General features: G+C 44.0%; 4 protein-coding genes and 4 non-coding genes across 13 annotated transcripts in view; all 8 read left to right on the top strand.

Annotated features, from left to right (window-relative positions):
* LOC121545438 (nascent polypeptide-associated complex subunit alpha) overlaps positions 1 to 6,031 on the top strand; it is a 10,588-nt gene extending 4,557 nt beyond the window's left edge. Inside the window, exons 3-9 of one of the 2 annotated variants that reach the window (XM_041855968.1) lie at positions 1 to 121; positions 3,951 to 4,030; positions 4,409 to 4,486; positions 4,657 to 4,803; positions 5,036 to 5,164; positions 5,509 to 5,631; positions 5,914 to 6,031. The exon at positions 1 to 121 is cut by the window's left edge and continues 821 nt beyond it. In XM_041855968.1, coding sequence (XP_041711902.1) covers positions 1 to 121; positions 3,951 to 4,030; positions 4,409 to 4,486; positions 4,657 to 4,803; positions 5,036 to 5,164; positions 5,509 to 5,631; positions 5,914 to 5,928 — 693 coding nt within the window. In that variant the 3' untranslated portion in view covers positions 5,929 to 6,031. The remainder of the gene's footprint in view (positions 122 to 3,950; positions 4,031 to 4,408; positions 4,487 to 4,656; positions 4,804 to 5,035; positions 5,165 to 5,508; positions 5,632 to 5,913) is intronic. The other variant, XM_041855970.1, reaches the window with a different exon arrangement.
* LOC121546867 lies at positions 4,195 to 4,268 on the top strand. Its single transcript, XR_005996457.1, has one exon. It is a non-coding gene; the product is annotated as a small nucleolar RNA SNORD59 (small nucleolar RNA).
* Positions 5,221 to 5,294, top strand: LOC121546865. Its single transcript, XR_005996455.1, has one exon. It is a non-coding gene; the product is annotated as a small nucleolar RNA SNORD59 (small nucleolar RNA).
* On the top strand, positions 5,770 to 5,843 carry LOC121546866. Its single transcript, XR_005996456.1, has one exon. It is a non-coding gene; the product is annotated as a small nucleolar RNA SNORD59 (small nucleolar RNA).
* A 9,276-nt stretch (positions 6,032 to 15,307) lies between the features above and the next one.
* LOC121545437 (prostaglandin E synthase 3-like) lies at positions 15,308 to 24,666 on the top strand. Of its 2 annotated transcripts, none has more exons than XM_041855966.2 (8): positions 15,308 to 15,487; positions 21,159 to 21,272; positions 21,402 to 21,471; positions 21,599 to 21,697; positions 22,900 to 23,037; positions 23,316 to 23,372; positions 23,597 to 23,624; positions 23,801 to 24,666. In XM_041855966.2, coding segments are annotated over exons 1-8 (528 nt in total). In that variant the 5' UTR covers positions 15,308 to 15,485; the 3' UTR covers positions 23,821 to 24,666. The 2 variants fall into 2 exon arrangements, with proteins under 2 accessions (XP_041711900.1, XP_041711899.1); XM_041855965.2 differs by lacking the exon at positions 15,308 to 15,487 and adding an exon at positions 15,592 to 15,656.
* Positions 21,015 to 21,086, top strand: LOC121546868. Its single transcript, XR_005996458.1, has one exon. It is a non-coding gene; the product is annotated as a small nucleolar RNA SNORD59 (small nucleolar RNA).
* A 4,816-nt stretch (positions 24,667 to 29,482) lies between the features above and the next one.
* LOC121545434 (trithorax group protein osa-like) lies at positions 29,483 to 35,109 on the top strand. The gene is made up of 4 exons (XM_041855963.2): positions 29,483 to 29,828; positions 32,849 to 32,978; positions 33,305 to 34,185; positions 35,017 to 35,109. The coding sequence occupies exons 2-4, from the start codon at positions 32,849 to 32,851 to the stop codon at positions 35,023 to 35,025; spliced, it is 1,020 nt and encodes a 339-aa protein (XP_041711897.1). The 5' UTR covers positions 29,483 to 29,828; the 3' UTR covers positions 35,026 to 35,109.
* Positions 35,110 to 40,306: 5,197 nt separating this feature from the next.
* LOC121545435 (bromodomain adjacent to zinc finger domain protein 2A-like) lies at positions 40,307 to 67,835 on the top strand. 4 transcript variants are annotated; one of them, XM_045212414.1, is made up of 29 exons: positions 40,307 to 40,615; positions 42,306 to 42,435; positions 43,533 to 44,393; positions 45,284 to 47,269; positions 47,533 to 47,790; positions 47,910 to 48,320; positions 48,681 to 48,741; positions 48,956 to 49,064; positions 51,104 to 51,205; positions 51,348 to 51,573; positions 51,766 to 51,827; positions 51,942 to 52,007; positions 52,096 to 52,728; positions 52,941 to 53,155; positions 53,320 to 53,394; positions 53,521 to 53,695; positions 53,768 to 53,830; positions 55,135 to 55,279; positions 55,365 to 55,972; positions 56,132 to 56,345; positions 56,691 to 56,846; positions 57,109 to 57,269; positions 57,766 to 57,831; positions 59,667 to 59,950; positions 60,158 to 60,293; positions 60,573 to 60,719; positions 61,176 to 61,456; positions 61,651 to 61,794; positions 67,477 to 67,835. In XM_045212414.1, the coding sequence occupies exons 2-29, from the start codon at positions 42,306 to 42,308 to the stop codon at positions 67,634 to 67,636; spliced, it is 7,935 nt and encodes a 2,644-aa protein (XP_045068349.1). In that variant the 5' UTR covers positions 40,307 to 40,615; the 3' UTR covers positions 67,637 to 67,835. The 4 variants fall into 4 exon arrangements, with proteins under 4 accessions (XP_045068349.1, XP_045068350.1, XP_045068348.1 ...); XM_045212413.1 differs by having other exon boundaries at positions 40,308 to 40,502; positions 47,524 to 47,790; XM_045212412.1 differs by having other exon boundaries at positions 40,308 to 40,615; positions 47,524 to 47,790.
* Positions 67,836 to 70,262: the final 2,427 nt, after the last annotated feature.

Genomic DNA, 70,262 nt, shown 5'->3' with positions numbered 1-70,262 from the left:
ACTGCCACACAAAACGAAACTCCCGTTGAGAAAGAAGCAATTGCGGCCTTCTCTGAGGCCGTCCAGACAAAGGTGACGTCAAATCGTGCAGGCCCGACCATCTCCACCCGGCACCTGTCAGGTGGGTCATTTTGTGTGCAAAGTAAAAGCTGCTTTTACCCTCTTACAGCAGCTCCCTCTTCCAGATCTTTTGTTTCTTCTATACTTGCACACTTTTGCACCCACTGGGCCTAGATTAGCTTTTTAAATGGTATGCTTTCCCCAATTGATCTTATGTATTTTAATATGCTTGATGAAAAGGGCGAATGTTGAGAGAGAATTAAGAGTTTGTCTATTTTCTTTTGAGGCTTGTTATTATCTCAAAAGGGCTCTCAAATGTATCTTGCGTCACTGTTTAAACTCAGTTTCACCTTGAAACAGGCCAGTCCATTTAAGCGCTTCATGTAAAGAGTTGACTTCAGCAACTTTTTCCTCGTCTTCAGATGTTGACTGTCCTTTTCACTGTCGCTCTACTTTCTCTGGGCTTATTGGTGTTTGTCCAGGAAGAATGCACCAAGCCAACTGTGTTAATGTGCTCTAACTGCAGTGTGTTTTCAACACTGGTATTTGTGTCCATTGAGGGAGCTCTAGTTCCAGTTATTGCTATTTGTTCATTGCGGTACACCATTTTAATCCTCACTATCCTTTCATCATCCTCACATCTGCTGTGGATTGTTTTTTAAATGTAATGGTAGTATTAAACATAGCGAATTGGTCAAATGTTTCAATGAAATAATGATTTATTTGATTTGTATCTACTATAGCCTAGTTGTTCCCAAATCTATGGGGTGCGCAATGATGAAAGGGGGGCATGAGTGAAAAAGTTTGGAAAGCACTGCGATAACTTAATTTATTTTTATTTTTTTTGTAGATCAAATGTTCTTAATGTGCTCTTCTGCATAGCATTGTTTTATTACCACTAAAGAGCCTTCGAATTTGACCTGTCACAAATGTATTTTAGTGTAAATAGTGCCATGCTTTGTGAATGCATTTGCCAAGCTTTGTCTTTCTTCTGCACTGACTGGGTCCTCAATGTTTATCTCTGGTTATGAAATTAGAGTAACGATGTATAAAATGTGACGTGTGGGTCTGTGCTTGGACCAAGTAGATGTTTTAACTTTAGGTTGTTAGTGGTTTTGCCTGAATACTTGAAATTGAGTGTGCTGCCCTGCAACAATTCCTTCCGTTTTGGAAAGAAGGTTGGTGTGGTGTTTTCCTAACCCTGGAGTTCTGAGGTAACATTGCCTCCTGTGTTCCGATCTTTTAACCCGCATGGTTCAGGCTTTGACGTTCTTGTCTTCCAAATTTTAAACAAACACATTTGTTTCATTCAGCTGCACCCTCTGCCCCTGCAAGTCTGGCTACCTCCCAGAACCCTCAGACTGCTTCTGGCCCTGCCAAGCCCAAAGGCAAAGAGGCCAAGGGTGGCTCTGCCCCAAAGGCTGTCCCTGGCAGAAGAAAACGCTCTGCGATGTCTGCCTCCTCTGCTTCTCCTACCTCACCAAAGTCCACCACCTCCGCATCCTGTTCCCCCCTAGCTACCTCACCTGGGGCTGCTGGAGCTCCCAGCCAGGGCAATCGTGCTGCCCCCAAGGTTGTGAAGGCTGGCAAACAAAGAAGGGCTAAAAAAGAGTCTTTCAAGCCTGCTGCTGACCTGCCAGCCCCAGCAGAGGCTCCTGCCCCCACACAGGCCAAACCTGTTCCTATGAAGCCTAAAGCTGCTCCTGCAGTAGTAGTGGCCACGCCAGTAACTGATGCTCCAGAGCCTGCCTCTCCCAAGCCTGTGGCGTCCCCTGTGTCCTTCAAAGTGACCTCAAAGCCTGCTACACCAGACCCTGTGTCATTTGCTGAAGCTATTGCCTCTAGCCCCCCTAAAGCTGCCCCTGAAATTCCCATGGCCAAGCCAGAGCCTCTGCCCAAAGCTGAGGTGAAAGAGGTCAATGCAGCACCAGCTAAGCCTGCCCTGGAGGATGACGATGACCTTCCCCCTCTCATTCCACCAGAGGAGCCAGTAAAGATGCCAGTCTTCTCACCCCCTACAGTAGTAGAGACTCCTAAGCCTGCCCCAGTTGCTTCACCAGCTTCTGTTGAGCCCATTGTAGCTACACCAGCTCCCCCTAAGCCGTCTACAGTTGTAGCTGCACCAGCTCCCCCTAAGCCTGCTCCAGTTAAGCCCATTGTGGCTACACCAGCTCCCCCTAAGCCTGCTCCAGTTAAGCCCATTGTGGCTACACCAGCTCCCCCTAAGCCTGCTCCAGTTAAGCCCATTGTGGCTACACCAGCTCCCCCCTAAGCCTGCTCCAGTTAAGCCCATTGTGGCTACACCAGCTCCCCCTAAGCCTGCTCCAGTTAAGCCCATTGTGGCTACACCAGCTCCCCCTAAGCCTGCTCCAGTTAAGCCCATTGTGGCTACACCAGCTCCCCCTAAGCCTGTTCCAGTTGTAGCTGCACCAGTTCCCTGTAAGCCAGCTCCCGTTGAGCCCATTGTAGCTGCACCAGGTCCCCCTAAGCCAGTTCCAGTTAAGCCCATTGTGGCTACACCAGCTCCCCCTAAGCCTGTTCCAGTTGTAGCTGCACCAGCGCCTGTTGTTACTTCACCAGCTCTCGCTAAGCCAGTGCCCGTTGTAGCTGCACCAGCTTCCGTCAAGGCCTCTCCAGTTGTAGCTGCGCCAATTCCAGTTAAACCCGTTGTGGCTTCACCAGTTCCAGTAAAGACCGTTGTGGCTTCACCAGCTCCTCCTAAACCTGCTCCGGTTGTAGCTGCACCAGCTCCCGTTGAGCCAGTTGTAGCTGCACCAGCTTCCGTCAAGGCCACTCCCGTTGTAGCTGCACCAACTCCTGTTGAGTTCTCTCCGGTTGTAGCTGCTCCCGTTGTAGCTTCGCCAGCGCCCGTTGTAGCTGCACCAGCTTCCGTCAAGGCCGCTCCCGTTGTAGCTGCACCAGCTCTCCTTAAGCCTGCTTCCTATGCAGCCGTGGTAGCTGCACCAGCTCCCTCTAAGCCTGTTCTCGTCAATCCTGTTGTAGCTCCCCCTAAGCCTGTTGAAGTAGCCATTGTACCACCAGCACCTGTTTCAAAACCTGCCCCCACCTCTGCTAAATCCCCTACAAAACCGGAGCCTGTGATCAAGAATGACAAGGGTATTTCTCCTTATTTTGTCCGTCTCCTGTGTCCCATCTGTTTGCCCACCAGTGTTGATTTCTGTGGCCCGTTCAAGTGTCTCTTTTCCCTTTTTAAGGTTTAATATAAAGAAAGTAGAGATTGGAGTCTGTATTAGCTTTGCCTCAAATGTAACCTGTGAACTGGCCTGTTTCAAAGATCACGTGTGTATATATATTCAATATTCAAAAGACCTCAATTTTGACATTGAGGTATTAGACCTTTGACCAATCTCACTTTAATCCATTTTAAATTCAGGCTGTAACAAGATGCTGAAAAAGTAATGGGGTGTGAATACTTTCTGAAGGCACTATTTCATTCTGTCAACCTGTAAAAGGACATTTGAGGGGGGGTTCCATGTCATTGTGATACAGGTTTGTGAAGTTGGGAGATTCATTTAAAAATCTGTATGAAAGGGGTGTGCAAGATTTTACTACTCAACAGATTCTTTCACATTTCTAAGCAGGTCTGTTATTTTCTACACTACATTTTTGTTAACCTCATCCACATATACCCCATTTTTATTCTGTTTCAGTGCCTCAAACTAATAGGTTAGATTCACCTACATTCAACATCTCAATTTGTATTAGTCTCTAGTGCCTCAAATAGACTTTGCTCAGATAAATGCCTATGCAATTACAATTATCTTGTCTTAACCAGTTCTTCTACAGTAGCCTGTGTCTGCAGCTCAGGCCTATGCCAGTGACCGCATGTATAATGTGAATAATGCTTGTTTCTCTGTGGGGGCTTACAGGGTCTGGCACTGAATCGGACAGTGATGACTCTGTACCAGATCTGGAGGAACACGACTCTGCACAGACACAGCAAGCCCAGGTAAGACCACATGGGATTGACCAAGTGCCCAAGTAAGACTGCCTGAACAGGGGTCTGGTAGGCCACAGAATCGATTAATTTAACTAGCTGCTTATATGTTGTATGGGTGTGATAGAGTAAACCCTTATACTGCACTCACAACATGATTAGAATAGATTCTTGACTCTTCAGTGATGATTGATACAGTGACTTTCGTTCTTCTGATTCTACTGAAGCCAACCTTCCTGTCCTGAGAAGAGAAAGGGATCATTTCATTTGCTTTATTTTTACCACGCGTACCATATTCTTACATATGGATTGAATTTTTGGTCTCATTCCCCAAAAATATACATCTTGACTGTCATTAAAGGAGGATTATTTTTAATTTTTTTTCCACAGCTTGCAGCTGCTGCAGAAATAGATGAAGAACCCGTTAGCAAAGCCAAACAGAGCCGTAGTGAAAAGAAGGCACGAAAGGTAACTAGTTTTAAAAACGATCTAGACTTGTTTTCATTAGACATTCCAATCTTAAAAGTATACATTGGATTATTTAAATTACTATGCGGTCTATAACTGTCCATTGTTGGAACTAGTATTCAGTTCCACTCAAAATAGAGCTTGACCCATGATTGCTTGCTTCTCTCCAGGCAATGTCTAAGCTGGGTCTCAGGCAGGTGACTGGGGTCACCAGGGTTACCATTCGCAAGTCTAAAAATATCCTGTTCGTCATCACCAAACCAGATGTCTACAAGAGCCCTGCGTCAGACACTTACATTGTCTTTGGTGAGGCTAAGGTAAGATGGATCCAGGATAGTTTGAATTTTGTTTTCTGATCCCCTTTTAAATCTGTGATGCTGTTGGCATTATTCCATCTCATCTAAACTGCTCTTTCAGAACCAGAATCACATACTCTTAAGGGTATCAGTCAAATATGCAGTGTAATGTCCATTCAACCAAGGTGTTGTGGTTCTTGCCAAAGGTTACAGCGCTGATATCACAGTCTGTTTCTCTGCCTTTGTGTCTCAGATCGAGGATCTCTCACAGCAAGCCCAGCTGGCCGCGGCAGAGAAGTTCAAGGTACAGGGAGAAGCCGTGTCGAACGTCCAGGAAAACACGCAGACGCCCACTGTACAGGAGGAAAGCGAAGAGGAAGAGGTGAGGGCCTTGAGAGGGGTAACAAAGTTATCATAGAATCAGCAGCAGGTCATTTCTCTTCAGTGATGATTGATACAGTGACTTTCGTTCTTCTGAGTCTGCTGAAGCCAACCTTTCTGTCCTGAGAAGAGAAGAGCACTTAACTATGATAGGGCTTAGTTTATACATGATCAACTCTGTTTGCCACAATTAATTAGCATTTAGTTTGTAGTAGTCTCCCATGTTTAATGGGGTAATTTGTAGGTCCAATCCAAAAGCCCCATTCCCCTTGATGTCAGTGAATTGCAGTGTGAGTTTAACTGTCAGATACTAATGCTTTGTCTCAATGCATAATCAATGCATAGGTTGACGAGACCGGGGTCGAGGTGAAGGACATTGAGCTTGTGATGTCCCAAGCCAACGTGTCGCGAGCGAAGGCTGTACGCGCCCTTAAAAACAACAACAATGACATTGTCAATGCTATTATGGTAAGTACATTTTACCACACAATTCCCTTGTCACCAGACTATTATCCAGCACAGGGGGTCCCTTCACTCCAAATATTTGTAGATTTGAGTTGTGACCTGTCAAAGTGATCGTAGGATCTACTAGCAGGAGATCCTTTCTCTTCAGTGATGATTGATACAGTGACTTTCGTTCTTCTGAGTCTACTGAAGCCAACCTTTCTGTCCTGAGAAGAGAAGGGCACTTAACTATGACGGGGCTTAGTTTGTGCATGTATCAACACATTTGTATTCTTATATTCACAGGAATTGACGATGTAGGCTGCTGGTCGAAGGGGTTCTGAAAGGTTGCTGATTTTAATCTACTATTGTTTGTACAATTTATACCCGAGATGGAAATAAAGTTGTGGCTTGGTAAATTGAACTAGGTTTCCCTCTGTATTGGTATACGTTTTGTGAAATTATGAATCGTACATCTCCAGGACTAGGATTGAAGAACTCTTGACTCAAAGGGATTTGTCTTAACAGCGATATCGAATACAGTTTAGTCCTTATAGGTGTAAACTGCTCTGTTTTACTGAACTTTAAGAAGTCCCTCTGCTGAAATGGTATTGTAGGACTGGATGTCGTTCATTGCTGTAGTTAAATATTTTTTGTAAACAGTGTAGCACAGATTTAAGTCAAAAGTATTGAGTTTTAATGACCTGGTGCTGGGAATCTTGAGCCTTTTTGCTACTACGACTAATCTAAAGACTTCCAGTGTAAACCACACCTCCTGAGTAACTGATGAAACAAGGAAACTGTGAAGGCACTTGGTCCCTGAAAGACTACTGACAGAAAATGTATGGAAGGTAGGTAATGGGAATACAGATCGTAATGCCAGATTTATGGGGGGCACAAGTCTATTTCAAGTATTAGTATGACTGCATTTGATATCCTAGAAATACCTGGCTGATACCTATAAAACACCAGACAACCCAGAGTGCTTCAAATGTATGTTAACCACTGATAGTCAGTTTCCCCATTCTCCTAATGTAAGTAATAGAGTAATATTAGATCGGTGGTCAAGCATGCTCCTATCTAGGGTTTCTACTAAAGGGGAGGAGTCTCCTGAACTTTAATCCCTGTGTCCATACCAGTTCATGAGCAACTGGTGAATGCTTGAGATGCAGCCCCGCAGCAGCCTGTGATTAGCCTGTCACTAAAACCAATACTATCGCTATCTACTGGCTGTGGTTAATCCCTACCAAGGGAGAACGACTGCACCCTCTCATGGAAGCCACGGATGTTCAAGGCCGACCGTGGTACTGCAGGCGTTAACAGGAAACCGGGTCCCATTGTAGACGGGTGGGTTGTTTAGCAAAAAAAGTTATTTTGTCACATGCTTTGTAAACAGGTGTAGACTAACAGTGAAATACTTACGGACCCTTTCCAACAATACAGAGAAATTAATAATAGAAAAATAACACGAGGAAACAATACACAATGAGTAACGATAACTTGGCTACAGTGCCTACAGAAAGTATTCATACCCTTGACTTAATCCACATTGTGTTACAGACTGAATTCAAAGTGGATTAAATTGATTGATTTTCTCACTCATCTACACACTACCCCATAATGACAAAGTGAAAACCTGTTTAGAGAAATGTTTGGAACTTTATTTAAAATGAAATAGATATCTAATTTACATAAGTATTTACACCCCTGAGTCAATACATGTTAGAATCACTGTTGGCAGTGATTTACAGCTGTGAGTCTTTCTGGGTAAGTCTAAGAGTCTAGTCTGCCCGACTAGAATCACTACTCTCGGCGGGTCTGACTTAGAAAATGTGGACAACTACAAATACCTAGGTGTCTGGTTAGACCGTAAACTCTCCTTCCAGACTCACATTAAGCATCTCCAATCCAAAGTTAAATCTAGAATCGGCTTCCTATTTCGCAACAAAGCCTCCTTCACTCATGCTGCCAAACATGCCCTCGTAAAACTGACTATCCTACCGATCCTTGACTTCGGCGATGTCATTTACAAAATAGCCTCCAACACTCTACTCAGCAAATTGGATGTAGTCTATCACAGTGCCATCCGTTTTGTCTCCAAAGCCCCATACACTACCCACCATTGTCACCTGTACGCTCTCGTTAGCTGGCCCTCACGACATATTCGTCGCCAAACCCACTGGCTCCAGGTCATCTATAAATCACTGCTAGGCAATTCCCCGCCTTATCTTTTTTTTTAGTCTTTTTTTTTTAGGGGGTAGATCAGCTTTAATATTGTAGATTGTAACTTTCATCAATGTAATTGTCTTAACACCATCCCCGCCTTATCTTGGCTCATTGGTCACCATAGCAACACCCACCCGTAGTATGCGTTCCAGCAGGTATATCTCACTGGTCATCCCCAAAGCCAACACCACCTTTGGCCGCCATTCCTTCCAGTTCTCTGCTGCTAATGACTGGAATGAACTGCAAAAATCTCTGAAGCTGGAGACACTTATCTCCCTCACTAACTTTAAGCATCAGTTGTCAGAGCAGCTTACCGATCACAGCACCTGTACACAGCCCATCTGTAATTAGCCCACCCAACTACCTCATCCCCATATTTATTTTGCTCATTTTCACCCCATTATCTCTATTTGCACATCTTCTTCTGCACATCTATCACTCCAGTGTTAATACTAAATTGTAATTATTTTGCACTATGGCCTATTTATTGCCTTACCTCCATAACTTACTACATTTTGTTTTATCCCACATGTAACTCTGTTGTTTTTATCGCACCTCTTTCCTTTATCTTGGCCAGGTTGCAGTTGTAAATGAGAACTTGTTCTCAACTGGCTTACCTGGTTAAATAAAGGTGAAAAAAATAAATTAAATAAAAGAGCTTTGCACACCTGGATTGTACAATATTTGCACATTTATTTTTTTATTCTTCAAGTTGTCGAGTTCGTTGTTGATCATTGCTAGACAGCCATTTTCAAGTCTTGCCATAGATTTTTAAGCCAATTTTAAGTCAAAACTGTAACTAGGCCACTCCGGAACATTCAATGTCATCTTGGTAAGCAACTCCAGTGTATATTTGGCCTTGTGTTTTAAGTTATTGTCCTTCTGAAAGTTGAATTAGTTTCCCAGTGTCTGTTGGAAAGCAGACTGAACCAGGTTTTCCTCTAGAATTTTGCCAGTGCTTAGCTCTATTCAGTTTCTTTTTATACTAAAAAGCTCCCTAGTGTTTGCCGATGACAAGCATACCCATAACATGATGCATTCACCACCATGCTTGACAATATGAAGTGGTATTCAGTGATGTGTTGTTGGATTTGCCCCAAATGTAACACTGTATTCAGTACATCAAGTTAATTTCTTTGCCACATGTATTGCCATTTTACTTTAGTGCCTTATTGCAAACAGGATGCATGTTTTGGAATATTTTTATTCTGTACAGGCTTCCTTTACACTCTGTCATTTAGGTTAGTATTGTGGAGTAACTACAATGTTGTTGATCAATCCTCAGTTTTCTCCTATCACAGCCATTAAACTCTAACTGTTTTAAAGCCACCATTGGCCTCATGGTGAAATCCCTGAGTGGTTTCCTTCCACTCCGGAAACAGAATTACGAAGGACACCTGTATCTTTGTAGTGACTGAGTGTATTGATACGCTATCCAAAGTGTAGTAACTTCACCATGCTCAATACTTCCCTTCTTTGCGAGGCATTGGGAAACCTCCCTGGTCTTTGTGGTTGAATTTGTGTTTGATATTCTCTGCTCGACTGAGACCTTACAGATAATTGTGTGTGTGGGTTACAAGAGATGAGGTAGTCATTCAAATACAGTATCATGTTAAACACTATTATTGCACAGAGTGAGTCCATGCAACTTATGTGACTTGTTAAGCACATTTTTACTTGTGAACTTTAGGCTTGCCATAACAAAGGGGTTGAATACATACGTATTGACTCGAGACATTTCAGCTTTAAATTTTTTATGAATTTGTTTAAAAATCTAAAACCATAATTCCTCTTTGACATAATGGGGTATTGTGTGTAGGCCAGTGACACAAAATCTCAATTTAATACATTTGAAATTCAGGCTGTAACACAACATTTGGAAAAAGTCAAGGCGTGTGAATATTTTCTGAAGGCACTATTTACACTGGGTACCATTACCGAGTTGATGTGCAGGGATACGAGTTAATTGAGCTAGATATGTACATATAGGTAGGGATAAAGTGACTGCAACAGGATAGATAAACAGTAGCAGCAGCATATGAGCTGAGTCAAAGGAGTTTGTGCAAAAAGGGTCAATGCAGATAGTTAAATAGCTACCCGGACTAACTACAGTGGGGGAAAAAAGTATTTAGTCAGCCACCAATTGTGCAAGTTCTCCCACTTAAAAAGATGAGAGGCCTGTAATTTTCATCATAGGTACACGTCGACTATGACAGACAAATTGAGCAAAAAAAATCCAGAAAATCACATTGTAGGATTTTTAATGAATTTATTTGCAAATTATGGTGGAAAATAAGTATTTGGTCACCTACAAACAAGCAAGATTTCTGGCTCTCACAGACCTGTAACTTCTTCTTTAAGAGGCTCCTCTGTCCTCCACTCGTTGCCTCTATTAATGTCACCTGTTTGAACTTGTTATCAGTATAAAAGACACCTGTCCACAACCTCAAACAGTCACACTCCAAACTCCACTATGGCCAAGACCAAAGAGCTGTCAAAGGACACCAGAAACAAAATTGTAGACCTGCACCAGGCTGGGAAGACTGAATCTGCAATAGGTAAGCAGCTTGGTTTGAAGAAATCAACTGTGGGAGCAATTATTAGGAAATGGAAGACATACAAGACCACTGATAATCTCCCTCGATCTGGGGCTCCACGCAAGATCTCACCCCGTGGGGTCAAAATGATCACACGAACGGTGAGCAAAAATCCCAGAACCACACGGGGGGACCTAGTGAATGACCTGCAGAGAGCTGGGACCAAAGTAACAAAGCCTACCATCAGTAACACACTACGCCGCCAGGGACTCAAATCCTGCAGTGCCAGACGTGTCCCCCTGCTTAAGCCAGTACATGTCCTGGCCCGTCTGAAGTTTGCTAGAGTGCATTTGGATGATCCAGAAGAGGATTGGGAGAATGTCATATGGTCAGATGAAACCAAAATAGAACTTTTGGGTAAAAACTCAACTCGTCGTGTTTGGAGGACAAAGAATGCTGAGTTGCATCCAAAGAACACCATACCTACTGTGAAGCATGGGGGTGGAAACATCATGCTTTGGGGCTGTTTTTCTGCAAAGGGACCAGGACGACTGATCCGTGTAAAGGAAAGAATGAATGGGGCCATGTATCGTGAGATTTTGAGTGAAAAACTCCTTCCACCAGCAAGGGCATTGAAGATGAAACGTGGCTGGGTCTTTCAGCATGACAATGATCCCAAACACACCGTCCGGGCAACGACGGAGTGGCTTCGTAAGAAGCATTTCAAGGTCCTGGAGTGGCCTAGCCAGTCTACAGATCTCAACCCCATAGAAAATCTTTGGAGGGAGTTGAAAGTCCGTGTTGCCCAGCGACAGCCCCAAAACATCACTGCTCTAGAGGAGATCTGCATGGAGGAATGGGCCAAAATACCAGCAACAGTGTGTGAAAACCTTGTGAAGACTTACAGAAAACGTTTGACCTGTGTCATTGCCAACAAAGGGTATATAACAAAGTATTGAGAAACTTTTGTTATTGACCAAATACTTATTTTCCACCATAATTTGCAAATAAATTCATTAAAAATCCTACAATGTGATTATCTGGATTTTTTTTCTCATTTTGTCTGTCATAGTTGACGTGTACCTATGATGAAAATTACAGGCCTCTCATCTTTTAAAGTGGGAGAACTTGCACAATTGGTGGCTGACTAAATACTGAAGAAAAATATAAATGCAACATGCAATAATTTCAACAATTTGATTGAGTTACAGTTCATATAGGAAATCAGTCAATTGAAATAAATTAATTAGGACCTAATCTATGGATTTCACGACTGGGCAGGGGCGTAGCCATGGGTTGGCCTGAGGGGACATAGGCTCACCCACTGGGGAGCCAGGCCCAGCCAATCAGAATTAGTTTTTCCCCAGAAAAGGGCTTTATTACAGACAGAAATACTCAGACAATCCCGTAGGTGAAGAAGCCGGATGTGGAGGTCCTGGGCTGGTGTGGTTACACGTGGTCTGCGGTTGTGAGGCCGGTTGGATGTACTGCCAAATTCTCTAAAATGACGTTGGAGGTGGCTTATGGTAGAGAATTGAACATTCAATTCTCTAGCAGCAGCTCTGGTGGACATTCCTGCAGTCATCATGCCATTTGCACGCTCCCTCAACTTGAGACATCTGTGGCATTGTGTTGTGACAAAACTGCATATTTTAGAGTGGCCTTTTATTGTCCCCAGCACAAGGTGCACCTGTGTAATGATCATGCTGTTTAATCAGCTTCTTGATATGCCACACCTGTCAGGATGATTGATTATGTTGGCAAAGGAGAAATGCTCACTAACATGGATGTAAACAAATTTGAGCACAACATTTCTGGGATCTTTTATTTCAGCTCATGAAACATGGAACCAACACATTACATATTGAGTTTATATTTTTGTTCAGTATATTTAGCTGTTCAGGGTCCTGTTGGTTCCAGACTTGGTGCATCGGTAACACGTAGTAGAGAGAACAGTCTATGACTTGGGTGGCTCTAGTCTTTGACAATTATTAGGGCTTTCTGACACTGCCTGGTATATAGGTCCTGGATGAGAGGGAGCTCGGCCACAGTGATGTACTGGGCCATATGCACTACTTTCTGTAGCGCCTTGCGGTCGGATGCCAAGCAGTTGCCATACCAAGCATTGATATAGCCAGTCAATATGCTCTCAATGGTGCAGCTGTATAACTTTTTGAGGCTCTGAAGGCCCATGCCGAATCGTTTCAGCCTTCTGAGGGGGAAGAGGCGTTGTCGTAACTTCTTCATGACTGTGTTTGTGTGTGTGGACCATGATAATTCCTTAGTGATACAGACACCGAGAACTTGAAGCTCTCTACCCCCTCCAGTACCTCCACTATAGCCCGTCGATGTGACAAAACCGATGCGTGCGCGACCGTGGATAAAAACAGGCGGGGTTGGCTTAGTTGGAATCAAAGGATTGTTGACAACGTGTAAACTATATTTCCTCTCCAAATCTTTATTGAAAACCAGGGGTGAAAGTAAGCTGGTACGGCTTCCCGGCAAAATAAATAGTAGGGGTACGCTGTATCGGTAAAACGTGAACCTATCACAATAATTAACACAAAATGACAAGAAAACTATAGGCTATTAAACCATTATTTAACTTTACCGCATGTCAGCCGAATAAAAAAATGAGCTAATTTACTTGAAATCGGGTGGTATACGCTCCAAATTGGTGTAGTGGAAATTACCACCAGGGACACCTGAAGTCAATCTTAAATTAATCATTCTTTATTAACAGCAAGCTGGAGAGGTCACAGTCAAACTTAGATGCATAAAGTACCGGTCTGAATTGAGCTCCGTCGGGGCAGTCCCGTTAGTTCTCTTAAATGCTGCTTACACATACAAATTATATTTGCATGATTTACATTATTCATAATTAATTCATCATTAACGTTTGGTTCATGCATGTGACTGACCAATACCTCACGAGGCTTCTTCTCTCCAAGCTGAGACCTTGAAACTGAGATATCCCTTTCATTCTCAAAACAAGGTTCTGGGCGTACTGCCAAATTGCTTAGACTGATAGTGAGGATTCCTCCCAAGCACAATCAATCAGTCACTTGCATGAACCCAGTCGAATTGGTTATTGGAAAAGCACAAACATAAAATGTTCCAGCCATTACAATGAGCCTGTCCTCCTATAGCTCCTCCCACCAGCCTCCACTAGATTACACCTAGGCTATAAAAAAAAATGTGAGGGCTTGGGTGTCCCATACCTACAAGTATTTTTTCCAAATCTACTTTCACCCCTGTTGAAAACGTAAATACATTTGCACAATGAGTATTTGTCTCAAGTACATCATTAGTTGTTGGTTAACTAACTAGCGAATTTTAGCATAGACATGACAAGAGCAGTTCTTGACTTGGACCGAAATAGGGGCCGGTAATAATTGTGGGTACTGGTACTGTTTATATTTAGGTGCAGGAGTACCACAATCATTTTGATCTAATAATTCTACGCATGCAACGTCACTTCCTGGAGTAGCTCAAACTGCATGTTATGTCTCCATGAGACGCCATTATAACCGACTTCATTTGGCTTGATTGCGCTATTGGAGTCTTCACATAGAAAATAATTGTTGTCACGTAATCGATGGCTTTGTCCAGTCATAGATACAGTCATTGATCCCAACCACATACATGTGAAATCCTCCTCTGCTTTCCTAGATTAACTTCCTCCTTTTCTTGTTCACTTTCCTTTCCTCTTTTCCTAGCTCCCATTTCCTCCTTTCCTAGCTTAATTTCCTACTTGACTAGCTTCCTTTCCTTCCCTACCTTCCTTTCCTCTCCTCCTTCCCTTCTCCCTTTCCTTATCTCCTTTCCTATGACCCTTCCTCTTTTCATAGCTTCCTTTCCTTTACTCCTTTTCTTTCCTAGATTAATTTCCTCGTTTCCTCACTCTCTTTTCTTTCCTCTTTTCCTAGCTCCATTTCTGTTCCTCCTTTCCTAGCTTCCTTTCCTCTTTCCCTAGCTTCCTTTCCTTCCCTACTTCCCTTTCCTCTCCTCCTTCCCTAGCTCCTTTCCTTCTTTACTAGCTCCCTTTCCTAGGAAGCGGAAAAGGAGGAAAAGAAAGCGGAAAGGAATCTAGGAAAGAAAGTTAATATCTATGTTGTAGGGATTAACCACGGCCAGTAGATTGCGATAGTATTGGTTTTAGTGACAGGCTAGTTTTAGTCACAGGCTGCTCAGCTGGATACTATTGCATTGTTGGAAAAGGAACCGCAAGTAATGATGCTTTCAAGACAACTGGGAACTCTGAAAAATACGAGATCAAATCATGACGTCAGTGATCTTCAGCTCGGAAAGTTGGCACTCTAGAAAGAGGCCCGAGTTCCCGAGTTGAAATTCCGAGTTGGATGACCATTCAAAACGATTTTTCTCAGTCGGAGCTCGTTTTTTCCGAGTTCGCAGTTGTCTTGAACGCACTGAAGGCGGAAGTCGGAGATTTCATAGTTGCCAGTTGTTTTGAACGCTGCATAATGGTGCTTTCAAGACATCTGTGAACTCGGAAAAACGTGGTCAAATCATGACGTCAGTGATCTTAAGGTCGCAAAGTAGGAGCTCTAGAAAGAGGCCTGAGTTCCAGCCTTGGAATTCCGATTTGGATGACCGTTCAAAACGATTTTTCCCAGTTGGAGCTCGTTTTTTTTCCCGAGTTCACAGTTGTCTTGAACACACTGAAGTCGGATGTCGGAGATTTCCGAGGTCCGAGCTCCCAGTTGTATTTAATGCAGCATAATAATTTCACTGTTACACCTGTTGTCAACGAAGCATGTGACAAATACAATTTATGTTATTTGATTTATTGGAAGGCTCTAGAAACGTCGAATGCGCGGTAGCTGAGTCACGGCGTCATTGGTGGTGCCGAGTTCCCAGTTGTCTTGAACGCACTGACGTCGGAAGTCGGAGATTTTGCGAGTTCCCAGTAGATGTGAACGCGCCATCACTCGTAATACCAGAAATCCAGAGTCCGCGAGGCATAGAAAGGGTGGCCTTGCAGTGTATAGCACATTTTTGTACAGCCCATTGAAACGAAATCCCCATAAGGACAGTATTCTAAATTAATTTTGTATCCCCAAGGAGAAGGCGATCACATATCTACAACAAGACATGTAAGTTGGATGAATGGCGAGTGCGTGCTTCTGTAAAATGTAGTCCGCAAGATCACGCTAGTAGGTAGCGTCGTTGGTTTCGTTAACATAATGGAAAGTTAGCTACCTAGCCTACCAACATGCTTTTACGAAAGGCGGGAGGGACGCCTAGCGACGATGGGCCTTTCAGGTATTTGTTGGCTACCAAGCTAGCTAACTTAAATGCAAGTCACTGAATATAATCGTGCGAATGTCGGTCAGTTGAATGCTCGCTAACTAGCTAGCTAGTAACGTTAGAAAATAAATGAAATGAAGCTAGTACTAGTAACGTTAGCTAACTAACGTTAACTACGTAGTTAACGGCAAGGACGTAACTAGCTACTAACGTTAACCAGGTTTAGAAAATGTGGTTAACCAAACTGAATATAACTAGCTAACTAGGTTTCTGTCTATGCTCACATTGTTCAGTCAAAGGCTAAATTCCCTTGCAAGCCAAATAGTAGACGCTAGTTATCTAGTTAGATAATGATTGAAGTTGGCTAGGTAGTGGTGAAGTGCACCGCGTGGCATGTGGTGTGCGTTCCCTTTTTTTTTGTGACCTAACGTTAGGTAGCTAGTAAATATATTCTATAGCTAACACAACTGATTAACTAACTTTATTAGATTCGCATGTTGATCGATCCCCCATGGATTGTTCCCACCTTTGAACGGAAATCCCATCATGAAATGTTAGTACCTATCACTAGCTAGCAAAGTGCTCTGGTTATCATAAGTAACGCTAGATTTATTAAAATGATGAATGACTGACAGTTTAACTTAACAAAATGTTTGCATGCATACCATGCACATATATTATGTCCAGTTTCTCTCAACAAAATGAAAGGCTGGTTATCCTACTGCTAACTGTAGCTGCAAGGAAGCCAAGCGAGATGGCTAACTAGCTAATTATACAGAAACAAAGCGAGATGGCTAATGATACAGAATGCTCATTGATGGATGTCCTAAAGTAGCTAAATGCATTTAACATCAACGGACAGTATGGTAAGATAAATCACGTTTATCTTAGGCAGTGAGGGCGACAGTAGTCTCACAGCTCTGGTTTAGCTCAGGTCATTGACATAGCCTACAATGATCACTTTTGACTTTGAACAAGAATATGGAAGGATTGTGTAACGTTAGCTATCTAGATCAGTATTTAGTCAGTCAGGCCTTAATAATATGCCATTTAGCAGACGCTTTTATCCAAAGCGACTTACAGTCATGCGTGCATACATTTTTGTGTATGGGTGGTCCCGGGGATCGAACCCACTACCATGGCGTTACAAGCGCCGTGCTCTACCAGCTGAGCTACAGAGGACCACATTAATCAGATCTTGCTCGTTCATTGGTGCACTGGGGCTATTTTTCACTACAGTATTACATGAGAACACTAAAGGAAGTAGCTGAAAATGAATGAAACTATTAAATGTTTTTGAAATTATCAGTTGAGTTTGCAGGTTTCAAGTTAATGTCACTTGCACAAGTACAGGAAATGCCTTTCTTGCAAGCTCTAACACCAACAACGCAGTAATAAATAACAATGTAATACAAAAAATAACAAGGTAGAACAAAAACACACAAGATATATCAAAATAAAAACAAAGTATTCAGACGCCTTGACTTTTTCTACATTGTGTTACTTTACAGCCTTATTCTAAAATGGATTAAATAATTAAATTCCTCAGCAATCTACACACAATACCCCATAATGACAAAGCGAAAACGGTTTATTTAGAAATGTTTGCCAATGTATAAAAAATTAAACTGATATCTTATTTACATAAGTATTCAGACCCTTTGCTATGGGACTCGAAATGAGCTCAGGTGCATCCTGTTTCCATTGATCATCCTTGAGATGTTTCAACAACTTGCTTTGAGTCCACCTGTGGTAAATTCAATTGATTGGACATGATTTGGAAAGGCGCACAGCTGTCTACATAAGGTCCCACAGTTAACAGTGCATGTCAGAGCAAAAAGCAAGCCATGATGTCGAAGGAATTGTCCGTAGAGCTCAGAGACAGGATTGTCTCGGCACAGATCTGGGTAAGGGTACCAAAGCATTTCTGCAGCATTGAAGATCCCCAAGAACAGTGGCCTCCATCATTCTTAAATGGAAGAAGTTTGGAACCACCAAGACTGTGCAATCAGGAGAGAAGGGCCTTGGTCAGGGAGGTGACCAAGAACCCAATGGTCACTCTGACAGAGCTCCAGAGTTCATCTATGGAGATGGGAGAACCTTCCAGAAGGACAACCATCTCTGCAGCACTCCACCAATCAGCCCTTTATGGTAGAGTGGCCAGACGGAAGCCACTCCGCAGTAAAAGGCACATGACAGCTTGCTTGGAGTTTGCCAAAAGGCACCTGAAGGACTCTCATACCATGAGAAACAAGATTCTCTGGTCTGATGAAACCAATATTGAACTCTTTGACCTGAAAGCTAAGTGTCGCGTCTGGAGGAAATCTGGCACCATCCCATGCTGTGGGGATGTTTTTCAGCGGCAGGGACTAGGAGACTAGTCAGGATCGAGGTAAAGATGAACCGAGCAAAGTACAGAGATCCTTGATGAAAACCTGCTCCAGAGCTCTCAGGACCTCAGACTGGGGGCGAAGGTTCACCTTCCAACAGGACAACGACTCTAAGCATACAGCCAAGACAACGTAGGAGTGGCTTCGGGACATGTCCTTGAGTGGCCCAGCCAGAGCCCGAACTTCAACCCGATTGAACATCTCTGGAGAGACCTGAAAATAGCTGTGCAGCAATGCTCCCCATCCAACCTGACAGAGCTTGAGAGGATCTGCAGAGAAGAATGGGAGAAACTCCCCAAATACAGGTGTGCCGAGCTTGTAGCGTCATACCCAAGAAATCTCAAGGCTGTAATCACTGCCAAAGGTGCTTCAACAAAGTACTGAGTAACAGGTCTGAATACTTATGTAAGTGTGATATTTCAGTTTTTTTTTTTTTTATATAAATTACCCAACATTTCTAAAGACCTGTTTTTGCTTTGTCATTATGGGGTATTGTGTGTAGATTGAGGGGGGGGCAATTTAATCAATTTTAGAATAAGGCTGTTACCTAACAAAGTGGGAAAAGTCAAGGGGTCTGAATACTTTTCAAAGGCACTGTATATGATATACATGTGGTAGATATGTATAGGGGTAGGTGACTAGGCATCAGGATATATGATAAACAGAGTAGCAGCAGTGTATATGATTGTGTGTGTGAATGTGCATATTATGTGTGTGTGTGATCAAATTATGGAGTGAGTTTGTATGTGTGTTGGCGTACCCTGTGAGTGTGCATAGAGAATAAAATACAAAGGTGAACTCGGTCTGTGTAGCTATTTAGCAGTCTTATGGCATAGGGATAGAAGCTTGTCAGGAGCCTGTCGGTGTCAGACTTGATGCACCAGTACTGCTTGCCGTGCGGAAGAAGAGAAGTCTATGGCTTGGGGGGTTGGAGGCTTTTACGGTTTTTCCGGTCCTTCCTTTCACACCGCCTGATATACTGGTCCTGGGTGGCAGGGGCCTCGGCCCCAGTGATGTACTGGGCTATCTGCACCACCCTCTGTAGTGCCATGCGATCGAAAGCAATGCCGTCGTGTCGTCAGCAAACTTGATGGTGTTGCAGTCATGCGTGGCCACACAGTTGTGGGTGAACAGGGAGTACAGAAGGGTACTAGGCACACACCCCTGTGGGGCCCCTGTGTTGAGGGTTAGCGTGGTGGAGGGGATATTGCCTACCCTCACCAGCTGGGGTCACCCCATCAGTAAGTACAGGATCCAGTTGCAGAGGGAGCTGTTCAATCCCAGGGTCCTGAGCTTGGAGAGGACAATGGTGTTGAACGCTGAGCTGTAGCCAATGAACAGGATTCTCACATAGGTATTCCTCTTATGTAGGTGGGTGAGGGCAGTGTGGAGTGTTATGGAACAGGTATGATGGTGGTCATCTTAAAACTTGGGGATTACAGACTGGGACAAAGAGAGGTTGAAAATTACAGTGAATATACCCGCCAACTATTATGTGCATGCTCTGAGAACGCGCTCTGGAATACCATTGGGCCTAGTTAGGTATTGATCTGATTAGAATACTCATGTCTGCCTCAGAGGGTGAGATCACCCAATCTTCTGGGTCGATGACGGCCCTCACACCCGGCAGGATGTTATTGTCAAAGCGTTCATAAAATCCATTGTTCGTCTGGTAGAGGCATCGTTGGGCAGGTCGCGGCTGGGTCTTCCTTTGTCATTCGTAACGGACTGTAGCCACATGCGGCGGAGCCAGTGTAATATGATTTCACCTTATTCCTATATTGTCCTTTTGCTCGTTTGATGACTGCGGAGGTGATAGCGGGACTTCTTGTTCCTGTTCTTAGCCGTAACCTCAGGGTTGTCTGCGATAGCCCTGTGTGCGGTAGCCCTATCCTTTAGTTTAGCGCCAACCTCCGTGTTAATCCAGTGCTTTTGATTGGGTAAGCAGCTAACCTTAACTGTGAGGACAACGTTGCCGATGCATTTCCTAATGAAGCCAGTGACTGGGGTGGTTAGCTCGTCAACGTTATCACCAGTGTCCCGAAACCTATTCCAGTCAGCACTAGCAAAGCAGCCCTGAAGCATAATCTCTGATTCTGGGTAGAATAACAGTGGTCTAGGACTTTATCGCCCCTAGTGGCGAGGGAGACATGTTGATGGAAGTTGGGCATCATGTGTCTTAATGACTCCGAATTTAAATAGCCGGTAACCAGAAAAGCAGCCTCTGGATGTACGTTTTTCTGCTTGGTTATAGCCTCGTACAGTTCGTTAAGTGCCAGCTTGTTATTTCTCTTGTCCTGAGGTGGAATATATACTACAGTCACGATAACAGCTGAAAACTCCCTCGGTAGGTGAAAGGGTCGGTATTTGACCATCCGGTATTCCAAGACTTGGGTCGACACTTTCTCCCCCCTCGATTTCCCCGACTCCACTGTCCTGTCGGTACAGTGAATGGAAAATCCATTGAGTTGGACAGCCTTGGGGGGGGGGTGTATCTTGTCTGAGAGACATGTTTCAGAAAAGCAGAGAATATTGCAGTTTGGAGACTCCTGTTGGTAGCAAATCAAAGCAGTATTTTCCAAATCCACGATCTGAGGTGATCCATCTTATTATCAAGTGAGGTGGCCGCCGGGGGGGGTCCAGTGGCCAGACCTCACTAGTCATAGGATTCCATCTGGAGAGCGGGGGAGGAAGCGGTCAAGGCGTAGGGAGTTCTGTGTGTGGGACCAGTGAACTCAATAGGCTGAGTGAATGAGAAGCGGATGTCATCAACCTTTTCAAAGTGGTTGACAACGTCATCCGCAGAGAGGGAGGATGGAAGGGGTGGGCGATATAAGGAGGGAGAAGGTGGAAAAGAGTTTCCTAGGGTTAGAGGAAGAAGCTTGAAATTTAGAGTGATTAGAAAATAGCTTTAGCAGCGGATAAGGAGGAAGAGAAGGTAGAGGGAGTGAAAGCATGATAGGTCCTCCGGAAGTTGTATTTCTCTTCAGTGATAATTGATGGTGACTTTCGTTCTTCTGAGTCTACTGAAGCCAACCTTTCTGTCCTGAGAAGAGAAAAGCACTGTTAACTAGACATTTCCTGTAGAATGTTGTCATTCATTGAGTTTCTTCATCTGTGTTTCCAGGCATCCGGCGACTGCTAAGTGGTATGACAGGCGGGACTCCGTCTACATCGAGTTCTGCGTAGCGGACAGCAAGGATGTCAAGATCAATTTTGAGAAAGCTAAGTTTGTTTTCAGGTGAGTTATGACATCTGTCAGTGGAGGTTTAAATGAAAAGTTTGACCAACTGCTCTAGGCATTTGATAATTATTCTAATTCAGTTTGTCACATTTATGCTGAATTTCCTTTCACCCCTCCCTTTACCAGTTGTCTTGGAGGAACTGATCAAGTCAAACACCAGAACGAAGTAGACCTTTTCGAAGCAATTGATCAAAATGTGAGTAACTTCATTGCATTGTCTTCCTGTCCTCAGGACAAGATGCAGATTGCTTCCTTCGATATATAACTACGGGAACTTTGTTTTGCGGCATTAAAGTGTTCATGTATCTCTCTTGTACACACAGGAATCCATACACAAACGCACAGATCGGTCAGTGTTGTGCTGTTTACGAAAAGCTGAACCTGGGAAAGCATGGCCGAGGCTAACAAAAGAGAAGGCTAAGGTCAGTGATTGTGTCTAATATATTTTCCAGAAGAATATATACACTACATGGCCAAAAGTATCTGGACACCCTTTCAAATTTGTGGATTCGGCTATTTCAGCTACGTCCGTTGCTGGCGGGTGTATAAAATCGAGCACACAGCCATGCCATCTCAGTAGACAAACATTGGCAGTAGAATGGCCAGTACTGAAGAGCTCAGTGACTTTGAACATGGCACCGTCATAGGAGGCCACCTTTCCAACAAGTCAGTTCGTCAGATTTCTGCCCTGCTAGAGCTGCCCATGTCAACTGTAAGTGCTGTTATTGTGAAGTGGAAATGTCTAGGAGCAACAATTGCTCGGCTGCGAAGTGGTAGGCCACACAAGCTCACAGAATGGGTGTGCTGAAGTGCGTAAAAATTGTCTGTCGGTTGTAACACTCAGTACCGAGTTCCAGGAGAACTGCTCACTGACAGGGATGAAAACAAATGTATGCACAAAATTTGAGATAAATAAGCTTTTTGAGCATATTGGACATTTCAAGAAGCTCCCGACTAAGTGTTCTTGTGCTGACATTGCTTCCAGAGGCAGTTTGAAACAACGTCAGCACAAGAACTGTTAGTCGGGAGCTTCATGAAATGTTCCATATGCTCAAAAAGCTTATTTTTCTTAAATTTTGTGCATACATTTTGTTTGCATCCCTGTCAGTGAGCAGTTCTTCTGGACCTCGGTACTGAGTGTTACAACCGAGGACCGACTATTTTTACGCGCTTCAGCACTCGGCGGTCCCGTTCTGTGAGCTTGTGTGGCCTACCACTTCACGGCTGAGCCGTTGTTGCTCCTAGACGTTTCCACTTCACAATAACAGCACTTACAGTTGACCAGGGCAGAAATTAGACGAACTGACTTGTTGGAAAGGTGGCATCCTATGACGGTGCCATGTTGAAAGTCACTGAGCTCTTCAGTACGGGCCATTCTACTGCCAATGTTTGTCTATGGAGATTGTATGGCTGTGTGCTCGATTTCATACACCTGTCAGCAATGGGTGTGGCTGAAATAGCCGAATCCACTAATTTGAAGGGGTGTCTACATACTTTTGTATATATAGATATATTAGTTAAATGAAAATGATCAGTATTTGGTGCTTACGTGAGCCTGGAAGATGACATCCTCCAAACAAGCATCTGCTATGCCTTTTTTGTCATTCATGATATTCCTCAACAGCTGACTTGGCTCAGCGTTGACTTCAACAACTGGATAGACTGGGAGGGCGATTCAGACGAGGAACTAGGCAACTTCGATCGTTTCTCAGAGGGTGGAGACGGGGATATGGCGTTCAACACACAAGACGCAATGGCTAAAGTAAGTGCCCTAGGGCAAACTGAGCTTGCACTTTTACATTTTAGTCATTTAGCAGACACTCTTATCCAGAGCGACTTAGTTGGTGCATAAATGTTTTCATACTGACCACCCCGTGGGAATCAAACCCACAACCCTGGCGTTGCAAGCGCCATGCTCTACCAACTGAGCTACACAGGTCCACTTGAATGCTGAATGAAAGGTTGGGCAAAGACTACAAGTTATTACATGACACCATGATGATATTTGTCTCAGGCTGTTCTGTGTGACTCTGATTGCAGATGATGAACAACATGGGAGGGGAAGACGGCCTACCTGATCTAGATGATGTTGATGATGTAAGAGCTTTTCTGTGGAGTTCATTCTTTCCCTCAGTTTCACTTTACTTGGCTTTATACAAAAACACGATGTCTCACTAGTCTATGCCTCTTGTGTTTGGGTTTGCTAATGAATGATCAGTGTCTCTTTAGAAGAATGTGTGGGACACAATATGCACTTGCCAAACCTTAATTGCAATGGTCATATGCAGCTTGATCACATACTTGTTTCTATTCCTGTTTAGGACGAGTCTGCAGATAGTGACGATGAAAGTAAGTGTAATGTTTTCTGACCAGTTACTGATTCTAATGAAATTGTTTTATACCCTGACATCCCTTAACCCTAAAAAAAATGATTTGGTGCAAAATGTGCCATGCAAATTGTATTTTTTTTTTGCCATGTGGCCATTTGTTTACTTTCCATTATTTATGACTGTTTTTGTTTTCAGAAATGCCTGATTTGGAATGAAAGGCCTCAAATACCAGGAAGGAGGGATGGAAGGCAGGAGGAATCATCAAGACTATCTTGAAATAGAAGGCAGTGGGGGGGGACGACGACGACCCTGTACAGATATGAGTCGGTAGCCATGTTTAAATCCAGAGCCTCAGATCCAGAGCTCTTTTCCAATCAGTCCACTGAAGGTTAAGATGTATAGTGTTGTACGGAGCAGCAGTCTCCACTTCCATTTGCAGTGCTGCACTCTTGACGTATTCTGTTTACTATTAATTATTACAAGTAAGCATTCATTATTTGTTCTGAAGTACTGTATAGTAATCATCCTCAACCTAGAAAGCAATACATGTGAAGACATTTATAAGCAGTTGACTAATGTAATGAAGTGTAATTAAACAGACAAATGTGTTTTACACCCCCCCCCCAATGTTCTGTGTTTTAAGTTAGTTGATCAGGTTACATTTTCTGTTTGGGTCCCTCTTGTGAGCCTCCCCTGTGGCAGAGAAACAGTTTTTTCAGTACCTTAGCATTTAAGCTTACATGTTTCCCTTTCCTCCTCACCTGTTAAATCGCAAACAGTTTTTACCCTCGAGTCTTTCCGTTTAGAGTTGTGGCAGAGTACATTACAATACTTCTGGGTCTTGTGTGGGGAGGGGGTTGATGGGGGATATGACATGTTGAACCTGTATAATGACCAAATTAAATTGTCAAGAAAATGTGAGGAGATAAATGTGTAGTTCTTGGTGTGTATGTCAAACCTGTCAAGTAATCGCAGGCAGAAGCACTTCAATTGATGTTGAGTTACAGTGGGAAGTGTTTGTTTTTGGTCTACATCTTATTAATAAACTAAGACTCATGTTTCCCATGGTGAAAGTGTTTGAAGACGGGCTATGCATGTGGCATGTCAAATACGTTTTTGAGAAGACACTGCTTTCAGTGGGGTGCGACTTACCTGACATTTCAGATGGGAGTGGGAGGATATGGCTACTGTACTACATGAATCACTGTTTAACAAAACAAATGACCAAGAATATTGTATAGAGCCGTGTTTCTCAACCTTCAGACACATCTGAGCAGCTGCTCACTGATGTAGGTGAATACATATCGTAGAAATAATTCTGCTCCATGTTTACTTTCATTTAAAATCACCCATCCACCCCTTCCCTATAATGAATGCCCAGCACCAGAGGGGGTTGTACATGCGTGCGCGCTAGTTCCCCTTACACTTTTATTTATAGGCTACATAACCTGGTCTAATCGGTGTTTGAGGATATATTGTATCGTTGGTTGTCAAAATAATCTGTTCTTTCAGTATGAAAACGTTGGACATTTTCTTTGTTTTGAAATAATAGAGAGGAGCGTGACATCACTTCCCGAGATGCAGATGAACCACAGGGGATAGGGAAGGCTAAAAGATGGCCACCGAGAACTATGTTTGTACAAAAACCCTTCAATGTCAATATAGTTCGTATACAATCATATGCCTAATTGATTACAATAAAATTAGAACAGGGCCATATAATAAATAGCCTACTGCGTTCAGTTCCTGTGTGGAGGTGGAAAAGTGGTTTCTGTCACTATAATGGAATATTGTTAATCTAGTACATGGCACTACATATCATTAAATTTGTCTGGGTGTCATTGTTTATGAATTAAACGTCTCCCTCCCAACTCAGCTCTATCTCAGCATCACTTCCTGTAGCAGCATTCTGACCAGACACCATTTGCGCTCTAATGATTCCACGGGACATCCCATTGGTTCCTAGAGCTGTCCTTTGTCTTCGGTATTGAATGAGAATAATTAAATAGTTGTGCGGTGAAATCTGTGGAAAACTATTAGGAACTGTGACAAAATAGGGGGTAGCGCGTTGAAAGGGTTCAACAATAAAGGGGATAGTCCCGTGTAGCTCAGTTGGTTGAGCATGGCGCTTGCAACGCCAGGGTTGTGGGTTCGATTCTCACGGGGGGGCCAGTATGAAAAAAATAATTATACACTCACTAACTGTAAGTCGCTCTGGATAAGACCGTCTGCTAAATGACTAAAATGTAATAACCTGGGGCCCATTCTATGAAATGGCTTATTGAGGCAGCAATAGTTATCGATTCAAACAACCTATTCTTCGGAACAAAGTATTTTTCTCCTGAGTAAACAACCGTTTTTAAAATTATTGTTATGCTTTTCCTGAATGTGCCCATTTTATTGTGAAATGAAGCTAGCAATCTGAAGACTAAATATATTCTGTAGTCTTGTGTGATTTATTTTCTCCTGAAGGACATTTTTTTGCTGCTGGATTGGGATAGTCCTTATAAAAGGTAAATGGGGTTTTGCACAATGATAAGGTGTGTAGAATGCCTGTTGAGTTCAAAAGTAGACCAGTGAACAATATGTAAAGTAAAATGAATAGAAACACCTGCAAACGGTTGTGTTCCAATGAATTGTATTGCACTCAAAGAAATTCATATAATCCTAGAAGGCAGGTAGTTCCATTCCTTTCATAGAATCCGTGTTCTTAATATGAGAATTTGCCTAATTTATTATAGGAGAGAGTATACCACAATATTACAATATCAAAACATAAATGTAATTCACTACACATTTTACCATGAAATGTTAGACTTTATAACAATGTAACAGGGAATTAATAGGTTATAATTGTGGCGCTGTATGAGTTTTTTCAAAGTAGCAGAGCAGCACACATATTGATTGCACTGCACTGAATTTGCTGGCCCTCAACACAAGAACCATATAATGTGAGAGACCATATCCCTACTGTGTAGTGGGCTATCTTTACCCAAAAAGGCACAAACTAATATCATGATGTATCTATTATAATCGAGACATTCTTCAAGTTTCAATTTTATTTGTCCCAGAGGGCAATTGGTTTTGCAGCAGGTGAGCACGAGACGTAAAAAACATAAAATCCAGATAATAATAATAATAATAATTGGTCATTTAGCAGACGCTCTTATCCAGAGCGACTTACAGATGGAGCTGAATGATGGTTAGTCTGATTAATCAGGCTGTAATACACAATTAATTGGTATGTATAACCTGAAACTGATGACTGCAAAATCATGTAAATGTTCCTAACAAGCCAGCATGTTCATTAAAATTACATTTAAACTTACTCTAATGGTTGTCTGTGTGGTTTGATCTTCAGCTGCTTGAATATCCACAGGAAAGTATTGTAAGGTATATTTACATGATTTTGCAGAAATGTCCCCTATTCATCTGTGATTACACTCAAATTCATGCCTATTTTTAATTACATGGTATACCTGCATTTTTGTGTGTAGTCTACAAGTACAGGTAGGCCCTACATCCAATTATTTACAATGGATTCGGGAAAGTATTCAGACTTTTTCCACATTTTGTTACGTTACAGCCTTATTCTAAAATTGATTAAATCGTTTTTTCCCCCTCATCAACCTACACACAATACACCATAATGACAAAGCAAAAACAGGTTTGTAGAAATGTTTGAACATTTATAAAACGTAAATAACTGAAATATAACATTTACATAAGTATTCAGACCCTTTACGCAGTACTTTGTTGAAGCACCTTTGGCAACGATTATAGCCTCAAGTCTTCTTGGGTATGACGCTACAAGCTTGGCACACATGTAGTTGGGGAGTTTCTCCCATTCTTCTCTGCTGATCCTCTCAAGCTATGTCAGGTTGATGGAGAGCGTCGCTGCACAGCTATTTTCAGGTCTGTCCAGATCGGGTTCAAGTCTGGGCTCTGGCTGGGCCACTCAAGGACATTCAGAGACTTGTCCCGAAGCCACTCCTGCGTTGTCTTGGCTGTGTGCTTAGGGTCGTTGTCCTGTTGGAAGGTGAACCTTCACCCCCAGTCTGAGGTCCTGAGCGCTCTGGAGCAGGTTTTCATCAAGGATCTCTCTGTACTTTGCTCCTTTCATCTTTCCCTTGATCCTGACTAGTCTCCAAGTCCGTGCCGCTGAAAAACATCCCCACAGCATGATGCTAACACCACCATGCTTCACCGTAGGGTTGGTGCCAGGTTTCCTCCAGACGTGATGCTTGGCATTCAGGCCAAAGAGTTCAATCTTGGATTCATCAGACCAGAGAATCATGTTTCTCATGGTCTGAGAGTCCTTTAGGTGCCTTTTGGCAAACTCCAACTCCATCATGTGCATTTTACTGAGGAGTGGCTTCCGTCTGGCAGCTCTACCATAAAGGCCTGATTGGTTTATTGCTGCAGAGATGGTTGTCCTTCTGGAAGGTTCTCCCATCTCATTTTACATTTACATTTTAGTCATTTAGCAGACGCTCTTATCCAGAGCGACTTACAGTTAGTGAGTGCATACATAATTTTTTTCATACCGGCCCCCCATGGGAATCGAACCCACAACCCTGGCATTGCAAACGCCATCCCTGCCGGCCAAACCCTCCCCTACCTTGGACGACGCTGGGCCAATTGTGCTCCGCCCCATGTCTCCCGGTCGCGGCCGGCTACGACAGAGCCTGGATTCGAACCAGGATCTCTAGTGGCACAGTTAGCACTGCGATGCAGTGCCTTAGACCACTGCGCCACTCGGGAGGTTGGTCACAGGGATCATTGCTCAGTTTGGCCGGGAGGCCAGCTCTAGCAAGAGGCTTGGTGGTTCCAAACTTCTTCCATTTAAGAATGATGGAGGCCACTGTGTTCTTGGGGACCTTCAATGCTGCAGAAATGTTTTGGTACCCTTCCTCAGCTCTGTGCCTCGACACAATCCTGTCTCGGAGCTCTACGAACAATTCATTCGACCTCATGGCTTGGTATTTTCTCTGACATGCACTGTCAACTGTGGGACCTTATATAGACAGGTGTGTGCCTTTCCAAATCATGTCCAATCAATTTAATTTACCACAGGTGGACTCGAAGCAAGTAACATCTCAAGGATGATCAATGGAAACAGGATGCACCTGAGCTCAATTTTGAGTCTCATAGCAAATGGTCTGAATACTTCTGTTGTTTATTTTTAATACATTTGCAAACATTTCTAAAAACCTGTTTTTGCTTTGTCATTATGGGGTATTATGTGTAGATTGATGAGGGACATTTTTTATTTCATCAATTTTAGAACAAGGCTGCAACGTACAAAATGTGGAAAAAGTAAAGGGGTCTGAATACTTTCCATATGCACTGTATATATATATACACTAGATAACTAATAGTGGGTGCTGTGTTGAAGCCACCGTCATCCATCTTGGCACTCCCCCACTGTTGTAAAAAATATTTTGGAAGCTATAGAAAGGCATTTATTATTGTCTACATTCGTTTTTGCCACGTTTATTTTATTACAGACACCTTAATGTGAGCTAAACATTTTTTTTAATGAAGGGGAAAAAAGTATAAAAACATGTTCCTTAAAGTACCATTTTTTTAGATGACTAATGTTATTGTCCCCACTACAATAACAAAAATCCTTAAATACATATAATTTTGTCCTGTAGATATTTATTCATTCTTATGGAAGTCTGCTCCTACTGGGGAGTGCCAATATGGCCAAAATATAGCATCAACGATCCAGGGTTTGTATACATTATTGCCTACATCAGATGACAATTCTCCTAATATGTTGGAATTTCGGTTCTAGGACCCAGCGCTCCCCAGAGTGTGTAAACTTCAGAGACGGAAGAGGAAGCGAGACACCCCACTCGATGTTTTTATTTTTTTTTGTCAAACGAAAGTCCAAGAACTAAGTAGACCAGACCCAGCTGCTATTGCATCGGTGTCTATGGGAGATCCACCCCGTTAAGTAGACCGGAACTTACCATTTTTTTCAATAGTAAACGGCCTGAGTGAACAATCTTCATTTATCCGCCATTCACTTCTTCTTTTGGCTCGATTTATTTTTCTCCTGTGATCATGGCTGCGCCAGCCATGTTTGCTCATTTGAAACCCAAAGGTTAGAGAATACCTGTTTATTATTTACATCGCCTGTACGGTCTTCAACCATATTTGTTCACTCGGAGGATCAAAGGCATCAGTGCCTTTGAAATTCAAGGTTTACAAGGTAAGTCAGTTTTAATTAAATTTTATGTCAAACTTTTGAGTTTTGTGTGTGTGAGAGGAAGGATGATGATGATGTCTGATGCTGTCTCACATCTCAGGCGAATACAGCGAAAACAATGTGCGTTTATTAGCTAGTTAACAAAAAAGAAGCATTCACAATGTTCAGAATACGTAAACAAAAACGATACTCCAAGACGACTGATGTTATTACTCTCCACGTGTTTCATTAACTAGTTATCATCGCAAAAGTTTAAAGAGAACAGACCCGCTGTGACTGTATTATTAACTAGTTTTACAGGTAACTTCTGTTGATTATTGTCAATAACCTTGAATTTAACATGATCTAATAAGGGCCTAGAGTTGTCGAATATTATGTTGAAACGATAAGCAAATTCAATAATTTTAACCCGATTGTGTTAAATGTAGTTTCATCTCACCTAACGAACTCCTTGGTGGATTGTTTTTATTGCAGAGCGTACAGTAACGTTATAAAGATATCAAATCAGATACTAACCTAGCGCCGTATTGCTAACTAGATAACGTTAGATAGCTAACAGTCCATAGTAGGCCTAAGGTTAGTTGGAAATGACGTTAACCATCTGGTGGCGAGTTTTGAATGAAAGCTAATTTAGCTAGCTAGTCAAGATATGGACAATAACAAAAGTAAACATGTTTATGCAACTGCTGATGCCACTTCTTCAATTCCACAGTACAAGCCCTAACGTTAAGCCCTTTTTGTTTTTGTTGTTGACAGTTTTGATAAACAACTAGATAGCGGGATGGTTTAGCTAGCTAGCAAACAATCAACTTCAACTGGACAAGTTAAATAGCGAGCTAATGTAACCATGACACGTTATCATGAACGACTGCAATAGCTAGATTGCTGGCTAGTTGAGCCTTGGATGAGAGATTCAGGTCTATGCAGACTGCAGTGGAGGCTCCTCAGAGGAGGACTATCCTCAGTGAATTTCATACATTTTTTACAACATTTAAAAAGTTAACCTTTTTAGATAAAACTATACTAAATATATTCACGTCACCAAATATTTGATTAAAACACACTGTTTTGAAATGAAGGTCTACAGTAGCCTCAACAGCACTCTCTGGGGTAGCACCATGGTGTAGCCGGAGGACAGCTAGTTTCTGTCCTCCTCTGGGTATATTGACTTCAATACAAAACCTAGGAGGCTCATGGTTCTCACCCCCTTCCATAGACTTACACAGTAATTATGACAACTTCCGGAGGATGTCCTCCTACCGATCAGAACTCTTGCAGCATGAACTGACATTTTTTCCACCCAATCAAAGGATCAGAGAATGAATCTAGGACTGAAAGCATAAGCTTTTTTTTTCTTTTCAGTTTCACTTTAGCTAGCAAATGCAGCTAGCTAGTTTAGCCTACTCAAACACCCTGCTCAAACAGATGGATGCTATGTTAGCTAGCTGGCTATGACTATCCAACACAACACTGGAACTCTTCCAAGTCATGGTAAGCTTTTGATCTGACTAATTTATTGCCACTGGGGCCCACCGGTGTAAGTGCTACACTACTTACTGTACACTGTAAAGTTACTGCATGATTGTAGCTTGTTTACTAATGCGTTAGTTCTATTAGCTATGTTGACTACGATGTTACTTTAGCTAATACGTAGGCTGTGAGTATTGGTTATGGTTTGGCTTGGAAAGTTTTTTTTGCCTGGTCACATACAGCTGATGTGTTGTGCACTGAAGTCCACAAGCGAAGGTAAAAGCTGAGAGGAGGAGAGCACATAGATGCGAGAAGGAATACAACATGGCTGCTATGAAAGAGAACTGTGTTTACATGTGATCAGGGGTGTATTCATTCCACCGATTCTGTCAAACAGTTTCTTAAACGGAAGCAAACGGAACGACACGGGATGAACATACCTGAATTTGTCCAATAGAAACTCTTGTTTGCAACTGTTGGACTAATGATTACACCCTAGATCAGCTAGATGCAGGCAAAAGTGTGCAAGGCAGTATTGAATGTGTCACTGTCTGTCCATGTGTCACTGTCTGTCACCTCAAATTTTTCTCTCAACCTGTGTGCACCTACGTTGTAAACTTTCATTCATAGGCTAGGTTGTAGCAATCTCATGATGGGTAAAGGGAAAATTAGAATATAATGTAGTAGCCTAAACGTATCGCTGTTACATTGAACCGGGAGAATAGAATATTAATGACAGTCATCCTATATGCTATAATAAAAATAAGGCCATGCTCATGAAAAAAAAGGTCCTCCCTCATCTTAAACGGCACTGACCGCCACTGATGCAGAGGGTGCTATCAGCCACAGCGCATGGTCACATGTAGCAGACAGCCTAGCTAGTAAGCAATGACAACCAAATCTAATTTTCTATCGTTCGAAAGTAGCTAATAAATGAATAACTACGGAAGTTGTCTGTTTTCTAATTGCAGTTACCATGGCTTTGTTATATGGCCAAGATTTGTGGTGATCTAGCTAGCTAGTATAGCTTAATGAAACCAATGTTTTCAAGTAGCTAGTGTTAGCTATCTCTTCATGCTAATATGTGTTTATCGTGGGATGGATGTTGAAAAACACAGTTAAACATTGGGTTTACGAACGGGCAGATGTTCCATACAATATGTAGCTACTTGTTGAAAACCACGATATACCTGCTCTAACTGCAACATTTTGAGGTAGTTGTGGAAGTGCAATGTTTGTGATGTCGTCATCATTCATAGCCATCTATAGGCTTGCCAACGCCTGCATTGTAACCAATACATTTTAGTGTATGGATCTAGCTAGCTGCTTTATTATTTATTTAAAAAATCACATACTATTTGCTATTTAGTTTATACTGCTCACTTATTTTATTTATGGAAACCATCACATGTGTATTCTGCTTATAAGAATAGCCTATTATGAGAGCTGCAGGGAATTTGTGAATTTTATTTGATGTGCAGGGTAAAATAATATTTCCTGGTTTATTTATTGTTTCTCTTCATGACTTGTGGTCTTTGCTACCTGTTTTTCAGATGGAGGCGAACAACCATTTCAACTATGGCACCCACTCCTCTGTGTCTGCTAACTCAGGACTGAAACTCTCCTCAGAGGATTCTGTCTATACTAACGGGTCCTCCATGAGTTTTCCTCAGCAGGAGAAGAGTGAGTACAGCCCCTGTTTTCTGTGGTTACTCTGTCTCACTATTTATATATCAATAACTGATTTAGATTAAGCTCTCTCTGCCCCAGTCTTTTGACCCCTTATAATGAGCAAAATATTGTATCTAACTCTAGAGCAGGTGTTCGGTGCATAAGCAATATCCTGTTGAATATCACAATGAATTAATGTAACATCACATTTCAAATTCGCTGGACAATTTATGATTGTGCAAGATGCATGACCTGTGGATAATGTGTGAATTGAACACATTGAAAGATGAATTATCTGACCCATCTTCTCTTACTCTCGTCCCTGACCACCTTTGCAGATATGAACGGCGAAATGAATGTGAATGGCATCACTACTGTAATTGGGTCCAGTGTGCCTGGCTCCCACTCTCCAACAGCCCCATACCCTCATATGAGCAACCACCACCAGAGTAGCATGGGCTTCGACTACCTGTGGGGAGGACAGCCACAGTACAGCCCAGCCATGAGCTTGTCTCCTGGGCATGGCATGCACCAGAAGCAGCCTCCCACTGGGGTGATGCAGCAACAGAGCCAGCAGCATTTCCAGGGTCACGGACAGTGCCAACTGAACGGGGGCATGCCTGGGTCCTGTCAGCCCCCCGTGGTGGCCCCAACAAACATGACTCTTACAGGGGGCCAGTACTGGAACAGGGGTATCCCGGGGCAACAGCAGAGCAGCGCAGCCATGGTAATGGGATATAACTCACACAGCGTGTACGGGGCGTACCAGAGCCAGGTGCACCCTGGGATTGCGACCTCACAACATCACCAGCAACAGCCTCCACAGCCACCCCCTCACCAACAGACACAGCAACACCTCCACCCACACCAGCAGCAACAGCAACCTCAGCACTACAGCATGGTGTCCAACGGGATGCCCTACTACCAGCCCCAGCACCCACCTCTTCCCGCTCCACAACCCCAGTCTCAGGCTCAGATGATGCCCCCTACCTCCCAGAATTTCACCCCTCCACGGGACAGCCCCCAGCACCACCAGATGGGACGGGGGGTAACAGGCAGCCCCCTCCCCATGGGGTTGTCCTCTGTCCCCATGATGTCACCCTCGACGATGGCGGATAGTGGATCGCTCCTGAGCCAGACCAGGGAGAGGAGTCCCCATGGTGGTTCTGTGGGGATGCCTGCTGTCATACATGGTGAGATGCACATATTTACACAGGTGGTAAGTCTTCTGAGTAATCTAACCCATTCTATTTTTATAGCACGGAAGAAGTATGTTTCCCTGTTTCATTTTAATATTTATATGGTCGAAATGCCTGTTTCAAAGCAATTTTTCTTTCCAATGACTCAATTACTTTCAATTAGGCCTGATCTGTTAATTTACTAATCAGTGTCTCAGCTGTCAGTAATTGAATTCGCTAAGCAGATTTAATGTCAACACTGTAAACTGTTTCCATGACAGAACTGAAACAGTGTTTGCATATTGTCATTTGAGCTTGATAAGGGACATTTTCTGACGAGAGGACATTTTTGGTGGAGAAGAATAAGGATGTGTCATTTGGATTCCTTCTAACACAGGTTACAGTATGGACAAGTCCCAAAAAGTTTAGGAAAGTCACCTCATCCACCACTAGTAGTGGTTCGAGATGTAGGCCTATCTATGGGTCATTCATTGTTCCTGTTTGACTGTGGTTAGCTCTCCATGTCAGAGAACCTTACTGGTTTCCTGGTTTAGGCCCTGGCCTGTATTTACAGAGATAAATCAGGTTGTAAATCTCACTTCACATATTTCCTGATTCTCAACCACCCGGGTGTGGCTCACCTCTATTTAGTGTGCACCACAATACATAACGAAGAACTCCTGGCCTTTTTCAATGATACAGACACTATATATTTATTGCCATCTTACTGAAGTGGAACGCTAGCATGCAGCAGATTGTCGACAAGGTGTTTTATAAAAGCTCCAGCTGCTTTGAATTGCCTTGCCGCTACTGTGTTTTGTTCCTGTCATCTCTAATGGTCTGACTGTTGTGTTTGTGTTCCCGTTCCCTAGGGCGGATGAGTGAAGCGTTTAAGGATGTGGATAAAGGCTACAACGGGATGGAGAGAGCATCTGTCTCCCAGCGACTGCCTAAAAGCGACAGCTACCCTCTCAAGCCCCCTGGACCTCCCATGGGGCCCACCAGTGACTACTGCCAGCGCTCCGAGCAGCCAATGGCCCAGCACCATGAAATGACAACCTTAGCGAGGGAGTCTGCGCTGCCTGAGCCTCCACACTCGATGTCGGCGCCTCCCCCTGTGGTTTCCACACCTCCTTCAGCTAAGGCAGCAACCCCTCCTAAGGTCTCCACAGCCGCAAACAAGCCTAAGATCACCATGCGCAATGCCAAGCGTCGGCTGGAGTGGTGTAAAGCTCACCGCCATTGGACTCTGGAGCAGTGGAAACGCGTTCTCTGGAGTGATGAATCACGCTTCACCATCTGGCAGTCCGATGGACGAATCTGGGTTTGGCGGATGCCAGGAGAACGCTACCTGCCTGAATGCATAGTGCCAACTGTAAAGTTTGGTGGAGGAGGAATAATGGTCTGGGGCTGTTTTTCATGGTTCGGGCTAGGCCCCTTAGTTCCAGTGAAGGGAAATATTAACGCTACAGCATACAATGCCATTCTAGACGATTCTGTGCTTCCAACTTTGTGGCAACAGTTTGGGGAAGGCCCTTTCCTGTTTCAGCATGACAATGCTCCCGTGCACAAAGTGAGGTCCATACAGAAATGGTTTGCCGAGCTTGGTGTGGAAGAACTTGACTGGCCTGCACAGAGCCCTGACCTCAACCCCATCGAACACCTTTGGGATGAATTGGAACGCCGACTGCGAGCCAGGCCTAATCGCCCAACATCAGTGCCCGACCTCACTAATGCTCTTGTGGCTGAATGGAAACAAGTCCCCACAGCAATGTTCCAACATCTAGTGGAAAGCCTTCCCAGAAGAGTGGAGGCTGTTATAGCAGCAAAGGGGGGACCAACTCCATATTAATGCCCATGATTTTGGAATGAGATGTTCGACAAGCAGGTGTCCACATACTTTTGGTCATGTAGTGTATGTATAGGGGCGGCAGGTAGCCTAGTGGTTAAGAGCGTTGTGCCAGTAACCGAAAGGTCGCTGGTTCTAATCCCCGAGCCGACTAGGTGAAAAATCTGTCGATGTGCCCTTGAGCAAGGCACTTAACCCTAATTGCTCCTGTAAGTCGCTCTGGATAAGAGCGTCTGCTAAATGACCAATTATATTTATATTATATTATATAGTGTTGTATGGAGCAGCAGACACCACTTCCATTTGCAGTGCTGCACTCTTGGCGAGTAAGCATTCATGATTTGATCTGAAGTACTGTATAGGAATCATCCTCAACCTAGAAAGGAATACATGTGAAGACATTTACAAGCAGTTGTCAAATGTTTTTTGTTGTTGTTTTTTTCACCTTTATTTAACCAGGTAAGCCAGTTGAGAACAAGTTCTCATTTACAACTGCGTATCTCATTTGCACCCCAGTATCTCTATTTGCACATCATCTTCTGCATATCTATCACTCCAGTGTTAATACTCAATTATAATTGTAATTATTTTGCACTATGGCCTATTTATAGCTTTACCTCCATAACTTACATTTGCACACACTGTATATAGATTTTCTATTGTGTTATTGACTTTATGTTTTGTTTATTCCATATGTAACTCTGTGCTGTTGTTTTTACCGCACTGCTTTGCTTTATCTTGGCCAGGTCGCAGTTGTACATGAGAACTTGTTCTCAACTGGCTTACCTGGTTAAATAAAATAAATAAAAAATAAATAAATCTGTTTTACACATTTTCTGTTCGGTTCCCTCTTGTGAGCCTCCCCTGTGGCATATATATAGTGATCAGAGAAACAGTTCAGTGTTTCAGTACCTTAGCCTTTAAGCCTACATGTTTCCCTTTCCTCCTCACCTGTTAAATCACAAACAGTCTATCAATGTTCATAAGATTTGAATGTTCTGGAATTCTTACAGGCATCGGTCTTCATGTTGCTCCCAAATATACATTTCTGATGGTACCTGTTTTTTTACTAATCCCAAATTGCTATTTACTGTCTAACAGCAGATCACATGATGGCAAAATTAAAGGATGCCTGAAGCTTGGTTTGGCCTCAAAACATTTTTTTTTTTTTTTTTTTACCCTCAAGAATCTTTTCATCTGTTTAGAGTTGTGGCAGAGTACATTACAATACTTCTTGGTCTTGTGTGGGGAGGGGGTTGATGGGGGATATGACATGTTGAACCTGTATAATAATGACCAAATTAAATTAATGTGAGGAGATAAATGTGTAGTTCTTAGTGTGTATGTCAAACCTGTCAAGTAATCGCAGGCTGAAGCACTTCAACTGATGTTGAGTTACAGTGGAAAATGTTTGTTTTTGGTCTACATCTTATTAATAAACTAAGACTCATGTTTCCCATGGTGAAAGTGTTTGAAGACAGGCTATGCATGTGGCATGTCAAATACGTTTTCGAGAAGACACTGCTTTCAGTGGGTGCGACTTTTCTGAAATGTCAGATGGAAAAAGTGAGGACATGGCTAATGTACTACATTAAACACTGTTTACCAAAACAAATGACCAAGAATACTGGATAGAGCTGTGTTTCTCAACCTTCAGACACATCTGATCAGCTGCTCACTGATATAGGTAAATAAATATCGTATAAATAATTCTGCTCCATGTTTACTTTCATTTAAAGCGCTGCGGCCCAGCTCCAGAGGGGTTCGTACATACACCAGCGCTTGCTTGCGCGCTAGTTCCCCTTACACTTTTATTTATAGGCTACATAACCTGGTCTAATCAGTGTTTTGAGGATATATTGTAACGTTAGTTATCATCAAAATAATCTGTTCTTTCAGTATGAAAACGTTGGACATTTTCTTTGTTTTGAAATAATAGAGAGGAGCGTGACATCACTTCCCGAGATGCAGATGAACACCTGCTACCACAGGGGATAGGGAAGGCTGAAAGATGGCCACCGAGAAAACTATGTTTGTACAAAAACCCTTCAATGTCAGTATAGTTAGTATACAATCATTATATTCCTAATTGATTACACTAAAACTAGAACAGGGCCAAATAATAAATAGCTTACTGCGTTCAGTTCCAGTGTGAAAAGTGGTTTCTGTCACTATAATGGAATATTGTTCATGTAGTACATGGCACTACATAAAATTTGATTTGTCTGGGTATTTTTGTTATTGTTTATGAATTAAACGACACCCTCCCAACTCAGCTCTATCTCAGCATCACTTCCTGTAGCAGCATTCTGACTAGACACCATTTGCGCTCTTAATGATTCCACCGGACATCCCATTGGTTCCTAGAGCCGTCCTTTGTCTTCGGTATTGAATGAGAATAATTAAATAGTTGTGCGGTGAAATCTGTGGAAAACTATTAGGAACTGTGAGAAAATAGGGGGTAGCGCGTTGAAAGGGTTCAACAATAAAGGGGATAACCTGGGGCCCATTCTATGAAATGGCTTAATGAGGCAGCAATAGTTATCGATTCAAACATCCTATTCTTGGGAACAAAGTATTTTTCTCTTGAGTAAACAACAGTTTTTTAAATTATTATTATGCTTTTCCTGAATGTGCCCATTTTATTGTGAAATGGAGCTAGCAATCTGAAGACTAAATATATTCTGTAGTCTTGTGTAATTTATTTTCTCCTAAAGGGCAGTTTTTTTGCCGCTGGAGTGGGATAGTCCTTATAAAAGGTCAATGATATTTTGCACAATGATAAGGTGTGTAGAATGCCTGTTGAGTTCAAAAGTAGACCAGTGAACAATATGTAAAGTGAAATGAATAGAAACACCTGCAAACAGTTATGTTCCAATGAATTGTATTGCACTCAAAGAAATTCATTTAATCCTAGAAGGCAGGTAGTTCCATTCCTTTCATAGAATCTGTGTTCTTAATATGAGAATTTGCCTAATTTATTATGGGAGAGAGTATACCACAATATTACAATATCAAAACATAAATGTAATTCACTACACATTTTACCATGAAATGTTAGACTTTATAACAATGTAACAGGGAATTAATAGGTTATAATTGTGGCGCTGTATGAGTTTTTTCAAAGTAGCAGAGCAGCACACAAATTGATTGTACTGCACTGAATTTGCAGGCCCTCAACACAAGAACCATATAATGTGAGAGACCATATCCCTACTGTGTAGTGGGCTATCTTTACCCAAAAAGGCACAAACTAATATCATGATGTATCTATTATAATCGAGACATTCTTCAAGTTTCAATTTTATTTGTCCCAGAGGGCAATTGGTTTTGCAGCAGGTGAGCACGAGACGTAAAAAACATAAAATCCAGATGGAGCTGAATGATGGTTAGTCTGATTAATCAGGCTGTAATGCACAATTAATTGGTACATATAACCTGAAACTGATGACTGCAAAATCATGTAAATGTTCCTTACAAGCCAGAATGTTCATTAAAATTACATTTAAACTTGATATTCAGCTGCTTGAATATCCACAGGAAAGTATTGTAAGGTATATTTACATGATTTTGCAGAAATGTCCCCTATTCATCTGTGATTACACTCAAATTCATGCCTATTTTTAATTACATGGTATACCTGCATTTTTGTGTGTAGTCTACAATTACAGGTAGGCCCTACATCCAATTATTTATATATACACTAGTTAACTAATAGGGGCGCTGTGTTGAAGCCACCGTCCTCCATCTTGGCACTCCCCCACTGTCGTACATTTTTTATTTTGGAAGCTATAGAAAGGCATTTATTATTGTCTACATTCGTTTTTGCCACGTTTATTCTATTACAGACCCCTTAATGCATAATAAAACAATTATATTATGTGAGCTAAACATAAAATAATGAACAAAACAAAACATTTTCCTTTAAGTATATATTTTTTGATTATTAATGTTACTGTCCCCACTACAATAACAAAAATACTTAAATACATGTAATTTTGTCCTGTAGAATTCCATTCATTCCTATGGAAGACTGCTCCTACTGGAGAGTGCCAATACGGCCAACCGGTTGCTTCAAAGTATTTTAATGGCCAATACATTGGATCAGTAATCCAGGGTTTGTATCTATACATCATTGCCTACATCAGATGACAATTCTCCTAAAATGATGCTATTCCGGTGCTAGGACCCAGCGCTCCCATTGTGTAAACTCCAGAGACAGAAGAGGAAGCGAGACACCCCACTCGCTGATATTTTGTAGTCAAATGAAAGTCAAAGAACTAAGTAGACCAGACCCAGCTGCTATTGCATTGGTGTCTATGGGAGACACACCCCGTTAAGTAGACCAGAACTTACCATATTTTTAAATTGTAAACGGCCTGAGTGAACTATCTTTATTTATCCGCCATCTCGCAATGATTCACTTCCTCTTTCGGCTCGATTTCTTTCTCTTCTGTGATCATGGCTGCACTCAAACACCAGCCATGTTTGCTCATTTGAAACCCAAAGGTTAGCGAATATTGTACCTGTTTATTATTTACATAGTCTGTACCTACTTCAACCATATTTGTTCAATCGGAGGATCAAAGGCATCAGTGCCTTTGAAATCCAAGGATTACAAGGTTAGTCAGTTTGAATGACATTTTATGTCAAACTTTTGAGTGTGTGTGAGGATGATGCTGTCTCACAATATCTCAGGCGAATACAGCGAAAACAATGTGCGTTTATTAGCTTGCTAGCTAACTAACAAAAGAGAAGCATCCAAAATGTTCAGGAACATAAACGATTCTCCAAGACGACTGATGTTATTACTCTCCACATGTTTTATTAGCTAGCTATCATCGCAAATGTTGAAAGAGCACAGAACCACTGTGACTGTATTATTAACTAGTTTTACACAGCGTTGTAGCTAACGTCTGTTTTTGATTACTAGTATTGTCAATAACCTTGAATTTAGCATGATCTAATAAGGGCCTAGAGGTGTCGAATGATATGTTGAAAAGATCAGGAAATTCTATAATTTTAACCCGATTGTGTAAAATATAGTTACATCTCACCCAACGAACTCCTTGGTGGATTGTTTTTGTTGCAGAGCGTAACGTTAGAAAGATAACAAATCAGATGCTAACCTAGCGCCGTATTGCTAACTAGATAACGTTAGATAGCTAACAGTCGATAGTAGGCCTAAGGTTAGTTGGAAATGACGTTAACCATCTGGTGGCGAGTTTTGAATGAAAGCTAATTTAGCTAGCTAGTCAAGATATGGACAATAACAAAAGTTAACATGTTTATGCAACTGCTGGTGCCACTTCTTCAATTCTACAGTACAAGCCCTAACGTGAAGACCTTTTTGTTTTTGTTGTTGACAGTTTTGATAAACAACTGGATAGCGGGATGGTTTAGCTAGCTAGCAAACAATCAACTTCAACTGGACAAGTTAAATAGCGAGCTAATGTAACCATGACACGTTATCATTAAAGACTGATATAGCTAGTTTGCTGGCTAGTTGAGCCGTGGATGAGAGATTCAGGTCTAATGCCGAGGGGTGCTATCATCCACAGCGCATGGTCACGTGTAGCAGACAGCCTAGCTAGTAAGCAATGACAACCGAATCTAATTTTCTATCGTTAGAAAGTAGCTAATAAATGAATAACTACGGAAGTTGTCTGTTTTCTAATTGCAATTACCATATATTTGTGATATGGCTAAGATTTGCGGCGATCTAGCTAACTAGTATAGCTTAATGAAACCAATGTTTTCAACTAGCTAGTGTTAGCTCTTCATGCTAATATTATGTGTTTATCGTGGGATGGATGTTGAAAAACGCAGTTAAACATTGCTAACCTAGCGCCGTACAATATGTATATGTAGCTACTTGTTGAAAACCACGATATACCTTTTTTCAACTTATAGCTAGATTTCTTGAAAACATGTATCTCAGACCAAAATATTGTCGTTTTCCCGTTGTCAAAACGGGTTCGCTGTGATTTAACATGGATCTACCCGTGGCGTTAATTGTCCATGAGTGTGCTGGCCAGAGCATCCCATCTGCTGCTCTAACTGCGACATTTTGAGGGAGTTGTGAGAGTGCAATGTTTAATGTCGTCCTCAACGTGTCATCATCATTTATAGCCATCTTCAGGCTTGCCAACTCCTGCAGTTGTAACAATACATGTTAGTGTATGGATCTAGCTAGCTGCTATATTATTTCTTAAAAAAATCACATACTATTTATTTAATGTGCAGGATAAAATATTTTCCCTGGTTTATTTATAGTTTCATGACTTGTGGTCTTTGCTACCTGTTTTTCAGATGGAGGCAAACAACCATTTCAACTATGGCACCCACTCCTCTGTGTCTGCTAACTCAGGACTGAAACTCTCCACTGGGGATTCTGTCTATACTAACGGGTCCTCCATGAGTTTCCCTCAGCAGGAGAAGAGTGAGTACAGCCCCCATTTCATGTGGTTACTTTGCCTCACTATTTCTATACTGAACAAAAATATGAACACAATATGTAAAGTGTTGGTCCCATGTATCATGAGCTGAAATAAAAGATCCCAGACGTTTTCCATACGCACTAAAATCGTATTTCTCTCAAATGTTGTGCACAAATGTGTTTACATCCCTGTTAGTAAGCATTTCTCATTTGCCAAGATAATCCATCCACCTGCCAGGTGTGGCATATCAAGAATCTGGTTAAACAGCATGATCATTACACAGGTGCACCTTGTGCTGGGGACAATAAAAGGCTACTCTAAAATATGCTATTTTGTAACAAAACAATGCGACAGATGTCTCAAGTTTTGAGGGAGCGAGCAATTGGCATGCTGACTGCAGGAATGTCCACCAGAGCTGTTGCAAGATAATTTAATGTTAATTTCTCTACCATAAGCCTCCTCCAACGTCATTTTAGAGAATTTGGCAGTATGTCCAACTGGCCTCACAACCGCAGACCATGTGTAACCATGCCAGCCCAGGACCTCCACATCCGGCTTCTTCGCCTGCGGGATCGTCTGAGACCAGCCCACTGGACAGCTGATGAAACTGAGGCGTATTTCCGTCTGTAATAAAGCCATTTTGTGGGGGAAAACTCATACTGATTGGCTGTGCCTGATTCGCCAGTGGCTGCGCCCCTGCCCAGTCATGTAAAGTCCATAGATTAGGGCCTAATGAATTTATGTCAAATTGACTGATTTCCTTATATGAAATGTAACTCAGTAAAATTGTTGCATGTTGTGTCTATATTTTTGTTCGGTATATATCAGTAACTGATTTAAATTAATCTCTCTGCCCCAGTCTCTTGACCCCTTTATAATGAGCAATAGATTGTATCTAACTCTAGAGCAGGTGTTCGGTGCATAAGCAATATCATGTTGAATATCACAATGAATTAATGTAACCTCACACCGCAAATTTGCTGGACAATTTATGATTGTGCAGGATGCATGACCTGTGGATAATGTGTGAATTGAACACATTGAAAAATTAATTATCTGACCCATCTTCTCTTACTCTTATCCCTGACCACCTTTGCAGATATGAACGGCGAAATGAATGTGAATGGCATCACTACTGTAATTGGGTCCAGTGTGCCTGGCTCCCACTCTCCAACAGCCCCATACCCTCATATGAGCAACCACCACCACCACCAGAGTAGCATGGGCTTCGACTACCTGTGGGGAGGACAGCCACAGTACAGCCCAGCCATGAGCTTGTCTCCTGGGCATGGCATGCACCAGAAGCAGCCTCCCACTGGGGTGATGCAGCAACAGAGCCAGCAGCATTTCCAGGGTCACGGACAGTACCAACTGAACGGGGGCATGCCTGGGTCCCGTCAGCCCCCCGTAGTGGCCACGCCAAACATGACTCTTACAGGGGGCCAGTACTGGAACAGGGGTAACCCGGGGCAACAGCAGAGCAGTGCAGCCATGGTAATGGGATATAACTCACACAGCGTGTACGGGGCGTACCAGAGCCAGGTGCACCCTGGGATTGCGCCCTCACAGCATCACCAGCAACAGCCTCAACAGCCACCCCCTCACCAACAGACACAGCAACACCTCCACCCACACCAGCAGCAACAGCAACCTCAGCACTACAGCATGGTGTCCAACGGGATGCCCTACTACCAGCCCCAGCACCCACCTCTTCCCGCTCCACAACCCCAGTCTCAGGCTCAGATGATGCCCCCTACCTCCCAGAATTTCACCCCTCCACGGGACAGCCCCCAGCACCACCAGATGGGACGGGGGGTAACAGGCAGCCCCCTCCCCATGGGGTTGTCCTCTGTCCCCATGATGTCACCCTCGACGATGGCGGATAGTGGATCGCCCCTGAGCCAGACCAGGGAGAGGAGTCCCCATGGTGGTTCTGTGGGGATGCCTGCTGTCATACAAGGTGAGATGCACATATATACAAAGGTGACAAGTCTTCTGAGTAACCTAACCCCTTCTATTTTTATAGCACGGAAGAAGTATGTTTCCCTGTTTCATTTTCATATTTCTATGGTCGCTAGATACAGTATGTGTGGAAACAGCACCATGCATCACAAGAGTTCGAAATGCCTGTTTCAAGCAAAAAAAATGACTTTCAATTAGGCCTGATCTGTTAATTTACTAATCAGTGTCTGTTGTCAGTAATTGAATTCGCTAAACAGATTTAAGGTCAACACTGTAAACTGTTTCCATGACAACTGAAATAGTGTTTGCATATTGTCATTTGAGCTTGATAAGGGACATTTTCTGACGAGAGGACATTTTTGGTGGAGAAGAATAAGGATGTGTCATTTGGATTCCTTCTAACACAGGTTACAGTATGGACAAGTCCCAAAAAGTTTAGGAAAGTCACCTCATCCACCACTAGTAGTGGTTCGAGATGTAGGCCTATCTATGGGTCATTCATTGTTCCTGTTTGACTGTGGTTAGCTCGCCATGTCAGAGAACCTTACTGGTTTCCTGGTTTAGGCCCTGGCCTGTATTTACAGAGATAAATCAGGTTGTAAATCTCACTTCACATATTTCCTGATTCTCAACCATCCGTAGTCAGGTGTGGCACATCTCAATTTAGTGTGCACCACAATACATAGCGAAGAACTCCTGGCCCCTTGCAATGATACAGACACTATATATTTATTGCCATCATACTGAAGTGTAATGCTGGCATGCAGCAGATTGTCGACAAGGTGTTTTATAAAAGCTCCATCTGCTTTGAATTGCCTTGCCGCTACTGTGTTTTGTTCCTGTCATCTCTAATGGTCTGACTGTTGTGTTTGTGTTCCCGTTCCCTAGGGCGGATGAGTGAAGCGTTTAAGGATGTGGATAAAGGCTACAACGGGATGGAGAGAGCATCTGTCTCCCAGCGACTGCCTAAAAGCGACAGCTACCCTCTCAAGCCCCCTGGACCTCCCATGGGGCCCACCAGTGACTACTGCTTGCGTTCCGAGCAGCCAATGGCCCAGAACCATGAAATGACAACCTTAGCAAGGGAGTCTGCACCTCCTGCAGTGTCTACGTCTCCTATGGGTGCATCAGGGCCTCATGTTGTTTCATCCTCCTCCGTTACTTCTACGCCTCCCCGAAACTCAGCGCCTCCCATGTCCTCTGCTCCTTTTCCCCCTGTGCTTGGGCCTCCTCCCAGGCTGTCGTCGCCTCCTCTGATGGTACAAGGCCTAAGACCTTCTCCAGTGTCTGTGTCCACACTTCCATCAGTGGTATCGCCTCCCTCCTCACTGTCTGCACCTCGTCCTAAGCCACCTGCACCTCCTCCTTTACTGGACAAATCCTCTAGACCTCCAGCTGTGTCTGCTCCCCATCCAGTTAGTGCTCCTCCCCTTGTGTCTGTGGCACATCAGACTGCTCACACTACATCTGCACCTCCTGCAATGGTCTCTACTTCTACCATGGTGTCTGCTCCCCTGCACTCCATGTCTGCGCCTATCTCTGCGCTTCAACAGATGGTCCAAGGATCCAGACCACCTCCTCTGACTTCTTCTCCCCCAGCTTTATCTGGAGCACCTCAAGAAAAGTTTTGGACTCCATCAATGTCTGCATCTGCGCCTTCCTCAGCGGTGTCTACTCCCTCGGTGGCAGTCACGGCACCTCCCTCAGCAGTGTCCAGGCCTCATTCGGCAGTCAGTGCACTTTCTATATCAGTGTCCTCATTTTCTCGATCAGTGTCTACTCCTCCCCCAGCAGTGTCCTCCCTTCCAAAGGAGGTGTCTATGCCTCCTCTAACAGTCCAAGGCCCTAGAGCTCTACCTTTGTCTGGACCTCCTCCTCTCACATTCCAAACCTCCAGAGCTCCTCCATTGTCTGAGCCACCTGCCTTGATGTATGTGCCTCCTGTGGTCCCCTCTGCGCCTCCCCCATCCATTCCTGCTCCTCCACAAGCCCCTAAACGGATGGTTTCTCCAGAGCCAGAGGAGCGAGGCATGGGGAATATGAAGTACATGGGGAACATGAAGGACCCCTCTGTAGAAGCGGACACAGTCAAAACATCATCAAAGATTGATTCCGCAGGGTCTCCGACTCATCAATCTGAAAAACACTCACACAAACCCCTCACTGTTATTCTTGGGACGACACCGCACCCCAAGAACCAAGAGGACTCCTCTGGGGACAAAGTTTCTGCTGAGAAAAAGGACTCCACGCCCATGAGAGGTGCAGACACTCCCCTGGAGAAGAGAATGGATGACACCTGTGAGACGGACGAGTCAACAGTTGAGGAGTCTTTGGACGAGTCCTTGCAGGCGGAGTCCACACGCCTCGACAGCACCAGGATGGAAGACACCAGCCTCACTGAGGAGGATGACATCTGTAACAAGTCGTCACTTGACGACGCCTCTCGGTTTGACGACACTTCTAGACTTGACGATACCTCTTGCACGGATGACGACACTTCCCGCTTTGATGTCAGCTCTCGATTGGACGACAACTCTCGCGTAGATGGTAACAAATCTCTATTTGACGATACCTCTCGCATGGATGATAGCGCTCGCATGGATGACACCTCTCTTGCGGATGAAACATCACATGTTGGCGACACTACAATGGGTAGCAACTTCTCCTCTGTGGAGGACTCTAGGGACTTGACTCTGGATGATACCCAGACAGAGAACTCTTCCTGGGCAGAGAATACCATGGACAGCTGCCTGAGCACCAGGGAATCCATGCTGGAGTCCTCTCAGATGGAGGACTCCTGTGTTGACTCATCCCAGAATGACATCTCCCGGTCAAGCTCAAATGGCCCTGCCAAACCAACCCCAGCCTACAAAGGTAAGATCCTTGCCATAGTTGATGTATGACAACCTATGTTTTTGTAATTAATTCACTTTTTATGAGTCAGAATATCCTGTTAAGTAAGATGTGTGGCAATGTAGAACTTTGCAAGAAAGAGTTGTGGGTTAGGTCTTGGAAATATATATATATATCACAGCCAACTATGGAAATACTTATTTTGTCAACAAACAGTAACTCAGTTAATTTGATGTTGCTAACCATTGACCATTAACCTCATGCCCTCTTGACAGGGTCTGAAGGTGACAGTGAGGCGGAGGGCTGGGATATACCAGACTACACCGGCACCACCAGCATCAAGGCCAGTGCCGCTACCATCATGGCTCCACCTGTTATCATGGACAAAGGCAAGCACACAGCGGCGCTCAGTGCCCTGGTGGAAAGCCTGGTTGGAGCCCCGCTCCTGCCCGTAGCTGCCCCAGCCGTGCCCACCACCGGCCAAAAGACCAAAACACCAAGGAAACCCAGGAAGCCACGCACTCCAGCAGCCTCCATTCCCGGTAAACTGACTTCTCTTTATCCCTTTTTTGTCTTAAGAATATGTCTGTGTAACTGTAATTCATTTTGAAAAAGGTAGTGTACAAACAAGGTTTTCTGACATTCTATTGTCACGCTCCAGTTCCCCAGGCCCCTGGGAAAGCCCAACGGAAGTCTGCTGTTAAAACTCTGAAGGTGGAGAAGATAAAGGTGGAGAGGAAGAAGAAACTTGAGAAAGGAGAGGTAGGAGAGAAAAAGGAAAAGGGACCACCTAGAACGAGAAAGAAGAAGACCCAACCAGTAGCAGTCACAGGAGAGGCTGAACGTTCTGCTGAAGGCCTACTTCCTGGTCAAAGTGGACCAGTCACTACCATTGGTAAACCATGTCTAACCAGTGGCGAGACCCCCCCCATGGTCAAACCGAAGAAAGTTAGAGTCAAGAAAGTAAGTGTTCTGGAGCCGAAGCCACCCAAAATAGCGAAAATGGACATTGACACTAAACCCAATGATCATGACAATAACGTCAACGACGGAGACGACAGTTCCACTGCGGGTAATGGATGAGAAAACTACTTTTATACTGGAAATTGTAGAAATTATTGAAAAATGGTTACATATTTTCTCCTAGATGTAGTTATGACCCAATGATTATAAACTCTAAACCAGGGTTCTTCAATTCCGGTCCTGGAGGGCCGAAACACCTCTGTTTTTCATCCTCTCCTTCTAATCAGGGGCTATTTCAGACCTGGGACACCAGGTGAGTGCAATTAACTACCAGGTAGAAATAAAAAACAGAAGTGTTTCGGCCCTCCAGGACCGGAATTGAAGAACCCTGCTCTAAACCAATGGCATTGTTAATGGATGACAGTCATTTGGTACCAATCTGATTCTACTCTCTTTGTTCCTTGTACAGGTGACACTGCTAGGAGGAGGATAGCAACAGAGGAGCAGGTCCACTTCCCTCTGCTACACGGGTAATGATACATACACTCTGATTTATACAGTTTATGGAACGTGAAGTCCCCCTTAATTAGGCTTTCTCTGTGCCAAATTATTATTGTGTGTGGAAAGTGCAAAAGGTTAATGTTCACCCATAAATACAAAACCCCTCAGTTTCATCCTTCTATCCTAGGGATACTATGTGTTGAACGTGGTTCTTAACTGACTTTCTATTGATCTGTGCTTTAGCTGGAGGAGGGAGATCCGGGTCAAGAAGAATGAGGACCGACTCAAGGGGGAGACCTGGTACTACAGCCCCTGTGGTAGGAGGATGAAGCAGTTTCCTGAAGTCATCAAGGTAAATGGCCCTGAGTTACAGTAAAACATCACCACAGGAGCTGTTTTGGCACAACATAGTCTTACTGTACATTTTTAGTGTGAGACATGAGAGAAGGTCAGAAGCTATAAATAGCCCTTGATACAGTGGGATAGCTTTCCCTCAGGGCGTTTACCACATCAGACAGACACTTATTTTGGGTGAGAGACCGTGACCAGCTAAATTAACAGAGGCCATGGAGAGGCCATGTTTTTAGCATACAGGCATAACTGTAGCTGCATTTGATCCCATTTAATTAACCCATCATGAGTTACATGGATGACATACAGTGGGGGAAAAAAGTATTTAGTCAGCCACCAATTGTGCAAGTTCTCCCACTTAAAAAGATGAGAGAGGCCTGTAATTTTCATCATAGGTACACGTCAACTATGACAGACAAAATGAGAAAGAAAATTCCAGAAAATCACATTGTAGGATTTTTAATGAATTTATTTGCAAATTATGGTGGAAAATAAGTATTTGGTCAATAACAAAAGTTTCTCAATACTTTGTTATATACCCTTTGTTGGCAATGACACCGGTCAAACATTTTCTGTAAGTCTTCACAAGGTTTTCACACACTGTTGCTGGTATTTTGGCCCATTCCTCCATGCAGATCTCCTCTAGAGCAGTGATGTTTTGGGGCTGTCGCTGGGCAACACAGACTTTCAACTCCCTCCAAAGATTTTCTATGGGGTTGAGATCTGGAGACTGGCTAGGCCACTCCAGGACCTTGAAATGCTTCTTACGAAGCCACTCCTTCGTTGCCCGGGCGGTGTGTTTGGGATCATTGTCATGCTGAAAGACCCAGCCACGTTTCATCTTCAATGCCCTTGCTGATGGAAGGAGGTTTTCACTCAAAATCTCACGATACATGGCCCATTCATTCTTTCCTTTACACGGATCAGTCGTCTTGGTCCCTTTGAAGAAAAACAGCACCAAAGCATGATGTTTCCACCCCCATGCTTCACAGTAGGTATGGTGTTCTTTGGATGCAACTCAGCATTCTTTGTCCTCCAAACACGACGAGTTGAGTTTTTACCAAAAAGTTCTATTTTGGTTTCATCTGACCATATGACATTCTCCCAATCCTCTTCTGGATCATCCAAATGCACTCTAGCAAACTTCAGACGGGCCTGGACATGTACTGGCTTAAGCAGGGGGACACGTCTGGCACTGCAGGATTTGAGTCCCTGGTGGCGTAGTGTGTTACTGATGGTAGGCTTTGTTACTTTGGTCCCAGCTCTCTGCAGGTCATTCACTAGGTCCCCCCGTGTGGTTCTGGGATTTCTGCTCACCGTTATTGTGATCATTTTGACCCCACGGGGTGAGATCTTGGGAGGGAGATTATCAGTGGTCTTGTATGTCTTCCATTTCCTAATAATTGCTCCCACAGTTGATTTCTTCAAACCAAGCTGCTTACCTATTGCAGATTCAGTCTTCCCAGCCTGGTGCAGGTCTACAATTTTGTTTCTGGTGTCCTTTGACAGCTCTTTGGTCTTGGCCATAGTGGAGTTTGGAGTGTGACTGTTTTGAGGTTGTGGACAGGTGTCTTTTATACTGATAACAAGTTCAAACAGGTGCCATTAATACAGGTAACGAGTGGAGGACAGAGGAGCCTCTTAAAGAAGAAGTTACAGGTCTGTGAGAGCCAGAAATCTTGCTTGTTTGTAGGTGACCAAATACTTATTTTCCACCATAATTTGCAAATAAATTCATTAAAAATCCTACAATGTGATTTTCTGGATTTTTTCCCCTCATTTTGTCTGTCATAGTTGACGTGTACCTATGATGAAAATTACAGGCCTCTCTCATCTTTTTATACATTTACATTTACATTATTTAGCAGACGCTCTTATCCAGAGCGACTTACAGGAGCAATTAGGGGTGGGAGAACATGCACAATTGGTGGCTGACTAAATACTTTTTTCCCCCACTGTATAACTCAGTGACCTATGACCTGCATTTTCCCATGTTCCCCTGCTCTGATGCCACTGACCCATAATCCTGTTCTCCCTCAGTATCTGAACAGGCACCAGGACACTGCTGTGACCAGGGAACACTTCAGCTTCAGCCCCCGCATGCCCGTAGGAGACTTCTATGAGGAGAGGGACTCCGCTGAGGTGTGTGTGTGTGGATTTATTGTATGTGCTGACAGATCTTTCATCATAAATACCTACAGTAATAACTCAATGCAGACTGTCATAGTGTAATATCATAAAGAAGACACATTTCCCATAAATGCTTTCATATGATCTCTTCCAGGGAGTGAAATGGTGCCTCCTGGCCAATGAGGAGGTGCCCTCCATGATCATGGCCATCACGGGCCGACGTGGACGACCTCCGAACCCTGACAAAGAGATGCCCCGGCCCCGAGCTCGTCATACCAAGGGCGGGCCAGTCCGAAAGCCCGGGAGGCCGCCCAAACCCAAGATGGTGGACCTGCTGAGCAAGGTGGACGCCAGAATGCTGAAGAGGCTAGAGGCCAAGGGTGAGTGGAGGACATAGCCTGGCGAAATGAGTCTGATGTGTTCACTGGTTGGAAAGTAGGCCCGTATACAGACTGATTCAATGGCACAACAGAATCAGGAACGTAATATTGTAGAATTTGTGTGCATCAAAAAGCTTCAATTAGGCTGGGGCTTTTGAAGTCTCCAATGTAAATGTGTTTATCTATTTTTAGAAGGTCTGACTGAGGAGGACAAGGAGAAACTTGTCAAAATCAAGAAGAAAATGAAGAGAAAGGTACGGTATACTAAGCATCAAAATCTGAAGACGTGTTGTAACATTGCATCTTGGTGGTGTATCCAGGTTGCCTCCAACACACTTAAGTCAAATGGTTCCATTTCTCTCTTCTAGGCAAGGATGAAAAGAAAGGAGGATAACAAGAATAAGAAGATCCGACAGGAGAAAAAGCAAGCGAAGGTAAGGAAGTATTTTATTTTTTTATTGACCAAAACACTAATCGTCCGCCCTCTTTATCTAACAAACCCCTCTTACCCTCTGTGTTCAGCTTGATGAGACCAAGGAGGTGAAGGCTGAACCAGCTGGCCAGGAGGCCCCACAGCCGGTCCCACTACAGCCGCCAGCCCCAGAGCCCAAGAAGCGCGGCCCTAGGAAGAAGAAGGATGAGGTGCCTCCACCGGTCGTGGAGACTGACCAGGAAAGGTTGGCCAAGGGGAAAAGGGTGCTGGGGGCCAGGAGTAAGGCCAAGGCCCTGGCTAAGGCCCAGGCAGAGGCGGAGGCTGCAGCCCAGGCAGCCCTGGCAGCTAAGAAGCAGGTGGAGAGGAGGGCCCAGGCCCAGAGAAGGCTGGAGGAGAGGAGGAGACAGCAGATGATCCTGGAGGAGCTGAAGAAGCCCACTGAGGACATGTGTCTCACAGACCACCAGCCCCTCCCGGAGCTGTCTCGGATCCCTGGCTTGGTTCTCTCTGGTGTGGCCTTCTCCCACTGCCTAGCTGTGGTGGAGTTCCTGTACAGCTATGGCAAGGTGCTGGGCCTCCACATCCCCAGGGATGTGCCTAGCCTCAGCACCTTGCAGGAGGGCCTCCTGGGCCTGGGAGACAGTCAAAGCGAGGTCCAGGATCTGCTCATAAAGCTGGTTGAGGCCGCACTACACGACCCAGGCCTGCCACCCTACTACCAGGTGTGTATTGTTGACTGTATGGAGCTAGTATTGGAGATGGGTGTTCATGAATATTTGTTTGCCAAAGTGCTGTCTCCATGTAGACATTTTACTGTTGGCTATAGTTTGCCATTTAAAAAATGTATTTAGCTGTATATTGCATGTAAACTCTAGTTCAACAGATTTAGCTAGTTCAATTTCTTAAATCCCCCTCTCATTCTCTCTCCTTCCAGTCAGTGAAGATCCTAGGGGAGAAGCTGGTGGATCTGGAGCTGACTCGCAACACAGTGTCCGAAGGCCTGAGGATCTTCCTGGAGTCCCATGGCTTTGACATGGAGGTGTGCAACGTGCTGCGGACCAAGACCTTCCTCACCCTCAACCCCGACACCAAGGCTGCCATCCTGGGCTTCCTGGTGGAGGAGCTCAACGGCAGCAACATCGTCATAAGGTCAGGATGACAAAACACTGAGAGATACTAAGGAGTTACTAACAACCATATCCTAAGTGTGATGCAAATATATTTTACAACAAAAATGTGTCACAAAAAAAAACCCTTCTGGAAAGGATATCGCACATTAAAGGTAACCCTGTTTGTATGTTTTTGCATTGCAGTGAGATTGACAACACACTGGAAAACAGGGCTACTTACAGGAAAAACAAGTGGATCATCGAGGGGAAATTGCGCAAGTAAGACAAGTCACAGCTCCTTGGATTTAGATTTGTTTTAGTTTGTGGAAGGAGAGTGTGTGATACCACTGAGGCTTTGTGTGTTTGATAACTGGTGTGTGTGCTCTGATGTGTGTGTTCTCCCAGACTGAAGGCAGCTCTAGCACGGCGTACGGGGCGGTCTGAGGAGGAGCTGTATCTAGAGGAGAGGAGGCGCAGTGCCAGGGTGGCAGAGGAGGAGAACCACAGTCTGGAAGAGAGCGGCCCCATGGAGAGGGGCAGCCGCCGCCGCACACCCAAGGAGGAGCCCAAACTCAGTGAAGTGCGTGTGTGTCAATCTCAAATGTGTTGGTGAGGATATCTGTATTATACTCACCAAATGTCCTTTCCACAGACTGACAGCACCACCAACGCCAGCATTCCAGAGTTGGAGAGGCAGATCGATAAGCTAACCAAGGTAAGGCTAACATACTCTGCTGTTCATTTTCAATTTTCTTCTTCTGTAGTGTCTATTCTATCTATCAGTGTAACTACGTTGTGTGCGCAGTTCTGGGTTTTGTATGAGCAAAATGTCACCCTAAGTACACTACATGACCAAAAGTATGTGGACACCTGCTTGTCGAATATCTCATTCCATAAATCATGAGCGTTAATATGGAGTTGGTCCCTCCTTTGCTGCTATAACAGCCTCCACTCTTCTGGAAAGGCTTTCCACTAGATGTTGGAACATTGCTGCGGGGACTTGCTTCCGTTCAGCCACAAGCATTAGTGAGGACGGGCACTGATGTTGGGCGACTAGGCCTGGCTCGCAGTCAGCGTTCCAATTCATCCCAAAGGTGTTGGATGAGGTTGAGGTCAGGGCTCTGTGCAGGCCAGTCAAGTTCTTCCACACCGATCTCGACAAACCATTTCTGTATGGACCTCGCTTTGTGCACGGGGGCATTGTCATGCTGAAACAGGAAAGGGCCTTCCCCAAACTGTTGTCACAAAGTTGGAAGCACAGAATCGTCTAGAATGTCATTGTATGCTGAAGCGTTAAGATTTCCCTTGACTGGAACTAAGGGGCCTAGCACGAACCATGAAAAACAGCCACAGACCATTATTCCTCCTCCACCAAACTTTACAGTTAGCACTATGCATTCAGGCAGGTAGCGTTCTCCTGGCATCCGCCAAACCCAGATTTGTCCGTCGGACTGCCAGATGGTGAAGCGTGATTCATCACTCCAGCTGATGCTTGGCATTGCGCATGGTGATCTTAGGCTTGTGTGTGGCTGCTCAGCCATGGAAACCCATTTCATGAAGGTCCCAATTAACAGTTATTGTGCTGAAGTTTGCAACTCTGTAGTGAGTGTTGCAACTGACGACAGACGATTTTTGCGTGCTACGTGCTTCAGCACTCGGCAGTCCCGTTCTGTGATCTTGTGTGGCCTACCATTTCGCTGCGGAGCCGTTGTTGCTCCTAGATGTTTCCACTTCACAATAACAGCACTTACAGTTGACCGGGGCAGCTCTAGCAGGGCAGAAATGTGAAGAACTGACTTGTTGGAAAGGTGGCGTCCTATGACAGTGCCACATTGAAAGTCACTGAGCTCTTCAGAAAGGCAATTCTACTGCCAATGTTTGTCTATGGAGATTGCATGGCTGTGTGCTTGATTGTATACACCTGTCAGCAACGAGTGTGGCTGAAATAGTCAAATACACTAATTTGAAGGGGTGTCCCCATATACCTGTATATGTATAGTGTATTATTCTCCTCCACAGCGACAGGTGTTTTTCCGTAAGAAGCTGCTCCAGTCCTCCCACTCCCTGCGGGCGGTGTCTCTGGGCCAGGACCGGTTCCGCCGGAGATACTGGCTCCTGCCCCACCTGGGAGGGGTGCTGGTGGAGGGGCCTGAAGAGATCCTAGGTGAGTCACAGAGCAACTGCCCTCAACCCAACAAGAATATATATTTTTATTGACTCTAAACATATCCCTCCTCTCTGTCTGTTAGCATCAGAAGATATCCTGGTGAAGGAGGTGCCCATCACTCTTCTGAAGAGGGAACCCAAAGTGGAGGAGACGCCCACTACCACCCCTGCCCCCCTTCCCTCTCCCCCTCCCCAGTCCCAGACCTCCTCCCCCACTAAAGAGGACCCTCTCCCCGGCACCGCCTCTCTTATGAGCAGCCCCAGGGCCCGGGGTCGCCCCCGCAAGATCAAACCAGAGGTGGAGCTACACCTCCGCACCGCCAAGTGTCGCCGCCATCGCCGTAGCAGCAAGTCCGGCGGGGAGGAGTCGGGGCCAGGCATTTCCCCGGAGACCACCACCAATGGAACACAAGACCTCACTCTGTCTGCTTACAATAACTGCCTCAGCCAATCGCAGGGCGCCTTAACCAATGGGACGGTGAAAGCAACAGGGATGGCACCTAATGGCAGCCTACCAGAGGACAGCGTGAAAGAAATGGCGGAGAAACAGGGGCAGTGGTTCAACCTGCTGCCCAAACAGCCTTGTGACAAAACCTCTCTGACAGAACCTCAGACCCCCCCCAGCAAGCCGCCCAAACGCCTCCCTCTGACCCCAAGCACCCTGCCCGCCCTCGCTGCTCCACTGCTGCAGGTGAGTCCCCCCCATAGTCCCCCTCAGCCCCCTGCACACTCTCCAGGACCCTCATGAGCGAGAACACTCAACATAAGTTACTACTGTTGAACATTGTTTTCTTCATCAAATAAGATTTTATTATCTCTTATTAAACCATCTTTCTCCCTCTCTCTCCAGTCTGTACCAGCCCCCTTGGATCCCACACCCCAGGTGACCACCACCCCCATCCCAGCCAAACCGGGGCGCAGGCGGAGGAGGGGCAGCAGTCCCGCCCGCAGGGTTGGAGCTAGAGGGGCTGCAGCTAAGCGTCGTGGCCGCCCTTCTTCCACACTCTTCCAGGAGATAGAGCAACAGTACTTCACTCAGCTCGTGGTCAAGCCCATTCCAGCATGTAAGCCTTCAATCCATTCAGTTCAATCCCATTCCAGCAAGCTGTCCCCTTTTTTTAAAACGCATGCAATTGAAAACCACTAAGGTTTATTGAATATCATCACTGTAGTGTCTGACGATGACACTTGTCAGCAATATAAACATGATGCAATTTGAGCTGCGGATTTGGCTTACTTGATTATTTATGTATGGTTAGCCGAAGTAGCAAACATCTTAAACAATAACTAATCAAATGTTTGACATACTTGTGTGTGGTTAGCCGGTTATGGCTAGCATGGTTTGCTAACATGCTATGCTATAGGTGTGATGCTGGTGTCTAATGTGTGTGCTGCTGTTGTGCTGTTAGCAATGGTGCGTGGCTGGTGGTGGATAAAAGAGCCTGAGGACATGACGGCCACCCTGCAGGCCCTGCACCCACGAGGCATCCGGGAGAAGGTGCTCCACAAACACCTGGCCAAACACATGGAGTATCTGGCTGAGGTCTGCACACGGCCCATCAACGGTGAGTCAATGAGCACTGGTCACTGAGTCAGCTATAGAAAAAGATGGGGATATGAAAAGTCATAGTGTGTGTCAGATTGGTTGTGTTTAATAGTGAAGCTGCTTTTGACATCAATGTGTTTTTAAAAAGTATGGCGTTGTAATGAATGGAAACTAGATGATGACACCTTCCTTGTATCCCTTTCTCTCGCTACCATCGCTCTCTATCCCCTCCCTTCCCCCTTGCATCTCCCTCCCTTCTCTCCTCTCCGTCCCCCCGTCAGACCCTATATTCCAGGTGAAGGTGAAGGAGGGAGAGGCCCTGCTGGAGGCCCTGCAGCAGCCGTGGCAGGTCCAGGAGCGGGCCCTGGAGACAGACGTCGGAGCCCTCCGCTGGGTGGAGGACCTGGAGCAGAGGGTCATCGCCGCCGACCTGCACCTCAAGGTGAGATGCCAGGGGGACAGAGGGGCCCTGTCTCAATATTCTAAAGTGACTTCCTATCCATACTTACATTCCTCATCTGCACAGATCTGGAAACACAGATAGTAGAGAGTTGATCCCGAAATACGTTTCCGTCATATCATCCCCACATTTACCGCCTTTTCATATCTGTGCAGACCAAGGCGAGGAGGACACTTTAGACTGTTGAGATGCACCCAGGGATGCATGGGTAGGGTGGGTGCATGGTAGTTTGTAAAGGAAGTTGGTTTTGGGTTTGAAATGTCCAGAGCATGTCAGTTTTTTATTATTCGTTTATTTCAGTTTTTATTTGATTTTTTACTATGGCTGCAGTTGCACTGACTGTCCAGAGGGTGGCGTAGGTGGTATGTGCAGCTGCAGTTTGTACAGAGTGAACGTGTCCCCCACCTAGCATTGTCATGCATAAGCAGGTAAACTTATCACACTCATCACATCATATGTCCATTACTTATATTTCAAGATGGCTCCTCAGAGTGGAAGGAGCGACACTGACAATAACACGGAAACGGCAGCCGCAGGATTCCAGGTACAAACCAGGTTTTAGATCTATCGTTCACACATCCTCACCCTCCTTTTGGATCTACACTCTTTCACAAGTCTTCACGTTTCCCCTTTAAGAATTCCTTTAGAATTATTTTTGTCACCTCCTAAAATGAAAAGGAGACGCCGTGTCCGAAATCTGGCATGCCTACTACTTACTTTAACTATAATTTGTAAGTCGCTCTGGATAAGAGCGTCTGCTAAATGACTTAAATGTAAATGATCGTACTACATACTATTTAGAACATACTGTTTAGTAAAAACGGATACAGTAAGCAACGAATAACCGCATACTAGGCTCATCCTACTGAGAATACGTTATCTAATGTGCAATTACGTTGATTTCTGCCATTTGTTAATTTTGGTAGAGCGCCACCACTCAGCTGATTATCAGCTGTTGTCAGACACACGTCCGGAAAGACAATTCTCTTCAGCGAATTCAACTTGATGAAAAGCCGAAATGAGTATGACATCCTGGCATTTAAAGCATACAAATTTGTTGAAATTTCACATACTATTTAGAACGCAAGTACGGGTATTCGGACACGGCCAATGTCTCTAGAGTTCTCACTTTTAACACCTCTGCTCCTAACACTGTTTGAAATAAGCGCTGTCTGTCTGTGTTCCTTATATTCACCCTACCTCTGTGGTTTTTAGGGGTCTGCTTTTATGTTTTGAAAATGGTTGTGTGGCTTAAAAAATGTATCATTTGATGTCTGCACTCGCTTACCTCACCTTACCTCACCTCTCCCACCTTACCTTACCTCACTTACCTCCAGTGGCGTGTATTCATGGATGCCAAGGGAAGCCAGCCTTCACCAGAAAATTGACCAAGAAAAACATATAAAATAATTTATTTAGTCTCTGTTTTATCATTTTCTTTCAATTCGCAAGAGGCTGAATGTTTCTCACCGGAGAAAGCATCCGAGCGAGCGAAACAGCGCCCCTCTGTCTCTGTACGTGTAGCCCATCTATCTGATGCTGTCTGGTCTAAATAAGTATGACATTGTTGCCACCCGTAGCATTGAATGCAAGGGAAGCCAGCAAGCATTTGGCCTCCCTTGATTAAAAAAAAGTATAAAACAATAGCCAATCAGCTCAATTGTAAATGGTCCTGGTGCACCAAAAAAAAGTGTGAAGGGAAGCCAATTTGGATTTGGCGTCACTCCTATCAAATCGCATTGAGCATACGTCATTGACAGAAACGATTTGAATTGTTGCATCTCGTTGTGTTGTTGTCTTCCGGTGGCTGGCTAGCTATCTAAAATTGGCCCTTTCCTAAATTAGCCATGGCTGGAGATAGGGATTAGGACTTGTGGTTTTACTTAATTCTCTGTACTGGCCAATGATTATAACAGCGGTTCTGATCCAACCATTAATTCCTACATTGTGCCCCTGGCCTGAGAGGATGAAAGTTCAATATGTAGCTAGATGTAGAAGGCTAATGTTAACTTGCTAACGTTGCCCATGAAAGGAAGTTAGGCTAGCGAGCAAGCATTTTAGCCAGGTAGCCTAGGACAACAAAAAATGCTGTATGACAGAGTGATAGCCCGTTTCGTCGACATGTAAGAGAGGAGAATATATCAGCAAGGTATATGAACTAACAGGTTATAGAGCAAACAATGCAATTATCACAACACAGGTTGTAATATGGCATTTTTTTCTGGCTTCCCCAGTGATTGTAGCCTACGCACTGCTACTGTTTACCTCGCAACCCTTTTGAGTCTTGCTCTAGCTTCAAAGTCCTTTGCTTCACTGCTATTTGATTGTTGTGAACTATAATATAATATTTTCTGTCATTCTCCCTCCTCCCCACCTCAGCCCTACACGGTTCCAGAGGTGGACTCCACGCGTGACGACCTGCAGTACTACGAGCATGACGTGGACCCCCGGGACGACTGGATCGTGCGGACCAAGAAGGAGTGGTCAGACCTGCCCCGCGTGGCCAGCCACCCGCTGGACCTGGCCGTCCTGCGCCTGGCCAACCTGGAGAGGAACATCGACCGGCGCTACCTGAAGGAGCCCCTCTGGAACCTGGCCGAGGTGGTGCGTCTCGCCCCCCTCACCCCCGAGGAGAGCCAGATGGGTCAGATGGACGTCATGAGGTGGGAGGGACAGGGTTGAAGTCAGGCGAGGGGTCAGAGGTTGGAAAGGGTGGAAGGGAGCGTGATTTAATAATAATAATAAAATGGATTCGATTTGTGTAGCATTTGGTCAAATTGCTCAAAGCTCTTCAGTGATTTAAACCTTCATCTCACTTCAGCTCTTAATTGTGTTTATGAAGACCTATTTTTATCATCTCTTTCCCCCAGTCTGGAGAGTGAGATCACCCCCAGGTTGCGGACGTGGCGTCAGGCCCTGGACCGCTGTCGGAGCGCCCCCCAGCTGTGTCTGTGTCTGCTGCAGCTGGAGAAGGCCATCGCCTGGGAGAGATCTGTGGTCAAAGTGGTGAGGACAAACCCAGTAGCAATACTCAATATGTACACTGAGAATAGAAACCATTATTATAAAGGGAAGAAAATTATGGATGTAGGTGAAACAAGGAATATAGAACATTCCCATGGCAAATATCATAGTAGTGACATGCTGATGAGACCATTGAGAAGACACTTTGATCCAAAGCAACTTACAGCAAACACATGTAGTATAGCACCATAGTCTGAAAGATGGTAACAAAGCATTTCCCTTGAAGACTACCTGTGTGTCCCTGTCTGTGTGTTGTTGTAGACGTGTCAGGTGTGCAGGAAGGGGGATAATGATGAGTACCTGCTGCTGTGTGACTGCTGTGACCGCGGCTGCCACATGTACTGCCTGAGGCCAAAGGTCACCCAGGTGCCAGAGGGGGACTGGTTCTGCCCCACCTGCGTCTCCAAGGTGAGTACTGACTGGGGCTGCACTCTGCTTGGCTACCCTTATGGACAACAGCAGGTGTCACTGCTCATCTAACCAGGGGGGAGGAGTTAAGAAGGGAACCGTTCAGAACATTGCAGATAGAAATGTTGTCGGTTTTTTGTTTGAAACTTGGCTTAGATTAAGATAAACTGTATACGCTGATTTACTTTTTGTAAATTTAACCAAAAAGCCATGTTGGTGCAACATAATTACAATAATAATATATGGTGAAACAACATGAACACAATGGTAGCTTTTTGTCCCCAGTGTTTTGAAACTGAACAAGTATTAAACCATAATATTGTCAGGCCCTACTTCGAAATCTGCCACAGTAGTACCCTCTGTAATTTCTCCTCCCTGTGGCCCTGAGTCCTCCTTAACCTTTCTCCCAGGGCTGTTATTTCATCACTGTCTCACTGTGTCCTGTTGTTTTATAAGGCGAGTGACGGTGAGTCACCACGTAGCAACCATCGCTCCTCCAAGCAGAGGACACGGGTGAAGAAGAGGAGGTACGAAGACGACAGTTCTGACGAGGAGACGGTGCCCAGCAGACGCAGCGGTGGTGGTGCTAGCATGGCAACACGGCATAAGGACGGCGGCCCTGCCTCGTCCTCCTCATCCTCCCGCTACTCGGGAGATGGAGGAGGCACAGCAGGCTTCTCACCCGCCAAGCGCCGCCGCATGACCACCCGCAACCAGCCCGACCTCACCTACTGCGAGTGAGTCTGATCTCAGATCAGTTGTAGTGTCACAATGTTTCAGTGGTTATAGGACATGATATTAAATTACTCACCTCAAATTAGTTACCGTGTCCCATTGCACCAGTGGTTTCTATAAGACCATGAGATTCATGTTCTGACTAGCATGTGATGATAGTCCCGTTCTAGCTGACGTGTTTTGTGTTTGTGTGTAGAATCATCCTGATGGAGATGGAGTCTCACGCTGACGCCTGGCCCTTCCTGGAGCCCGTCAACCCCCGCGTGGTGCCCGGCTACCGACGCATCATTAAGAACCCCATGGACTTCCTCACCATGAGGGAGAGGCTGCTGCAGGGAGGGTATGGGGCTCTCATTCACTCTTTCTGTCTGTGTGTGTGTGGGGGCTTGTATTACTATCCTTGTGGGTACCGGAAGGACAAAGGATATTTTAAGCTTAGGGGTTGGTTTAGGGGTTAGGGAAAATAGGATTTTGAATGGAATTACATTTTAGGTCCCCACAGTGTTGTGTTCAAGATCACCTAAGGAGAGACCGATTCAAGACCAAGACCGGAGCAAATCGAGTCTGAGTCAACACCAAGACCGGGAGGGGGACAAGGGGTCCGAGTCCCGAAACATGCGAGTCCAATTCAAGACCATGATTGTAGTTTTGTCAAATCACCACCATAATAAGAGTTCAAAATGTCCATTATTTCTGTGTTCATATTTCAGAACAACATATGGATTCTTTAGACCTTCAGAATAGTGGAAAAATGCATGCGAGGGAAAATAGAGCCACTCTACAAATGATTACTGACCTAAACACAGTGGGCCTTCTACGCCTTCAGAGAAGGGCTAAGGATTTATAAAATAATAATAATAATATTATTTTCAATGATGTTCTGATTTAATCTCTTCAGTTTTTGTTGGAAAGGAAAGGGTTAACGCTGGAGGGAAAAAAAGATCCAATCAGGATTTTTCTTTGCTGGTCTCTGGGGAGATAAATCTAGCTAGCTAAGTCAGCCATTGGCTAGCACATCAGAAGCTGTGATTTTTATTGCGGCGTGCTTGCTGTTTGCCATCTCTTTGAAAATAACTTGTGTGTGAAACATTGTTGCATTTAAAGTGGAACTGACAGCATTTTAGCAACATGAAGAATATCCCACTTTTTAAAACATTTTCTGACAAGCGACCACGTTTTCATAAATTCTTAGAATGTTTGGGAATTACATATACTAAAGCATTTGTGAGAATTCTATAGCAATATAGAGTGGGAAATCGGCCATGCGTTTGGACAATTAACAGACACTGCAGAAAATAAAACAGAATAAAAATATCTGTCTTGTCCAGGACCTATAGCCAATCAGAGCTACAGTAGGCTTTTCTACAAACAAGCCATTTGCCACATGGGCCTGCCATCATTCACTTTGAACTGGACTGTGTGTTTACAGGCAGTTGCAACAGCGCTTTAGATCATTTAGAACGCATTCGCCAAAAGCCACAAAATAAACCTGAATGGATTTCTGCAAATATGTAAACACCATGGGAGTCCCCTTACATTTGGGAACTTTACAGTCCTATTGATCAAAGGTAGGATCTCTCTCCCTCAGTTATGCACCTCAACAACAACAAGATCAACAACTAATGCTAGCCAGAGCAAGATGAGCTAAAATCTAATGAAGGAACATTAGATAAACCCTCCAACTTTTTCAGCTAGTTGGCCGTCAAAATTGCGCTGATAAACGATGGGGAATTGTAGCCTCTGCAGCTTGCCTGCCAATGCATGCTTGTACCAACCAAGCACCCAAGCTAAATAGCTTGCTAGCTACTTCCAGACACAAATGAGAGAACACCTCACTCTGACCATTTTACTCGCCGTAGCAGAGCTGGTTAGGCTGTTTACATGTTATCTAGAGCATTCTTGACTAACTATTACTTTTTTTGCCTACATTTACTGACACCGGTCATATTCAGTGGGTGTTGCACGTTCATAAATTCATCAGTTGTTCTGCGCTCTGGCACACTCGGATGAGAGTGCTCTGAAATCGGAGTAGATAGCCAGAGTGAATTTACGAACGCAAGAGATATGCTAACTAGATAACAGTCGTTCAAGTACTTGCTAGCTAACCAAATGACACCTGTATCTCTAGCTGTGTATAGCCACCGAGGGGGAAAAATCTGTCACTCACCCACTCCTCCAATGGCATGACATGACATCCTCCTAGCAGCTAGCTACCTAGCTAGCTATTTAGCTAATGTTAAGCTCCGTGTTTTTTTAGCTTGCTACATAAATAGATACGCTAGCCTATTAGCCACGTTATGACTGACTTGTGATCATTGCCCTTGGTAGTTTGATTGTATTGACATTCCCAGCCTTAGTTACATTCGTCAGTTTTTGTCCAGAATATTGAGTCATTGAAACTGAAACAGTGCATCCCGAATGGAGGCAGCAAACAATGTACCAGGCCAGCTGTGATTTACAACCTGAAAGCAATATTTTGGACTACCAAAAAAATTATTGGTGAATTATATCATACATTGAACTGCATCCATCTATTCTGCCAACAATGCCTTAGTGTATGTCATGGAACGTTGAGTCAAATAATAACCTATTTTTAAAACCTCTATGTTGGTTTTGTAGCATAAACTGGGAATTTTATATTTTTGACTGATATTATGATTCTGTTTGTTTCATATCTGCAAAGTAGTTAAAACACTGTCAGTTCTACTTTAAACTTTAGGTCACTGGTTATTTTGTGTGCTATATTTTTTGCAATGGGAAATAATAGTTGTACATTTCAATTGGGGAATGCTTAATGGTTGTGGTTTTGTATTCTTATGATTGGGACCTACTGGCGTATTATGTCAGAGTTTATGGACTGCTTATCCTTTAACATGATGCTGTGTGTGACTGCTGTCTTTCCATCGGCCCTATGCAGTGGTGTAGTGGTGTCTGGAGAAGTGGATATACTCTAACTTTAACATGATGCTGTGTGTGACTGCTGTCTTTCCATCGGCCCTATGCAGTGGTGTAGTGGTGTCTGGAGAAGTGGATATACTCTAACTTTAACATGATGCTGTGTGTGACTGCTGTCTTTCCATCGGCCCTATGCAGTGGTGTAGTGGTGTCTGGAGAAGTGGATATACTCTAACTTTAACATGATGCTGTGTGTGACTGCTGTCTTTCCATCGGCCCTATGCAGTGGTGTAGTGGTGTCTGGAGAAGTGGATATACTCTAACTTTGCCAAAAAGTTCCCAAACGTCCCGCCCAGATTTTTACTCTCCAAACCACATAAAACATTTGTTTTAAATAAATGTTGATGGTCTAAGTCCACAACAATGCTTAAACCACATCAATCTGATTGGTTGGGCCTGTCAGGGACTGGCTCCCCAGTGGGTGGGCATGTGTCCACCCAGGCTCATCCATGTCTACGCCCATGATTTTAAATAGCGCATGATGACAATTGCGCATCACAAATAGCCAAATAACCAACACATCGGACTAAATCTTTTCAATTCCTGGTTTACATACCCATTGTTGCCTTAAGTTAGTATTTACTGGTAGATCTCATAAGTTGAAACGCCTTTCCTACCCTACCGGCTACCGATGTTATTCTTTTGTAAGCTGCTCCATGCCAAAACCAGTTGAGAGCTGCACACTGCCTGCAGATGAAATTCCACTGAAACCAGGCTATTTGTGCGGCTCGCATTGTGAATATATTTCACGTGCTTTGCGATTTATGTAGGCTACTTTGTGCATGATTTCTCTATTGTACTATATAATAAGTCGTATACCTCCACTACAATACTTTGATACGCATCAGTAGGGATTAAGAAGTGAGTATACGCAATGCCCTCTGAAAATAAATGGTTTATACCTGCGTATACCCTCCACTACACCACTGGCCCTTTGTGTTTTACAAAAAGTGCACTCCTACATGAGTGCACTGGTATTACGGTTGCTGTCTTTTCAGAATCACCAACCTGTCACACACTGAAGGCCTATAGGTTCGCCACTGCGTAAACATGTCTATAATAGATATAAAGGCTGTTAAGATATTCATGTTTCAAGAAAGGAGTGTATATACAGTGAGGGGAAAAAAGTATTTCATCCCCTGCTGATTTTGTACGTTTGCCCACTGACAAAGACATGATCAGTCTATAATTTTAATGGTAGGTTTATTTGAACAGTGAGAGACAGAATAACAACAAAAAAATCCTGAAAAACGGATGTCAAAAATGTTATACATTTATTTGCATTTTAATGAGGGAAATAAATATTTGACCCCTCTGCAAAACATGACTTAGTACTTGGTGGCAAAACCATTGTTGGCAATCACAGAGGTCAGACGTTTCTTGTAGTTGGCCACCAGGTTTGCACACAACTCAGGAGGGATTTTGTTCCAATCCTCTTTTCAGATCTTCTCCAAGTCATTAAGGTTTTGAGGCTGACGTTTGGCAACTCGAACCTTCAGCTCCCTCCACAGATTTTCTATGGGATTAAGGTCTGGAGACTGGCTAGGCCACTCCAGGACCTTAATGTGCTTCTTCTTGAGCCACTCCTTTGTTGCCTTGGCTGTGTGTTTTGGATCATTGTCATGCTGGAATACCCATCCACGACCCATTTTCAATGCCCTGGCTGAGGGAAGGAGGTTCTCACCCAAGATTTGACGGTACATGGCCCCGTCCATCGTCCCTTTGATGCGGTGAAGTTGTCCTGTCCCCTTAGCAGAAAAACATCCCCAAAGCATAATGTTTCCACCTCCATGTTTGACGGTGGGGATGGTGTTCTTGGGGTCATAGGCAGCATTCCTCCTCCTCCAAACACGGCGAGTTGAGTTGATGCCAAAGAGCTCGAGTTTGGTCTCATCTGACCACAACACTTTCACCCAGTTCTCCTCTGAATCATTCAGATGTTCATTGGCAAACTTCAGACGGCCCTGTATATGTGCTTTCTTGAGCAGGGGGACCTTGCGGGCGCTGCAGGATTTCATTCCTTCACGGCGTAGTGTGCTACCAATTGTTTTCTTGGTGACTATGGTCCCAGCTGCCTTGAGATCATTGACAAGATCCTCCCGTGTAGTTCTGGGCTGATTCCTCACCGTTCTCATGATCATTGCAACTCCACGAGGTGAGATCTTGCATGGAGCCCCAGGCCGAGGGAGATTGACAGTTATTTTGTGTTTCTTCCATTTGCGAATAATTGCACCAACTGTTGTCACCTTCTCACCAAGCTGCTTGGCGATGGTCTTGTAGCCCATTCCAGCCTTGTGTAGGTCTACAATCTTGTCCCTGACATCCTTGGAGAGCTCTTTGGTCTAGGCCATGGTGGAGAGTTTGGAATCTGATTGATTGATTGCTTCTGTGGACAGGTGTCTTTTATATAGGTAACAAACTGAGATTAGGAGCACTCCCTTTAAGAGTGTGCTCCTAATCTCAGCTCGTTACCTGTATAAAAGACACCTGGGAGCCAGAAATCTTTCTGATTGAGAGGGGGTCAAATACTTATTTCCCTCATTAAAATGCAAATCAATTTATAACATTTTTGACATGCGTTTTTCTGGATCTTTTTGTTGTTATTATGTCTCTCACTGTTCAAATAAACCTACCATAAAAATTTTAGACTGATCATTTCTTTGTCAGTGGGCAAACGTACAAATCAGCAGGGGATCAAATACTTTTTTCACTCGCTGTATTTGGCCTGGCGAAGCGTTTTTATGCGCTGACTGAATGGAAGCTGATAATTATGAGTTTTTTTAGTCCGCTGGTCTCGGGAAGAAATTACGAGTCCTCACTGTCCGAGACCGAGTCAAGACCGAGTACAAATGTCTCTGACATCGAGACGACCGAGACATTCAATATGTGGTCTTGAGACCGGTCTCGAGTACTACAACACTGGGTCCCCAAAAGGATAGTAAAACGTCTACAACATGACCCAAACTTCCGTAAGGAGGTCGGTTCCTTTCATTTTCAACAATGTTACTGAAGATCTGTAAGCTTATATTTGACCTGTCTTTCTCTTCTCTCCTCCCCTGTTCCCCAGGTACTGCAGCTGTGAGGAGTTTGCAGCGGACGCACATATGGTGTTCAACAACTGCGAGCAGTTCAATGAGGACACGTCCGAGGTGGGCATGGCCGGACACTCCATGAAGCGCTTCTTCGAGAACCGCTGGGCTGAGTTCTACGAGAGCAAGGACCAATAAGAGTCCAGGACACTTGTGCTGGGGGCGGGGCCAACCAAGGACAGCGCCCTAACCCTGATGCTTACGCTCCCCGTTACTACTAAGACTGTCTGGGCCAGAGTATCCTCCGACTCACTGTATACATCTATGTATAGATTTGGATACAGTGGGGAAAAAAAGTATTTAGTCAGCCACCAATTGTGCAAGTTCTCCCACTTAAAAAGATGAGAGAGGCCTGTAATTTTCATCATAGGTACACGTCAACTATTTCAGACAAAATGAGAAAAAAAAATCCAGAAAATCACATTGTAGGATTTCTTATGAATTTATTTGCAAATTATGGTGGAAAATAAGTATTTGGTCAATAACAAAAGTTTCTCAATACTTTGTTATATACCCTTTGTTGGCAATGACACAGGTCAAACGTTTTCTGTAAGTCTTCACAAGGTTTTCACACACTGTTGCTGGTATTTTGGCCCATTCCTCCATGCAGATCTCTAGAGCAGTGATGCTTTTGCTCACCGTTCTTGTGATCATTTCGACCCCACGGAGTGAGATCTTGCGTGGAGCCCCAGATCGAGGGAGATTATTAGTGGTCTTGTATGTCTTCCATTTCCTAATAATTGCTCCCACAGTTGATTTCTTCAAACCAAGCTGCGTACCTATTGCAGATTCAGTCTTCCCAGCCTGGTGCAGGTCTACAATTTTGTTTCTGGTGTCCTTTGACAGCTCTTTGGTCTTGGCCATAGTGGAGTTTGGAGTGTGACTGTTTGAGGTTGTGGACTGGTGTCTTTTATACTGATAACAAGTTCAAACAGGTGCCATTAATACAGGTAACGAGTGGAGGACAGAGGAGCCTCTTAAAGAAGAAGTTACAGGTCTGTGAGAGCCAGAAATCTTGCTTGTTTGTAGGTGACCAAATACTTATTTTCCACCATAATTTTCAAATAAATTCATAAAAAATCCTACAATGTGATTTTCTGGAATTTCTTTTCTCATTTTGTCTGTCATAGTTGACGTGTACCTATGATGAAAATTACAGGCCTCTCTCATCTTTTTAAGTGGGAGAACTTGCACAATTGGTGGCTGACTAAATACTTTTTTCCCCCACTGTACTTGTCTGTTCTTGTTTTTCCCTTTCTCTGCTTCACCTTTTTTAAAACCTCAACCCTGTTGGCTTGAAATTCTCTCGATGACCGAGGGGGATGTTTGAGTTCCCTCCCTCGCTATGCACCCTCACTTCTGTACCTGGCCACCTGTTTGGAATTCTCTTGTCGTCATGTTCTCTCCTACGCCACACCCCTTGTCTCATAAGGCCACGGTATTGGTCCATCCCTTCCTTTGGGGGCGGGAGGAGGGTCTGAAGCCCTGAGCGGATTGGTTCTCAAACTCTGCCCTCTGTCGCGGTCAGGAGGTCTGCCAGACCAATGCGTTGCTGCAGACCGGACATGCTCTGACCTCGTTTCCACCACATAGATCAAAACCCTAAGGTCCTCTCTGAACTCACTTAAACACTTTGGGATTGGACCCTCTTTTAACTGTTCAATGGAAATGTAGTGTTGTCTTATGCCTGAAGCAATTTTTCTCAAAATATTTTTATTATATATTCTATATATATATATACACACTACTGTTCAAACGTTTGGGGTCGCTTAGAAATGTCCTTGTTTTTGAAAGAAAAGCAATTTTTTTTTGTCCATTAAAATAACATCAGAGTTGCAAAGAAAAAGCCATATCTCAGACTGGCCAATAAAAATAAAAGATTAAGATGGGCAGTCTGAGATATGGCTTTTTCTTTGCAACTCTGCCTAGAAGGTCAGCATCCCGGAGTCGCTTCTTCACTGTTGACGTTGAGACTGGTGTTTTGCGGGTACTATTTAATGAAGCTGCCAGTTGAGGACCTGTGAGGCGTCTGTTTCTCAAACTAGACACACTAATGTATTTGTCCTCTTGCTCAGTTGTGCACCGGGGCCTCCCACTCCTCTTTCTGTTCTGGTTAGAGACAGTTTGCGCTGTTCTGTGAAGGGAGTAGTACACAGGGTTGTATGAGATCTTCAGTTTCTTGGCAATTTCTCGCATGGAATAGCCTTCATTCCTCAGAACAAGAATAGACTGACGAGTTTCAGAAGAAAGTTATAGACTGGCCATTTTGAGCCTGTAATCGAACCCACAATTGCTGATGCTCCAGATACTCAACTAGTCTCAAGAAGGCCAGTTGTATTGCTTCTTTAATCAGTACAACAGTTTTCAGCTGTGCTAACATAATTGCAAAAGGGTTTTCTAATGATCAATTAGCCTTTTAAAATAATAAACTTGGATTCGCAAACACAACATGCCATTGGAACACAGGACTGATGGTTGCTGATAATGGGCCTCTGTACGCCTATGTAGATATTCCATAAAAAATCAGCCGTTTCCAGCTACAATAGCCATTTACAACATTAACAATGTCTACACTGTATTTCTGATCAATTTGATATTTTAATGGACAAAACAATTGCTTTTGTTTTGAAAACAAGGACATTTCTAAGTGACCCCAACTTTTGAATGGTAGTGTATATATAAAGATGACAATAGCTGGGATAATTTAATAGCAATAGCTTGTAGTGAATGTGTACAGACTACATAGTTGAGATGTCTAGACGAT

The sequence above is a fragment of the Coregonus clupeaformis genome, unplaced genomic scaffold (genome assembly GCF_020615455.1).
Source record: "Coregonus clupeaformis isolate EN_2021a unplaced genomic scaffold, ASM2061545v1 scaf0012, whole genome shotgun sequence".
Taxonomy (NCBI): domain Eukaryota; kingdom Metazoa; phylum Chordata; class Actinopteri; order Salmoniformes; family Salmonidae; genus Coregonus; species Coregonus clupeaformis.
The sequence above is the reverse complement of the archived record's forward strand: the minus strand, read 5'-3'. Positions and strand labels throughout refer to the sequence as shown.

Coding starts and splice junctions, on each gene's coding strand:
- LOC121545437 (XM_041855965.2), top strand. CDS start 15,607: ATGCTTTTACGAAAGGCGGGAGGGACGCCTAGCGACGATGGGCCTTTC. Junction 21,698..22,899: donor TAACAAAAGAGAAGGCTAAG/GTCAGTGATTGT, acceptor ATTCCTCAACAG/CTGACTTGGCTCAGCGTTGA. Junction 23,038..23,315: donor CACAAGACGCAATGGCTAAA/GTAAGTGCCCTA, acceptor CTCTGATTGCAG/ATGATGAACAACATGGGAGG.
- LOC121545434 (XM_041855963.2), top strand. CDS start 32,849: ATGGAGGCGAACAACCATTTCAACTATGGCACCCACTCCTCTGTGTCT. Junction 32,979..33,304: donor TTTTCCTCAGCAGGAGAAGA/GTGAGTACAGCC, acceptor CCACCTTTGCAG/ATATGAACGGCGAAATGAAT.
- LOC121545435 (XM_045212413.1), top strand. CDS start 42,306: ATGGAGGCAAACAACCATTTCAACTATGGCACCCACTCCTCTGTGTCT. Junction 56,346..56,690: donor GGTCAAGCCCATTCCAGCAT/GTAAGCCTTCAA, acceptor TTGTGCTGTTAG/CAATGGTGCGTGGCTGGTGG. Junction 59,951..60,157: donor GGTCAGATGGACGTCATGAG/GTGGGAGGGACA, acceptor TCTTTCCCCCAG/TCTGGAGAGTGAGATCACCC.